Source organism: Benincasa hispida, chromosome 9 (genome assembly GCF_009727055.1).
Source record: "Benincasa hispida cultivar B227 chromosome 9, ASM972705v1, whole genome shotgun sequence".
Taxonomy (NCBI): domain Eukaryota; kingdom Viridiplantae; phylum Streptophyta; class Magnoliopsida; order Cucurbitales; family Cucurbitaceae; genus Benincasa; species Benincasa hispida.
In genome coordinates, this window is record NC_052357.1 from 89,201,051 (window position 1) to 89,273,139 (window position 72,089).

The 72,089-nt window shown below is 32.4% G+C and overlaps 3 protein-coding genes across 9 annotated transcripts; all 3 read left to right on the forward strand.

The window, feature by feature from the left end:
- The first annotated feature begins 8,744 nt into the window (after window positions 1-8,744).
- Window positions 8,745-19,144, forward strand: LOC120085964 (probable leucine-rich repeat receptor-like serine/threonine-protein kinase At3g14840). The gene is made up of 24 exons (XM_039042321.1): window positions 8,745-8,975; window positions 9,048-9,231; window positions 11,613-11,684; window positions 11,789-11,857; window positions 11,940-12,011; window positions 12,106-12,177; window positions 12,326-12,397; window positions 12,501-12,572; window positions 12,660-12,731; window positions 12,817-12,888; window positions 12,970-13,041; window positions 14,134-14,205; window positions 14,515-14,580; window positions 15,031-15,096; window positions 15,177-15,212; window positions 15,315-15,349; window positions 15,874-16,253; window positions 16,358-16,553; window positions 16,654-16,800; window positions 17,127-17,245; window positions 17,339-17,549; window positions 17,662-17,899; window positions 18,124-18,274; window positions 18,521-19,144. Exons 1-24 carry the CDS (start codon window positions 8,882-8,884, stop codon window positions 18,905-18,907), a joined length of 3,027 nt encoding a protein of 1,008 aa, XP_038898249.1. The 5' UTR covers window positions 8,745-8,881; the 3' UTR covers window positions 18,908-19,144.
- Window positions 19,145-25,655: 6,511 nt separating this feature from the next.
- On the forward strand, window positions 25,656-40,784 carry LOC120087250 (probable leucine-rich repeat receptor-like serine/threonine-protein kinase At3g14840). Of its 7 annotated transcripts, none has more exons than XM_039044179.1 (24): window positions 25,656-25,809; window positions 25,899-26,076; window positions 31,070-31,141; window positions 31,259-31,327; window positions 31,929-32,000; window positions 32,233-32,304; window positions 32,445-32,516; window positions 32,603-32,674; window positions 32,762-32,833; window positions 32,919-32,990; window positions 33,069-33,140; window positions 33,264-33,335; window positions 34,104-34,169; window positions 34,522-34,587; window positions 34,664-34,699; window positions 34,780-34,820; window positions 34,972-35,351; window positions 35,483-35,678; window positions 35,786-35,932; window positions 38,849-38,967; window positions 39,056-39,266; window positions 39,384-39,621; window positions 39,830-39,980; window positions 40,261-40,784. In XM_039044179.1, exons 1-24 carry the CDS (start codon window positions 25,731-25,733, stop codon window positions 40,672-40,674), a joined length of 3,039 nt encoding a protein of 1,012 aa, XP_038900107.1. In that variant the 5' UTR covers window positions 25,656-25,730; the 3' UTR covers window positions 40,675-40,784. The 7 variants fall into 7 exon arrangements, with proteins under 7 accessions (XP_038900107.1, XP_038900108.1, XP_038900109.1 ...); XM_039044180.1 differs by having other exon boundaries at window positions 34,783-34,820; XM_039044186.1 differs by having other exon boundaries at window positions 25,657-25,809; window positions 31,259-31,350.
- Window positions 40,785-50,094: 9,310 nt separating this feature from the next.
- On the forward strand, window positions 50,095-51,428 carry LOC120084992 (probable LRR receptor-like serine/threonine-protein kinase At1g53420). Its single transcript, XM_039040807.1, is given in 5 exon segments — window positions 50,095-50,143; window positions 50,245-50,459; window positions 50,461-50,483; window positions 50,725-50,875; window positions 51,084-51,428. Coding segments are annotated over 5 exon segments (768 nt in total). The 5' UTR covers window positions 50,095-50,109.
- Window positions 51,429-72,089: the final 20,661 nt, after the last annotated feature.

Below are 72,089 nucleotides of genomic sequence, written 5' to 3' on the forward strand. Positions count from 1 at the left end.
TGGGAATAATTGAATTTTATATCTTAAATGTATAATTCAATAATTAAATGAAACCTATAACTATACCTTTCTAACAATAATATAATATATAATTAGACAAGATACATTAAAATGGTAGATGTAATTTTAATAACATTTCTTAGAATGGACTAAAATACAATTCTGTACTTAACACACGGTTTTCTAAATTTAAAGGCCTTGTCAGGGTTCGCTGAATTTTCATCATTTTGCAAGTTGGTTGTGAGCGGAAAGACAAAAATGTCCTTGAGGATAAGATATTTTTGAAAGACTAAAATGCATTATGCATAAAATGAAATTTAAAAGAAAAAAGAAAACATGTCTCTGTTTATGAAGACAAACGTCCAATATTTTTAAACCTCGTACGGTCAAAGAAGATGGGTTACACAAATATATTTTGACCTAAATTTGGAGGATAGTCCTAACTTAAATTTCGATTTTAATAGACAACGATGTAGTTTCTATATTTTTAAATTAGTAAAATTTTAGTCTTTATATTTGACAATATTATAACAATTTAGTTTCTATTGTAAAAATTATTATTGAAATTTTATGAAATATTTTTGGGAAATTTGGATTGATGACCTAAAATTTGGGTCATAATGCTAAATGACCAATTTTCTTAAAAAAAATGTCAATTGACCATCCATTGACGTCATCACGATATCAAATTACAAGAATTGCCCCTCACGATATTGGTCTCGCTCTCGTTGTCTCCCTTCTATCGTGATGTGATTGTTTGTCAGTGTACAAATGATTTGACAATTTTTACGAAATCGTCTGTCTAAAACCTCAAATCGTTAACACACTAAACATATAATGGTGAATTCTTTAATATCTAAACTTCATTTGAATTGTGATTTCGTTAAACGGAGTTTTATTGAACGAGGTTTTCTAGAATGGAGTTTTGTAGAACCAAATAGAGTTTTCATAATGGGTTTTTCATAATGGAACAACCTTTTCTAAAACATGGTTGCATTGGTGTTTGTTGGAACGTGGTCTCAAATGTATGAAAATAGCATAACGAAAGGAGTGTGAGTGAGAGCGATCATTACCAAGGGTTTAAGATTTTGAGCGAAAGAGTGAAAGAGAGCGACATCGAGAAAGCTTGATAGCGAGAGAGAAAGAAAGCGAGAGAACGCGAGAGCGAGAGAGAGAGTGACAACAAGAGTCACGATAGCAAGAGCAAGAGAGAGCAACAATGAGAGAGATACTGTGTATTAGAAAATATTCATTTGCTTGTACAACTTAATATTCTCTTGCTTCGTAGGATGACAGAAAAGTGTCTACTCATTTGATATAGAGGTGATTGAGATGAGAACCAAAATTTGTATATTGGAGGCGAGCTAATAGGAAGTATTGTGCCTATTATATTGAAGTATGAAGAACTTAAAACTCACATTTACAGCCTACAGGGTTACAAATGTAAGTTATTCAGAGTTTGATGTTATCATGAGAGAGTTAAATATAAGTTTGACTATGAAGCCTTTCCACAGTACATACGGAATGATGGTGATGTTCGCTTCCTTCTTTCCCAAGAAGATCTTTGTAAAATTCAGCTATTTGTAACACTAAAGTCCAATTATGTGAATATGAGTTATGATGATACGGGGATAGACTGATAATACGAGGAATCATGTAAGCTTAATCAGGAAGAGGGTGATATTCCATTTTTTATGAACACTCAGCCATCAACATTATCAATAGACAATGACAACACTAATCCATGGGACTTGGAAAGAGAAACTCAATGTAAAAAACCTGTGCTTGGTAACGAGAGATTAGTAGGATTAACTTCGATGGATTGTGGTCCTTTAGAAGAATGTGATCCTTTTGTGGCTAGTAACGAGAGATCAACATGATAGAATTCTATGGATTGTGGTCCTTCAGAATAGTGTAATCGTTCGTCGCTGATAATGAGAGGTCAGCAGGATTGAATTTTATGGATTGTAGTCCTATAAAGGTGTGTGGACCGGTAGTGGCTGTTAATGAGAGATCAACAAGATTGAATTTTATGTCTTCATGTTGTAGCTAGAGGAGAATTGATTTTCCTGGTACTTCTTCATCTGAGACAGATGTTGAAGTTGGTTAACTTTTAGTAAAAGTGACTTAAAAATGAGATTGTTTATTTTTTCCATCAATAATAACGTTGAATATAAGGTAAGGAAGTCAAGTAAATCTTTTTTCACTGTCAAATGTATTGGGGAGAGATGTAAATGGAGCTTTCGTGCAGTGAAAATCTTAGGATGTAATATATTTAAGATCACAAAGTATATACGATCGCACAGATGTTCTATTGAAATTTTGAATCATGACCATGGATAAGCAGTAGTTGCGGTAGTTTGACTAGCTAATCAAAGACAAGTTTATAGGCATAGGATGTGTTTATAAACCTCTTCACATCATTAAGGATATGAGGAAAGAAAGCGGCGTAAACATAAGTTACGATTAAATGTGGAGTGAAAGGGAAATCGCTTATGCTCTCACTAGGGGTACTCCAGAAGAATCATACGTCGTTTTACATGCTTACGATGAAGAATTAAAAATGAAAAATTTGGGCACAAGGTTTGAAATCGAACTTGAAAATGATGTGCATTTCAAGTACATGTTTATGGCGTTAGAGCCTTGTATTAGAGGTTTTGCAAGTTGTCGGCTTGTGATAATAGTTGATGGGTCGTATTTGAAAGGAAAATATAAAGGAATCATGTTGGTCGATGTTTCTATGGATGGTAACAACCAAGTATACCCACCAGCATATGCCATAGTTGATAATGAAACTGATCGAGCATGAAAATGGTTTATGTTGAATTTGAAGTATGCCATTGCAGAACTCCCTAATTTGGTGTTCATGTCCGGTCGGCAGGTATCTATTGGTAATGCCATTCGTGCAGTTTTTCCTACACATTTCATGGATTGTGCACATACCACATAGAAAATAATATTATTTCAAACTTTAAGGACAATACGGTTGTTGGGATGTTCAAGGATGCAGCCAGGGCATTCTACATGTCAGAGTTTCAAGCACACTAGGACCAACTTCATCGATTTCGAGATGATGCTGTAACGAAATCGATCTTGAAAGATAGGCACGTGTTTACCAAACAGAACGAAGATATGATAACATAACGTCTAATAGTGCAGGGTGTTTCAATTTCTTGACTAAATTTGCCTATAATGTGCTTATTGGAACATGTTAGAGGTCTCATCCAGTCATGGTTTTATGAACGGAGAAATTATTGGGCATCTCGAATGACGTTACACTCGAATTACTGTGAAAATCGATTAGCAAGTGAGTGTGGTAAGGGTAGACGATATCAAGTTGAGCCAATTGATTGTTGTAAGGTCCATGTGTGGGACAATCGATTGAATGGTATTGTGAACCTTCATATGAAGGAATGCACGTGTAAGAAATTTGACTCACTCGGTATCCTATGTTCGCATGCAATTGTGGCTGCCCAGGAATGAAACATCCCCATCTGAAGTCTTTGCAGTAGATTTTATAGTGTTAGCTCCCTCATGGCTACTTATGCAGAGCCTGTAAATTCGCTCGGTCATATATCTGAATGGAAGAGACCTCTCGGATATATGGAAAAAAATATTGCACCTCCTAGAAGAGTGGTACAATTCAGACAATAAAGAATATGAAAAATACCATAAAGAGGAGAATATTGAAGACAAGTAAAATGTGGTAGAGTGTGGAAATTATGGGCATAATCGACAAAACCGTAGTGAACCACTCACGTCCGGGCGACATACTGAACATAGTTGAAATTATTCAAATGTTGGTCGAGATTGATTTTCTATGCTCCACTTTTAATCCCCACTGTATGCTCTATGTACAAATGTTGATCGAGATTCAAATGTTTATATCTCTTTATGACTCATTCTATAAATGTCTCACTCTCTCTTAATGTCACTCTCGCTAATCTTGCTCTCTTTAGTAATGTTACTTAACATGTTTATATCTCTTTATGACTCTTCCTATAAATGTCTAGCTCTCTCTTAGTCTCTCTCTCGCTAACCTTGCTCTCTATAGTAACGTTACTTAACACGTTTATATCTCTTTATGACTCGGTTTGTAAATGTCTCGCTCTCTCTTAGTGTTGCTCTCACTAGTATCGTTACTTAACATATTTATATCTTTTTATGACTCTTTTGTAACTATCTAGCTCTCTCTTAGTGTCGCTCTCTTTAGTAATACTACTTAACATGTTTATATCTCTTTATCATCATTTCTGTAATCTGATATCGTGATGACGTCAGCGGAGGGTTAATTCATATTTTTCTAAAAAAAATGGTCATTTGGCATTATGGGTCCAAATTTTAGGTCATCGGCCCAAATTTTTTGGTTTTTTACCTATATAGATCGATAGTTTGATCGAAATTCAATTTTTATTTATACTAAGTTGTTACGTGATAAAAATTGAAACTTACTTCATTTTGATGGGATTTTTTCACGATAGAGACTGGACTGTTATAAATTTCAAAGTATAGAAACTTAAATGTTATTTATTAAAATTTAGGGATTATTAAATTATGACTTTTTTTATAGTATATAGATTAGGTCGTTATTAACTAAAGTTTGGAGATTGACTTATTATTTATAAAAAAAAGTTCAAGGACTAAAAGATCTTTTAATCATATATTACTTACAAAAGATTAAAAACACTTTTGCTTCCTAAATTTTTGTGAAAGTAACAATTTAGTCAATGAACTTTGGTTTGTGAGGATTTGGACTTCGTACTTTCAAATTTGTAATATTTTAGTCCTTAACATACAAAAATCTGTCAAAATTAGATGTTAATTTTTATTATTCTTTGATGCAAACTTCATATCTTATAAAAATATCGAGTATCTAATTAGTTTATCGATTTATTTATGCAATAAAACCTATTAAATCTTAGCACTAATTTTTATAATAGAGATTATTACAAATTTTAAAATACAAAGATTAAATTGTCACATAGTAAAGTTTAATGACTAAATTGTTAAACAAATTTTAAGGATTGAATCATTACTTAGGAACTTAAATGATTTTCAACCCTAAGAAAAACTATTTTGAAAGTTACAAAACTTATTTTCATTCTCATACTTCTAGGATCACGCCTTTATTTTTTTCTTTATTATTTTTTTATAATAATAATTATTTTAAATTTATTTATTTATTTATTTTTCTTTGTTTTGACTCCAAAATTTTAAATAGTTTATAGATAATTTGGAATATATGGTTTTTATATTTCATTTGCTATTAACATGAAACGGGGATGTGACATAATTTTAAGAATAATTACATGAGATGACTAGTAAGAGTAACTAATATTGGATGAATTGGAAATGAAATAAATATATAAATACGATAGAGACTAGTTAAAATTTTAGAGATTGGAGTAAGTAATTATTAGGCTTAATATTGAATTGGATTGAATTTAAGATTAAACTAATCTTCACCAATAATCATATTTTGAAGCATCGATATCATAGTCCCTTAAAAGAAGAAATATTTAAAAATCTATCTAGTACAATAGATATAGATTTGAAAATAAATCATTTAAAATATTAGTACAACCAAGAAAATTAATACATGCTAATTAACACTACTTAAATATAGCAACCACTTTTTAATTGCAATTTCAAGAAATAGAAAATCACTAATTACTTTCCATTTATGTTAGAAATAGAAAACTGCAAATAAAGCACAACACATACATTAGAAATATAATAAATACTATACTCAGAGTCATCAAATATACAAAATAAATTGTTATTTGGAACTTAAAAATAGTTTTTGTTCTTTTAGAACTTACATCTTTTTTTAAAATTGGTTTTTTAACGTCTTTCTTACTTTTTTTTAATTTTATTAATAGAGATCTCACGTAGAAATATCCTAGTGAAGAACCATACATACATATATGACTTATTTCCTCTCAGCCAAAAAAATGTTTATACATAAAAATTTACACGAAATTTAATTATTTTAGAAAAATCTTCGACTTTGCAAAGAAAATATTCAAACCTTATTTTTAAAAGGAATTTCTTGTTTGAAGTCGAATCCTTACGAGATTTCTATGTGAATTTCAACAAACATTCCTTTCGTTTGAAATCCACTTGAAAATTCTCGTATTCTCTATCTTTAAAAGCATTTTTCACTTTTTCCTATGGTTTTACCAGAAATCACACCATAAATCCTCTCAAATGAAAGTTGAAAAAAAGGTCAGAAATAGAAGGATTTAAATGGTTAAGAGAAAAGAACCCAAACAATTTTTTTTTTAACAGTAGTATTTTTGTAACATTATTGTGTGGGACCCTCCAAATAAAATATGGAAAATATTAAGAATTTTTTTTAAAAAAATTAGGTCCAATTTAGTAACTATTTTATTTTATTTTTAGTTTTTGAAAATTAAGTCTATTTCTTCGTCATTTCTTATAACAATATGCATCTTTGTTAAATATAGTTGAATTTTTAACCAAATTCCAAAAACAAAAATAGCTTTTTCAAAGTTATTTTTTTAGTTTTTAAAATTTTGCTTGTTTTTTAAACGACAAAATGGAGATAACAAATGAAGAATTTTGGAGATACTAGTAGTGCCTATAAACTTAATTTTTAAGAAAAAAACAAAAAAAAAATCAAATAGTTATAGACCTAAAATAATAGTTTTTTCAAACTAATCTGATTTTAAATAAATGACAGCAACTCCCAAATTTAATTTTTAGAAAAATAAATAAGACTACTTTAAAAAAATATATCTTAAATTGATAAATCCTAGATGTCTATAAAGTCAGACTTCCATCTTTCTTCCCCTATCACCCACTTTTATTTATAGCATCACCAAATTTCAACTAATTCCAGGGTGCAAATCGTAATTTTGTATCCAATTTTATACCCAATACGACGACGTTTTGATTGATCCCATGCATTACCAATTATTTTCATTACCATGATCGAAACCGCGTCGTTTAGTGTGCAATATATTTTTTTCCCCCTTCAAGATTGCTTATTATATATATACTAAAGGACATTTATATTTCTAAAACTTTTGCTTCAATATGTGTGTTGATATTTTTATAAATTTGAAATTTTGGATATAATACTAATACTTTTCTAACACAGTATGAAATAAGTTTTTGTATTTAATAATTATTAATGATCAAAACAATTTATGGAAGATTGAAAGACTATATATTATATAATATTATAAAAATATAAAGTTAAAATAGAATGATTATAAACGTTTAGACCCGTTTTATAATTAACCATTTGACTTTTTGTTTCTATTTAAAAAGTAAAAGTCATATGTGTTTGGTTAGTGTTCTGGTTTTTTTAAAAAAACAAAAAATAAGAGATATGTTTGGTAATTGTTTTTGGTTAAAAAAAAAAATAAGTTTGGAAGATTCTTATAGATTTTCCTTTTTTAAAAAAATAAAAATAAAATTAAACTATTTTTACGATAAGTTTTTCATATAATATGCATAATCATAAAATTATATCTTTATTTTTATTCTTTTTCTAAAAAANTAATATATATAATTATAAAATTATATTTTAAATTTTAAATTTTTGTTATTAAAAAATCATATTGATAAAATAACAATGTCAACATTTTAAATGCTCTAATTAATGACAATTCATTGAAACAATAATAAAAAAAATTAATGCATTAACAAAATATAAGAAAATAGTTTCATCTATGTAAAAGTAATTTATAGAAGAATAAGAAAATGATTTAACACAATAACTTAGAACTTCTGTGTATTATTAAACCGATAACAAAACTACATAGTTATATACTACTCGTGATAACTTCATTAAGGTCGTTTAATTTACTTAAGAAACTTATCTCTAACTAAGGGTTTTTTTTAATTAAATATATTTATACTTTCTAATGATTTAACTTCGAATTTTGGAATTAATTAAAAAAATAAAACATGGACATATTTCTATTCAATTTCATATAAAAAATATAAATAGGTATGGTAAAATAGAAAAAAAAAATAAAAAAGAAAAAAATGGGAGAGCTAAGGATCGAACCTGGGCCTGGAGTGCGAAAAATGTTATAAAATTGAAATTTTTATATAGATGATCAATTTCCAAGCATATCTATGATTGATGACTCCCACCTTTCATAAATATATGAATTCTAACTTTTTTGCTTACATCATACCCACTGTCGTTTTTTTTTATAATATATCACATTAGGGATGACCATGGGTATGGTAGCTCTAATGTGATGACTATCTCTATTTTTCTTTTACACAAACACAACTAACTGAGGAGAAAATTAACGAAAGCACAACAAACAAATTGTACATATTCTAACGTATTGTGTTGGGATGACCATGTGTAGCCCTAACACCATCTATCTCTATCACGACCTTATTTTTCTCACCAAAAAATACAACAAAATGGAAATCGCAATAGAGATGGCCTTAATGCTGCAATATGACCATCCCTAATGTAATAGTTATAAAAAAGTGGTAGTGGAATGTGACGTAAGTAAGGTTAGAATTCATATAGTTGAGAGATGGGCTATAAATCATAAAAAAAACATTTTAAAAAGGGTCACCTGTGAAAAAATAAAAACCCTATAAATTCTGTTATTTAATTATATAATTATGAGAATAAGTGTATTTATAGTAAAAATAGTGAAAAATTTTGTAGTGATAAGTTGTTTAAGGCCTATAAAAATATGAATTGGGAAGAGACCTCGGGAGTAGAAGTTGACTTTGTCTGTTTCTCATTGTATTAAATTGAAATTCAGTGTGATCTCTTTTCATTTCAAAACTGCAATTCTTTAATAATCCTCTCTCTCTCCTCTTCACTCATCCAAATTCACAGTCGCCGTCGCCGTTCGCCGTTCGCCGAGCCATGCTGTTGGCTCGATTTCTCGCCGTCGTTTTTCTCTCATCTCTCTGTTTCGAAGCCCTGACTTCCGGCGCCGCACGGCTGCCCGCCGACGAAGGTACTTAGATCTGGAACTGTATGTGATTCTCGGAGTCGGTTTCTCGGTCTGATTTTGATTTGATTTCTTCAGTTGAAGCGTTGAAGGAGATCGGAAAGACATTGGGGAAGCCGGACTGGGATTTCACCGCCGATCCATGCGGCGGCGTTAGTAGCGGTTGGATATCGAATTCTAAACAATTCGACACTAGTTTTGCCAATAACGTCACCTGCAACTGCAACTTCCAGAATAATACCGTCTGTCACGTCACTAACATGTACGTTTCTCTCTTTTTCCATTTTTTTAATATAATTTTAAATTTATTTATTTATTTTTTTAAAGATCAATCATAACGTTTTTTTAAAAGAAAAAATTATAAATTTAAATTAAACTTATAACTTATAAATACTCTTTTTATCATCCTTACTAATTTGTTGTTCATTTTTAAAAACCCCATTTCTACTCTAAATTTTTAAGACATATTGTATTCTATTTACTGGTAATAAAATTATTATTATCCTTTCACCAATTTCAATAAATACTAAATTCGAGAGATTTATTAAAAGTACATAGACGATTAAAATTGGATAATTGAAACAAACTCTAAGATATAAAATCAAAATGGTTTTTTAACTGTTTTTTTATTTGATTAAAAAGAAAATAGTTTTTACAAAATTCAGGTGGTTGTTAGATGTTAGAAGGATAATATGAAAGTTTATAAGAAAACAACATGAATTTCAAAACTAAAATCGTTATTAGATAAACTGGTATTTATTTATTTTTTTGTTTTTTTTGTTTTAAATTTTAGTTAATTTCACATTTTTTTAAACATAATTTTAGATTTTTTTTCCTGATTTTTCCATGGTTTAAAAAATGTATAAACGGAAACTTAAAAGCAGATAACGTCTTAGTACAAGTTTGGCTTTTCCAGAACAAAAAATTAAGAACACAGTTATTACTAACAGTGCCTAAATATTTGCAGAATAAGTCAATTTCTTAATGAATGATTTCTTTGATTTAGGGAGGTTATGGCATTTTATTTATTTATTTTAATATGAATAATTAACATTTAAAACTATTAAACAAATCTCTATCAATGGGTTTTTGGATGATGCAACATTTTTTTACCCCCAAAAAATAAATGATTAATGCTTTAATTATTGCTTTTTGTTAGTGCATTTTAATTATTGTTGCCGAATTAAAATGATTGAAGTTGATTGGGCTAATAACATCTCACGTAGGGAGTTTTTAGCTCGTAATAATACAACAATTAATATGTATTTTTATCGGGTTCAAATTTCAATCTTTCGCATTTGTTGTCCTTAACAAAATTTACAAAAGAGTTATTTTGACTCGTTTTTATTGTAAAAACAAATATAACTTAAAAAATATCCTCAGATCGAATTGACTAAGATAAATTTAAATGATCTAAAAAATATTTGAGACATATGATACAAAATTGACCGTCATTTATGAAATTTTACATCCACGCATAATTATAAATTTTGCAAATGATCTTGATAGTAAAGATGAACAATATAATTTTGTTTATATTTTACTATCTGAATTAAATTAAAAAAGACAACTTGGCATTTGATTTAGTTATCAATATCAAAATCTGAAAATTTAAAAAGGAAAAAAAACAAAAAATTAAATTAAAATTAAAAAACGGCTGCCGCGTATGTTTGCCAACTAATTCCTGGTTTTTCAATACGACTCAGGTCCCACGTTGACAACTGGATAACTGGACATATAAATAAAATACAAATTATTAACAAAAATAAATATAGTTGACTAGTCAACAATGCCATGTAGGATTCATGGTCCCACTTGATGGGCTGCGGCTCTGCCTTTGGTTTGACCCTAACCGCGGTTCTTATTTGACCCCAGCCTCGGTTAACTCTAAATCCACGTGATGGCTTTCCTGTTACTTGCAAATTTAAATATTAATGTATAATCAATAATTTCTTTGTGTTATTATATAATTATTAATTGTACGTAAAAGTCATCTTAAAGAAAATTGTGCTAAAAGTTAAAAGTCTTAAACACGTCTTTTTTAATGAATTTAATTTTTACTAGATTAATTTGTCATCGTGAGCATAATTCAACGATAATTTACGTACTACTTTTTTTCGAACCGGAGAGTTTGAATCTTCTACTTCTTTATTATACGTAAAAGAAAACTTGGATCAATTTTAAATATATCGTCAAACTTTTACATATTAAATAACAGAGGTCTTGAGTATATTTATGTGTGAAGTTCAATAAAAAGCAAGAAGTAAGTACATTTATTTTTTTCTTCTTTTCAATTTACGTAAAAATAAGAAAAATTATTTACATGTAAAATTTTAATTTTCTTTGATAGAGACGGATAAAAATCTATCTGTGTCTATCAATGATAGAAATTGGTAGAAGTCGCTGATAAAAAATCTATCGGTGTCTATCAATTTTTTTATTATTTTGATAAATAATTTGACATTTTTTTTATACGTGAAAATTTTTATTTTATTAACAATTTTTTTAAAAATAAATTAGCACAAATAACTAATGAGTTGGTGCTAACATGCAAAATTTTATTTATTTATTTCAAAAAAGTATGTAAAATTTCAAAAATCAATTTGATGTATGAATTAATGAGTTGGTGGCATGGGTTTGCAGTCTTCTGAAGGCGCAGAGCCTTCCAGGTACTCTGCCTCCGCAAATTGTGAGGTTGCCTTTCCTGCAGGAACTGTACGTACTTTTCGTTGCTTAATTTCTCTGATCTTTTCTCGTTTGCTCGTTAATGAAATTGCCCATCATAATCAATTCCTTGTTTATTCTCTCTGTTAATTCAGTGATCTCACCCGCAACTATCTCAGCGGTCCAATTCCTCCAGAATGGGGTTCAACCAAGCTTGTCAAAATGTATTTTCTGTCCCTATATTTCTCTAATGTGGGGGTTCATAATTTGATTCATATGGCTTTATGTTTATGGGTAATTTTGCAGTTCCCTTCTTGGAAATCGATTGACGGGTCCAATCCCCGAAACGATTGGAAACATCAGCACTCTTACAGACTTGTAAGTTCTTTATAATCCTCAATTGTTTGTTTCCCAGTTTTGGGTTTTGAATGAGTTGGTGTAGAAGACTAATGTTACATGTTTGATCGCTTAGGGTTTTGGAAATGAATCATTTCTCTGGAACTATACCTCCAGAACTTGGGAACTTGACCAACTTATCAAGATTGTAAGATCGTCAATTTTCTTTTAAGTAATTGGTTTAAGTTGTCTCTAGTTGTAATGATTTGGGCATCAGGAGAGCTTGCTGATGATCTTTTTTTTTTTTTTTTAATAATTTTTTTATTTACTACTATTGGTTGTTTGTTGTAATCCAGACTTCTTACCTCAAACAACTTTTCTGGGGAGATCCCACCTTCCCTAGCAAAGATAGCCTCATTGACGGACTTGTAAGCTTTTGAAATCTTCTTCCACCCTTCATTTCATTTGTTTGATTTTGATTAAATGAATGAATTAACGAATAAAACAAACTTTCTATTTGTTACATTGCAGTCGAATTAGTGATAATCACTTTAAAGGGCCAATACCTAAGTTTATTCAAAATTGGACGAATCTTGTAAAAGTGTGAGAAATTTTCTCTAATCGAACTACTTTATATTTTTCTTGGTTTCTATTCTAAGAATTCTTACTGAAATAATTTAATTGTGACAGAGCTATTCAGGCAAGCGGGTTGAGTGGGCCAATTCCTTCTGAAATTGGACTTTTGACAAAATTAACCGATGTGTTAGTTTGCTTAGTATTTCTTGTTGTCTCGTAAGTCAAAGTACTTTGTGTTCCTATTTACTCACATTTGAGTTGAACAACGCAGGAGAATCAGCGACTTGAATGGAGGTTCATCACCCTTTCCATCCCTTAATTCTTTGACAAATTTGAAAGTCCTGTAAGTTAATCCCTATGTGAAAACTTGAAGATATCCGTGTAATTATTCCAAGCTATTAATTTGGTTTCTGTTTGTCTATAGGATATTGAGGAGTTGCAACATAACTGGGATGCTGCCTGACAATCTTGCTTGGTTGGCATCATCGAAAACCTTGTCAGTAAAATGTTACTCTCTACTCTGTCTAGATGCCATATCATGATTATAATCGCAGTCTTATGAATTTTCAGAAGATAGTTTAAATTTCTTGCAATGAGATATTGCATTACCCTAACTTTTTGCATTACTATCACTTCACAGAAGCCCATTGAAAGAAATGTGTGCATCTGTCCTTTATTTTCATCAATAAAAGTAAACAAAGAATATTCTGTAGTTTATGTTAAAATAGTAAAAGTAACTTCCTTGGATCAGTTAATGAAATTTTAAAAGTTAATGTTGTATCATAGTGAAAAATTTTTGGAACTAAAAACTCAATAAGATTTGAAAAAGAAAACAAACAGATTTGCTTATGTTTTTCTTGATAACTTTTTGTAATTATTATTTTAAAATCTTTTTTTTTTTTTTTTTTTTTAAGTATTCAGCAGCCTCTTCGACCCAAATTCACTTCATAACGTATCAATCCAACTTTAACATGGCCTTGTTTTATCAGAAACTAGAAGATTTTTATTAGTTCATAAGAATTGATACACATTTCCAAAGGAATGACAAGTTCTCTCTGAAAGTGAGGCAAATTATGTGTAGTGCCCTAGATTGAACTGACTGAAAGAAGTGATGAATCTATCATAGTATTTTACATTTATACTCCAACAATGCTGAAACTTTTACTCTTACTCTATATGTTGTGCCGATCTTTAAAGAAGAAAGAAAAAAATAAAAAAAGAAAGAGAATAAAAAGACTCCTCTAACTAGATCCATAATAAAAGTAAAGATTGCACACTTGTCAAGTAATTTTTCTCTCCTTTTCTCTGCCCAAAGAAAATTCGAATCTAAATAGAAATAATTTGAATCCAAGAAACCTAAAATTCAAATTGGAGCTCATACTTTCCGTTTCTTTGAATTTTTAATAAGTAATGTTGTTTCTGTATTATGATTTTACATACAATGTTAAATAAAAATTTCCTTATTTATGTTGATAAAGTTTCCATATGCCATTCTTAGATATCCAGGATCCAGATCTGTGCATGCTGGGAACAAACTTGTTGACTGACAATACTTTTTTGCTATTGTTTTGCTCAATTTCTTCTGTAGAGACTTCAGCTTCAACAAAATTACTGGACAAATACCTGACCGCTTTGAAGTGCTAAAGAAAGTGGATACCATGTAAGTAATGTAATCAGAAACTTGAAATTCTATACCTAAATCCTTGGTAGCCGCTTTACATAACTAGGAGAATCTTGATCAATGGCCGAAATTCATTCTTTCTATGAATTGGTGTAGTAAATTAACTTGGCAATTATATGAATGGTAACCTACTAATATACTGTAGCACTACGAATAATGCCCTGAATCGAGCTTGGTCTCAGACTCTCATGTAAACTGCCAGAATATGAACCGACAATAGTATTTCCTCGTTCCTTATTTGTCAAAAGCGTATTAATTGCCCTACTAATCTGATATGTTCTTGTTTAGATATCTAACTGGAAATTTGCTAAATGGATCCGTGCCCACTTGGATGCTAAATGAAGGAGAAAACATGTAAGTTTCTTTTCCAAATGCTTTCTGGTTACATGAATTGGGACTGAGGTGCTAAAACTGAAAAGAGACGAGTCTTTATTTCTAAATAAAGGGAAAATATTCAGAAAGAGAGAGAAGAGAACAAATAATATCTTATTACACCAATACTTGGAAAGGAAAAATCATCTTGTGTGCATTAAACAATCATTTCTTTTTCCAGTGATATAAAAAGGGAAATTTGTTTGTAGATGATTAGAGTTTTTTTTTAATTTTTGTTTAGTTTCTTTTATGAATAATCGACATTTGAAGATGTTCTTTACGAAAAAGTTAACAGTTTAAGAGGTTTAATATAGTTTGTGGCTTTGATTACCATTTCTATGTTTTTATTTTTCTTAGGATGATGTGGAAAGAAAAGTATTTGTTCTTGCTATCTGGAAAATATTAAATCTCATTATTCATTTTTTTCCCTAGTGATATCTCTTATAACAAATTTAATCAGAGAAATGGTCAGAACATTGGTTGCCAATCACGAAATTTGTAAGTATGCTTATACCCCTATGCAACTTTTTTTATTGCTGATGAGAAATACCTTATCCAATCTTTCTTTCTCCGTGTAGGAACCTGTTTGCAAGCTCTTCACAGGACAATAATTCGTAAGTTCTTCTCTAATTTTGAGTCCACTTGTTGTTTGAATTGTCTAATATTATTAATGACCACCGAGCTTCTTTTCTTTTCTTTTCTTTTATTTTTTGCAGTGGAAAAGTTTCATGTTTAGGCGGGTGTCAAAAAAGTGAGTTGAAATCTTGTTTTCATCGCCTTGTTTTTATTGGAGGAATTGTAAAACTGGTATAGACTAGTAGTTGTATGAAAAAATTACACTTTTGATCCCTAAAGTTTAAAGTTTGTTTCAAATTGGTTCCTGAGTTTCAGAAATGAACAATCTAGTCCTTGACAATTTATTAATCATAAAGCGGGTAACCTTTCTTGTAGGAGTGCTAATAATTAATGTGCTAAATTAGCGTTATTCATACAAGATAATGTAGAATTGTAATTAGGAACTCAGGAGTCTGCAGTTGTTTCGAATCTGTCTATTGAAGTCAGTGAGGGGGCTTAGATTCCCCATCTTGATCATGGCTTTCATAAACTCTGCAAAGAAAAGTGTGGTGAAAAAGAAGGGGAGGGCTGGGTTCTTTGTTCGAAGAAGAAGGCAGTGGGATGGCAATGATATGAAAAATAACGATTCTGCAAGAATACATATTCTGTTCATTCAATTTATCTTTTAATCATAACTAATGTGGTGTTTGTTCCTTGCAGCTTGGTACTCTGTCCATATCAACTGTGGTGGGAAGGAAGAAATAATCAACGGAACAACCAAATTTGATGCGGATACAAACACTGGAAAACCATCATTGTTTTTTTCAGGAGGAGAAAATTGGGGATTTAGCAACACTGGTAGTTTTATGGACGATGATCGTGCAACAGATGATTTTATTGCATTAAACTCATCTGCTCTCTCAATACCAAATCCTGAATTGTACACGAGGGCACGCATTTCTCCAATCTCTCTTACTTATTATGCATTTTGCTTGGGTACTGGAAACTACACAGTAAGCCTCCATTTTGCTGAGATAATGTTTACTAATGATGAAACATACAGAAGCCTTGGCAGACGCTACTTTGATGTGTACGTTCAGGTAAAAACATTATTATCTGATATCTTTGTATATAGGTTTCTATATTGTTAGCTTCTGATTACTTCATTCTCTTGAAAGTTGCTTGATTTATATCAATATTGCAGGGAAAGCTGGAGATGAAGGATTTTAATATTGCAGATGCAGCAGGTGGTATTGGCAAACCTTTTGTAAAGAAATTCACAGTTTCTGTGACTAATGGTACTATAGAGATTCGCCTATTTTGGGCTGGGAAGGGGTCAAATGCAATCCCTGTGAGAGGGGTTTATGGTCCTTTAATTTCCGCCATTTCTGTTGATCCTGGTAGGTAGACCCATTTTTTCAATTCAAGATCATAAGAGCCATGTAGTCTCCTGTAACATTATCAAACGATGTCATTATTGTTTCTCCTCACTCCAAGCAGACTTTGAGCCACCATCAGAAGGTGGAAACGCCATATCTGCCGGTGCAGTGGTTGGAATTGTGGTTGCTGTGCTCTTCATTGTCATCTTGGTTCTTGGAGTGTTGTGGTGGAGAGGCTGCCTAAGAAAGACAAGCACACTTGAGCAAGGTAATTTCAAAGCATGTGTCGTGAGATTCTTTGTGTTATTAATTGAACATAGCTATACCATTCTTTCAGATTTTTTTTTTCAACCTGTCTTCAGTTCTAACGTTAGCTACATTGGCACAGTTGTGGATGTTAATGTATCACATATTTTGTCCTATATTGAAAACGTCCTCATCATTATGCTGATAGAAAAATCAGGTCAAATTGTGTTGAATGAGACAATTTTGACCATTGAAAAGGATACAATTTTGTTGGAGACTTTGTGCACATATGAGGTAATGGAAGGAATTGTGAACTAATTATTTCACACTTAAATGTCTGTATTGCAGAGTTGAAGGGTCTAGATCTAGGAACAGGTTCATTTTCATTAAGGCAAATCAGAGCTGCCACTAACAATTTTGATGCTGCCAATAAGATTGGAGAAGGCGGTTTTGGTCCTGTTTTCAAGGTGTTACTGTCATTTGGATTTCATTATTTCAAAATTTTTTATTTCATAAATTTTTATATTTTTGGTGTGAAGTTCTGTCTTTTGGAACTGCAGGGTGTTCTTGCAGATGGCACCGTAATTGCAGTGAAACAACTTTCTTCAAAATCAAAGCAAGGAAATCGTGAATTTGTGAATGAGATAGGCATGATATCTGCATTGCAGCACCCGCATCTAGTGAAGCTTTACGGATGTTGTATTGAAGGAAATCAACTTTTGCTAGTATATGAGTATCTGGAAAACAATAGCCTTGCTCGGGCTTTATTCGGTAAAATATTTCCTTGCTACTTCTGACGATCAATCTTCATAAATTATTTTAATCTGTCGATGATGACATTAATGGATTTAATAAACATCTCTAGAAATTTATTATATTGTAGGTCCTGAAGAATGTCAACTGAAATTGGATTGGCCAACTAGGCAAAAGATTTGTGTTGGTATAGCTAGAGGTTTAGCATACCTTCACGAGGAGTCAAGACTGAAGATCGTTCACCGAGATATCAAAGCTACGAATGTTCTGCTTGATAAAAATCTCAACCCCAAGATTTCCGACTTCGGTTTGGCGAAGCTGGATGAAGAAGAAAATACACATATCAGCACCCGGGTTGCTGGAACCTTGTGAGTTACCCTGGGTGAAATTTGCTTCTATTCTTCCCCATGTTTTTATAATATAGAGAAATGATTAGAGAAAAGGTTTTTAGTCTGAATGATTGCGCGAGGGGAATATTAGAGTAACCTAGATGCTAGCACATAAAATAGTGAGAGGATATACTTTCTTTAAATTGAGTTTATTTGACAAATATATAATCCAAATATTCACCCCATTACACCATATTTTGCAGTGGGTATATGGCACCAGAATACGCCATGCGAGGCTACTTAACTGACAAGGCAGATGTGTATAGCTTTGGCATTGTTGCGTTGGAGATAGTCAGTGGTCGAAGCAACACAAGTTTCCGAGCCAAGGATGATTGCTTTTACCTTCTTGACCATGTGAGTTAATGCCATCTTTTACTCTCTTGCTTATCTATTGTGTAATATAATATATCATGTGGAGCTAGAGTTTGTCATAGCCAACTTAGTTACATTCTAGTCCTTATCTGCTATGGGAAAAATGCTTTCTATCAATCCCTATTCTCTGTTCCAGCTGATTGCTGCTTAAACACGATTTTTATACTTGTAAATGAACCCTGGCATTAGTCCTAGGAAATTGAAGTCATTTGTATCCTGTTTTGTCAGGCTAATACTTTAAAAGAGAGAGACAGTTTATTAGAGCTTGTCGATCCACGGTTAGGCTCTGATTTCAACAAGATAGAGGCAATGACGATGATCAATATTGCTCTCCAATGCACGAACGTCATTGCTGCCGATAGACCTGCCATGTCATCAGTGGTGAGCATGTTGGAAGGGAAGGTTGCTGTGAAGGAGGTGGTTTCAGATCCCAGTGTCTCAAAACAAGATGTGAATGCAATGTGGAGCCAGATTTATCGCCAGAAAGGGCAAGCAACAAGTGAGAGCCAGACGCAAAGTTTGACGATGGATGGACCGTGGACTGGTTCTTCAACAACTGCCAGTGATCTCTATCCCATCAACATGGATTCTAAATACTTGGAGAATAGGAACTAAGGTCGATATTACTTTGTCCTGAATGATTCTGCGTACATGTAGCTGTGTTAACCTTTCAAATGCTTTGATGTATGTTTTATTCTTTGTTTATTGTTCTACACATGTTTTTACCTTTTTCAAGTGGCAGTACGGTGACTACTGCTTGATGGCCAATCCGCCAAATATTATATTTTTTAAATTCTTAGAACTTAGTTGTAATGTTTATATGAATTTTGAGTTGAAGTTTAAATGTTCAAACTACTTGTTGCCAAAGGTTTCATGTCGCTTTTTGAAATTTTAATTGTTTTAAATGATAAAACTGCTAGAGATATTTTTAAATATAGCAAAATTGCTATCATTGACACTGATAGATATATCAGTGTCTGTGATTAGTGTTTATCACTATTTATTAGTGATAGTCTGTGAAATTTTGCTATATTGAAAAATATGTTTAATAATTTTTCTATATTTAAAAACATTCTTAAAAATGATTGTCTCTAGGAAATTTCGATTAGAAAAATGGAGTTGACTTGTAGAGAAAAAAAGAAGATTTGATGGTATGAATTTCTGTGTCGTTTTGCATATAATATTTTTGTGAACCTTTTAAAGGTTACTAGTACTTATTTTTAATGGTTGTTTACAAATATAGAAAAATGAAACAAAATACATACAAATATAGAAAAATGAAACAAAATATATACAAATATAACAAAATGTCACCGTCTATCATTGATAGATAATGATAGATATTGATAGACAGTGATAGACTACTATCATATATCACTGGCTATTGTGTGCACAAGGTTTCTGGAGAGCTTATTTTGTGGAGTTGAACTTGTGTTGATATAGATTTGATGTAGATGTGGTTCAATCTCTAGTATTTGATTTTTTTATTCTCTTTTAGTTGAATGTGTAGCTTGATTTGAGGAAGCGTTTTTGAAGTTGAAGTCTTGGATGAATGCAAGTATCCTCAGGACTTGAGCTTTAAAGAGTGGTCTAGTCTTCAGGAGTCTTCTAATCGTAGAGAATTCTCTCCATGATGTAGAATTGTTGACCAAGTTGAAGAGAATTCTTCTATTTATAGGGTTCTCAGGTGAGTCTCGTGGGCTTGGGCTTGGTTGGTTCATGGACCTGGCTTCTAGGTCCAATTAATTGGATTAGGTTAGACGAGGGCCTAAGTTGGCATTTTGAACCAAGTTAAGCCCATCTTTGGGCTCAATTGGACTTAACTTATAATATCAAATTGGACCAAATTAAATTTATTACATCCATATTTTATAAGCATGTAATAAATAATTTGATTTATTAAAACGTTTAATAAATCAAATCATATGTTGTCCCATTATTCAATTTAAATGTTATATCGAGCAAATTAAATATGACTTAGTTAAATTAATTAGCCGACTTTATCTAAGTTAATAAACCCGAGGTTCTAAAACACTTATTGGTAGGAAAAAGAGATATTATGATATATCAATTTTTTCACCCACGTTCTCCCTAAAAGTTCACATTGTGAGATCCATGCTCGACCTTGTGGTGCCATGGTCACACTCTCCCTTAGGAAGGTATTTGCATGGATCAATATCAAGGTGAATGGAAAAAGTGTTTATAGTAAGTGGGAGAAGGACGTGTGTCAACACATCCTACGGTCTCCTTCATTAGTTTGCAATATTTTTTCATGCTCGTCCTCATGGAGCCCTGAGAGCATCCCCCTTAGAAAGGTGTTTGCATGAAAAGAGACTGAGCAAACTCCAAAAATGGATAAGATCGCTATAGTCAATTGCACCAATTATGTTCTTTCCTAAGGCAGACTAATTGGGGTAGGACTATAGGATTGAAAATGAAGAGTTACACTTACAAGAAAACAGTAAGAGGTTAATGATTTCTTGACCAAATCAATGATAATTAAATTAATAGGAATAAGAGTTATTCTGGTGTAACATTTAATTGAGAATGTCCCAATTCAGTGAGGAATAACTGTATACCCTAAGGTGATATTTAATCTAAATCGCTGAAATACCATTGAAAATTTAAATGGTTTTAGTTCATTTAGAATTTTGCTAAATTGATTGGATTAAATGAGTTTTTTCTTGCATATCTAATATAGATAATTTGTTTTGAATCAACATCATCTAAATCATGATTAGCGCTGTTATTTCTTTGCTTGGCATTGATAAATTAACTGGGGGAAAACTATGCAACCTGAAAAGATATGATTAACAACGTTTGGTCATCAATGACCTCAAATTCGTCCTAACAGAGGAATGTCCTCCAATTCTTGGACCCGCTTCTTCACGAAACGTTCATGAAGCCTATGACAGATGAATTAAGGCTAACAATAAGGCAAGAGTCTATATTTTGGTAAGCTTGACTAAAGTCTTGGCCAAAAAGCATGAGCCCATGATCACTGCACGCGATATCATGGAGTCATTGCATGGGATGTTTGGCCAACTGGCCCCACATCTCAAGCATAGTGCTCTGAAGTATATCTTCAATGCCCGAATGAACAAGAGATCATCTGTTAGGGAGCATGACCTTAATATGATGGTCCACTTCAATGTGGCTGAGATGAACGAGGCTATCATAGACGAGTCCAACAAGGTAAATTTTATTCTGGAAACTCTTCCAAAGGGTTACCTTCAGTTCCGCAGCAATGTTGTCATGAACAAAGTTGAATCCAATCTTGCCACATTTCTCAACGATCTGTAGGCTTATGAGTCCTTGATGAAAGTCAAAAGACAACACGGGGAGGCAAATGTTGCCAATTCCTTGAAAATTTTCCATATAGGTTCTACCTCTGGGACTAAGTTTGCACCTTCTTTCTCCGCCTCTAAGAAATGGAAGAAGAAGAAAAGTGGTAAGGGGAAGAATAAAGCTACCTCACCTGTTGCTGTTTAAAAGAGCAAAAAGGTCAAAGTTGCAAAGGGAACCTATTTTCATTGCAACCAGGATAGACATTGGTAATGTAACTACCCAAAATTCTTGGCCGAAAAGAAGAAGGAAAAGGAAGGTAAACATGATTTACTTGTTTTAGAAACTTGTTTATGGAACATGACGATTCCACCTGAATAATTGATTCTGGAACCACTAACCATGTTTGACATCTTTACAGGAAACTAATTCCTAGCAGCAGTTGGAGGTTGAAGACATGACTCTACGAGTTAGAATGGGGTAGATCATCTCAACGGTTGCAGTTGGGAGCTTGAAATTGTTTTTTTATTCTAAATTTTTACTATTAGACAATATCTACTATGTTCCTCATTTTAAAAGCAATTTAATTTCAATATCTTGTTTATTGGAACATGATTATAATAATAATTTATTTACGATAAAACATTTGTCTTAAAAAATGGTATTAACATTTGTTCTGCAATAAATGAAAACAACTTATATGTGCTAAGACTGTTAGCATCTAAAATGCTCCACAACGTTGAAATGTTCAACACTGCAACCACACAAGATAAAGTTTCCCTAAAAGAAAATGCCCATCTTTGGCATCTAAGACTTGGTCATATAAATCTCAAGAGGATTGAAAGAATAGTCAAGAATAGTCTTCTAAAAGAGTTAGAAGAAAATTCTTTGCTTGTATGTGAATTCTTTTTAAAAGGTAAAATGACAACACAACATTTTACTGGAAAAGGTCATAAAGCCAAAGAACTCTTGGAACTTGTATATTCAGACCTCTGTGGTTCGATGAATGTTAAGGCAATTTGAATATTTTATCACTTTTAGAGATGATTATTCAAGATATGAGTATGTTTACCTAATGTAATACAATCTGATACACTTGAAAAGTTCAAGGAGTACAGAGTTGAAATTGAAAATTTATTAGGTAAAAAGATCAAAACACTTCGATCTGATCGAGTTGGAGAGTATATGGTATGAGATTACAAAACTATATTATAGAACATGGAATCACATCACAACTCTCAGACCAAGTACATCTCAATAGAATGGTGTACGTGAAAGGAGAAACAAAACTCTGTTAGACATGGTTCGGTCGATTATGAGTTATGCCTCTCTACCTAACTCGTTCTGGGTTATGTAGTAGAGACTGCAATCTATCTATTGAACCATGTTCCATCAAAGAGTGTTTCTGTAACACCTTTTGAGCTATGGAGAGGTCGTAAAATTATACTATGACATCTCAGGATTTGGGGGTGTCTGACCCATGTACAAGTGACTAATTCATAGAAATTGTAACTGCATTCAAAGTTGTGCCTCTTTGTAGGATACTCAAAAGAAATGAGAGGTGGTCTCTTTTATGATCCAAAAGAGAATAAAGTATTTATATCGACAAATGCTACTTTCTTAGAGGAAGACCAAATTAGGGAGCATAAACCAAAAAGTAAAATCGTATTAGATGAGCTTTCCAAAGAATCTACTGAATATTCACCAAGGGTTGCAAAAAAACCAAGCACTTCAACAAGAGTTGTTGATGTTGCTTCATCTAGTCACACACATCCTCCTCAAGAGTTGAGGAAGCCTCGACATAGTGGGAGGGTTAACCCAACTTGCTCATTATTTGGGTTTAATAGAAACTCAAAATGTCATACCAGATGATGACGTCGAGGATCCATTGACCAGTAAGCAGGCAATGGTTGATATTGATATCAATCCAATCTAGGATTTGATATGCAGTGGGAATAGTCAGTCGATATCAATCCAATCTAGGATTTGATTACTAAATTATGGTTAAACTATTCTCAAGTATCTTAGGAGAACGAGAAACTATATGATTGTGTGGTGCTAAGGATTTGATCCTTACAAGATACACTAACTCCGATAAATCACATTAGTATTAATGTTTAAAATTAACGGATGGGCTATAGTATGACGTAGTATCAAGCAAGGTTCCATTGCTGACTTTACCATGGAGGCGGAATATGTAGTTGCTTGTAAAACTACTAAAGAAACTGTTTGGTTTAGGAAGTTTTTGACAGGTTTGAAATTTGTTCCAAACATGTCAATGCCCATCATCCTATATTGTGATAATAGTGGTACTATGGAAAACTCCAAGGAGTCTCGAAGCCATAAACGAGGAAAACACATCGAGCACAAGTATCATCTCATTAGGGAGATTATGCAACGGGGTGATGTAATAGTCACAAAGATCTCTTCGGAGCACAACATTGTCGATCATTTATAAAGGCTTTCACGACTAAGGTTTTTGAGACTCACTTAGGTTTACGGACATGTGTCATTTTGTCTAGGGCAAGTGGAAGATATTGGGGTATAGAGGATACCCGAGTTTATTGTATTGTACTTTATATTATATACTGTACTCCCCACTCGCTTTAGGACAAGTGGGAGATTGTTGGATTTAGTATCCTAAATTTCATTCATCTTGTAATTTGTAATTTTGTAAATACAAATTATTTATTTAATAAAATAAAAAGTATTTTATTTGACCTTTAGATAACATTAACTCAATCCAATAAACTAAGATCCAAGGTCATTTAATGAAATTTGAACAGTATGTGGTAGACATACAAGTGGGTCGTGTTCAAGTAATGACCTAAAAGGTTTGCAGTATATGGTTAAGGTTGGGTGTCTTATCCTGATGACACTACATATATGGTCCATTTTGTAATTATTACATGAGTTACAGTACCACAAACAATATGATCCATATTGTTCATGTGGAGACAGGTGAATAGGGGTATCCTATATAAAGAGTTTATATAAGACTGGACCACAAAATGATTAGTTCGAAAAGTACTAAGATATATGTATACTTTCATTTTTTCTCCTATTTGTCCAATTTTCTCACAATAAAATATAAGTCAAAACTTCAAGTAAATCCCACAAGATCTCACAAAATTTCAAAATAATAAAAGTTACCAAAATGATAAAGAGCTAAATACAAAAAGATGTATTTGGCTATTAACACGCATTCAACTTTACTAACATACAACCTTGTTAAAATATATAAGTCCTAAGATCCCCTTGATGTTTTCACTACTTTCTTTTTGTTATAATCTATATAAGATGGGGCAATTTTTTTTTTCTTTTAATGAGATAAACAAAGGTCAAACAGCTAACAAGAAGAAGTGTAAAAAGGGAGGAAAAAAAATAAAGAAAATAGAAAAGTGTTATGTCATAGATTGAAGTAGGGAAAAACATTTTAAAGAAGTGTTAGATCATAGATTAAAGTAGATAAAAGCATTTTTAACTTTATATTTTCAAGGTAAGACTACTAATATAACCTTTGAAAGTTGATAAGAATTTTTGCAAGAATATCAAGTTAGGTTATTTTTTAACTTTTGTAAGTTTAAAGGTATTTTTGTAATTTTTGAAAGTTCAGATATATCTTGAAACAAACCATCAACCGTTTTCATTCAGAACTATCTGTAAAAGTACTTTTTAACTTCTATTTACCATTTAAGAATATTTTGAAAATTTTGAAAGTTAAGAGATATTTAAAAAAAAATACAAAGTTGAATGACATTTTTCTAAAAAATAATTTAGCAAATAAGATTCTACAAGTGAGATATAAATTAATTGTTTGCATTATCATTATAAGGAATGTCTAAGCTCTAACAGAAAATTGGTATTTTATCTAACTGAAAACTATTATAAGTTAGAATCATCTGTAGCTATAAAACTATAATATAAAGGAAAAGAAGAAAAATGGGAAAAATGGTTAATTAGTACCAGATTTCATAAAGGCAATCTGAAGATAAAAGCTGTCATTTACCAAAATTTACAAGCCCTAACCTGGTTTTAAAAAAAGATTTTGTTTATAACTAAAACATCTCAAAATTTTCATAATCACTTTGTATACCCATACCCGCTGCAAAATCCATTTCCCCAAATTTCATCAATATTGCCTTTCTAAGCCATGTTCATGGCGCGATTACTCGCCGTCTTTCTTCTCTTTTCTCTGGTTTCCGCCGGTCCTCGGCTGCCGGCCGACGAAGGTACGTCCACGAAGCGGCCGGAGTAGGTTTTTAATTAAGGTAATTTGAGAAAATTTGATTGTTGATTAATTTTGATTATGTTCGATCAGTTGAGGCGTTGAAGGAGATCGGAAAGACATTGGGGAAGCCGGACTGGAATTTCACGGTGGATCCATGCGGCGGTTTGAATAGCGATTGGGTTTCAAATTCTTTGCGATTACGTTTTGTTAATAATGTCACTTGCAACTGCACGTTCCAGAATAACGCCGTTTGTCACGTCACTACATTGTACGTTCTCTTCTCTTCTTAATCTTTACCCGATCAACTTTTTTTTTTTTTTTTTTTTTTTTTTAAAAAAAATAAATTTACCATAAAATTCTACATACAAACACGTCTCTTTTTCTATTTTACTGTTTAAAAATTTGTACCCAACATATTGATTTTTATTTGGTCGGGTTTATATTGGTTTAGCTTTTGTTTTTGGTATTTTCCCTTTTCATGTATTTTTCTTTAATTTTTATTTCTACTTTTGTGTTTGAATGGGGTTTATTTCTTTTCTTATAAATTGAAATTTGACATTTTTGTTTTTTCTCAATACTTACCAGCCTCATAATAATTTTTTTTTCTAAACAACAAAAATACATGCACCATAATAATTAAATACTAAAAGATACATAATGTTAGAGTTTATTTTTGAGAGTCTGGTTCGATTTTAAACTTTTTGCACATAAAAAATCAATCTGAACCAATACTTTTTAGTTTTCTCCAAACACAAACCAATATGCCCGTTTTTATACTAAAAAACCAAACTAAACTATTGGATCGATTTGGATGATTTGGTTTTTCGATTTTTCAGTTTTTTGTTACACCCTTAGTGTTGAAATTCGAACATTTAACAAACAATTGAGTTGTGTCAAGTTTTACATTGATTTATAATGTTTTGAAACTAAATTTAAAATAGATGGCTAAAGTGAGTTTGACTCAATGATATTGACATGACCTCTTGTTCTAAAAGGCAAAGGTTCAATCTTTCACCTCTTAGTTGTACTAAAAAAATTTTAAAAACCGATGAAATCTAAGTAGTATGAGTTGATTTATAAAGTGAATAATATCTTAAGTTTTCTTTTTAAAAAACTGGGGCAACTTATAAAAACGTATGAAGGTAGTTGTAATTACATCATCAAATTTTCAATAATAAAAAGTGGACTCTCAAATTTCTTTAAATGTTAAAATTGGACCCTTAAATTTGTAATAGTTGTATAAATTAGATTCCATATAATAAAAATTGAACCCCAAACTTATATAATTACAATTTCTATTATAAAAATTGAGCCATCAAAATTATTTTATGTAAGTTTCAGAGTTTAATTTTAACTTGAGTTTGAGAATATACTTACAACTACAATCCTTTATGGGTGGTTTTTGTAATTGGTTTAAATTATTTACAAAAATAATAAAGGAAAATAGGAAGATTTATTTAATTGTTTGACAGTTAAAAGAAACCAGCTAATTCCAATGTGTTAGCTAAAGCAAGTGTTACAACTCATTGACCTAAATTTGAACTTCTTTATCAATCTAAAAAATAATTAGAAAAAAAAATGATGTGAAAACTAACTTTCCAAAAATAAAACCAATTATCTAAAGAAAAAGAGAGAAAAAAAACCAAACAACTAAATTTGTGAATTGAATTCATAAATATTTCACGCATATTTTCAAATAGGCTTAGTGTAGAAATCTATCGTGATCTATCAATTATAGAAATAACATTTTATTATACTTGAAAATATTTTCAATAATTTTACCATTTAAAATAATTACCCATCTTTTAACTTACTCACACGTTTTTTATTCTTTTCTTTTTTTCCCCTCTCACATGCACTACTATTAAAAAATCTCTATTTTGTTAATTTGTTTCATTTTCTCTTATTCTTTTAAAGATATAATATTTATCTTTGTAATTTCATAAATGTTCTAGAACTATAATTAGATTAGCGGTCCTTTAGAATTTTATAAGGAAACCAAAACTTAGAATGGTGTGGTAGCGGTCCAAATTTTAACGTTTCTATTGAAATAGGGAAAGAGGATAACACAAGGAGTTTACGTGGAAAACCCTAATTCAGGGAAGAAAAACCACAATAGAAAAGAACTTATTATTTTATGTATCTTTACAATAGGCCCAACCCTTGATATAAATAGAAGAATGTGAAACCCTAATTTAGCAAATATAGTAAAAAGACAAAAATGCCCTTAGGGCTAATTTAAAATATTTCAACAGTTTCAAAGTCCTGATTTTAGTCCAAAATTTTTAGGAGGTGTTTAGGGCAAGAAGTTGGTTATTATAGTTGGGTTTTAATAGTTTATGTTTGGGGTGTAGATTATTTTAGTTTTGATTATAATAGTATGTGTTTGAGTTGTAAACTATTTTAGTTTGAGAAGGAAATAGTAAACATTGTAGCAAAGAATAAAAAAATGGTGAATGTAAAATATAATAAATACTGTAGTAAATAAGAACTTTGAAAACTATAGTTAATTATGTGGTATTATAATCTTATGATAATCTTTGCCCCAAACAACCCTATTTGAGCATCTGACCTAAAAAAAGTACATATTAGTTAAGTACATATTAGTTAGCAGGAATAGTTTTTATATTTTGAGTTGTGCTTGGTAGCTTAATAAATAATATATTCATTACCAACTAAAATTATCCTTTTTATCTCTAAATTCTTACTAATTGATCACTTTGGTCTCAAATTTTATAAAATTTTACTTCTAATAGAACTATTAAATCCAAATAAAAGTTTGAATGATAGCTGAAGTAGTGAAATGACTTGCTAAAAAAATGAGCAATACTTTAGTTTATTTTTATTTACTTTTGTTTTTGAAAAAAAAAAAAAAAGTAGAAGATAGAAGTTTAGTTTAGTAGTTGTGGAAACAAATTATTGATGTGGATTTAGATTCAAGAGGGATCCAGATTTCACAAACAATGTCAAAATTATCGTATAAACTAAATTAGACAATATAGAAATCTCATTTCTTATATCAACTAGTTCGAAGAGTAATATTTGGGTGCAGTCTTACAATCATCTTCTTGCATTCCCTTCAATTACAGAGAATAAAAAATATTTTTTTAAAAAAAAGAAATGTTTACCATGATAGTAACTTGTGATTGAGGACTTAGGTGGAATTTTAAAAGATATGTGCAACCAGAATGCATTTAGGTATTTTTTTCAATTTTAAATCCATGAAAAAAAATGAAAACGAGAGAGATGAAGGAGAGAAAAAAATAGGGGAGAATTTACGATATCGGACAACTCACTTTTGCATTTCTTACTAATATATTTTTTATCATACACTTTAATTTTATCAAATTGGATTTTGAAATTTATGAGTGTTACAATTTTAATCTTACATTTTAAAAAAGTTTTAAATTTTAATTATAGCTGAAAATAAATTATTTCTACCTGCGTTCAATAAATTATAAAACTTATGTATGATACAAAATTCATACGATTTTAAAGAAAAAATCGACCATAAATCTATTTTTTTTTATTAAAAATTGAATGTGTTGAAAAAAATTATGAAGTAATAATTTGTATGTTGATTAAACTTACTTTTGTGCTACTAAAATTAGTAATTTTATGGAGATGTTTACACTTTATTTTAAAACATTTTTACTTTTTTTTTTTTCCTTTTTTACCATCAAATTTTTCCATTTCTTTTCTTAAAAAACATTCCCCTTTTTCCATTTAAAGACTGTTAGTAGGGAGAACAATTAAGGGACAAAAAATGCATGCATTAAAACTTTGAGATAAAAGTGACATTAATAAAATCTTATGACAGATTTTTATTATTTTTTAATTATTTTTTTAATGGATGGTTCATTTCACAGATTTTTTTAGGTTGTATGTATATGTTTAAAAATCCTAACTTAATAATTGTAATTTGAACTCTAAACACGTATAATTAAGTTAATTGAGATGACTCACAAATCATTTAAATACAACTATTTTTTCCTAAAATATCTTACCAAAGTGGTAAGATAAATTATCACTTAGGTTTTTTTTTTCTTTTTTTTTAATAAGTAGAAAAAATATAGGAAGATGAGAAAATGAAAAAAAAAAAAAACAGAATGTCTAATTGCATCTAACAGTTAAAACGAAATCTTAACGGAAGGTATAAATTGATTCAATTATCATATTTTATATTATAATTGATACAATTATTAGTTAAAGAATTTTATGACAACACTTTTTTGTCCGAATAACTTTGTCATTTTTTGTTTTATATATTTTCCTTCAAAGTATAATTATCTTTTAACAATAATTTATCATTGGTCTATTCAGAAAGAAAGTTTCTTTCCACTTACAATAAGGTTTCTTTCCACTTACAATAATATGTGTTTAAAACTTAGTCAACAAGATTTAAAATTAGATATAAAATGTATTTAAAACAATTTGATCGATTTTTTTTGAAAAAAAAATCATAATAAAACGTAAAGAAAAAAAATCGCTTTGCTAAAATTAAAGTTTAATATCTAATGGTCCTAGTAACTTAGCTATACATTACAAATCTAACAAATACACGTTTATTTAATTTTGTCCAATATCTATTATGTATAATACTATTAATAAAAAGTTTTAATTTTCGTTTTATGATTTTTAACTTTAATTACGTGGAAATTTGTAAGCCATAAAAGTAAATCAACATGTAGAAACAATAAATAAAAAGTTACACTTTTATTACCATATATAAAAGTTAGAATTTTTATTTAAATATATTGTATATTATTTCTTAAAATACCATATTTTTTTTAGTACAATAATCATAGAGGAGATTGGTGATTGAACGCTCGATCTTTAATGAGGAAAATTATAAGTCGAGTTAAACTCATTTTTTTAAAGATTCTTTTAAAAATTACCTTTCACCTTTTATTGTTGTTGTCATTATTTCAGGTAAGAAATATATATTTTTATGTCTATATTTCAAAATAACAGTTTTTCTTGTTTCCTTACAAAATCTCTGACTATTAATGTTGGCAACTGTTCAACTTTTTATACTTTTCTCTATTTTTTTAGGCTTACTTTTCTCTGATTGATTTCAAAGTATATGATAAGTTTTGTTGCTAATAAGCTTAGGTGACATTTTGGAAGATGAATAATTATATTTGTGATTTTAAATAGAATTAAATCATTAAAAATAGTATAAATGAGTCATATAATAAAGTTTAGGATTTAAATTAACACAATTAATTATTTATGTTCCCCGCGACATGGTCTTGCAGGCGTCTAAGGTCACTGAACCTTCCAGGTACTCTGCCACCGCAAATAGTGAAGCTACCTTACTTGCAAGCACTGTAAGCACTTTTCTTTCTTTCTTTTTTCTTTTTTTTTTTTTGGCTGCTCAATTCATTGATTATTAATAAAATTGCCCATCATAATCAATCACTCGTTGATTCTCTCGGTTAATTCAGCGATCTTTCCCGCAACTATCTCAGCGGCCCAATTCCTCCAGAATGGGGTGCCACAAAGCTTGTCAACATGTATTTTCTATCCTTAAATTTCTGTAATGTCTTCAAAAACTGATTTATATGGCTTATCCTTAGAGTATTCTTTTTTCCAAATGTATGAAACCTAACATTCTGTTTACGTCAGAATGCACTACTGCATTTTATAACTTATCACGTTAGAGATGACCATGTCTATTATAGTCCTAACTCGATGAACATATTTATCGCGATTTTTTTTTCCTGTTGTGTTTTTCTCATTTTTCTCAAAGTTTGTTGTATTTTTGGACGAAAAAAATATAAATTGCGATAGAGATTATCATCGCGTTAAGCCTACATGGCCATCTCTAACGCGATATGTTATAAAATGTTTGTTGTGTTTTCTCTATTTTTCTCACAATTTGTTGGATTTTTTTGAAAAAATTGAAGATCGTAATAGAGATGGTCATCATGTTAAAGCTATAATAAACATGATCATCCCTAACGCGATAAGGTGAAAAATGCAATAGTACATTGTGAGGTGAGCAAAAGGTTAGATTTCATACATTTATGGGTGGGTCATCAATCATAAAGGCTCTTTTGAAAGGTCATCCGTACAAAAAACTCCTTATTCTTATGTGTATGGGTTATTTTGTAGTTCCCTTCTTGGAAATCGATTTACGGGTCCAATCCCAAAAGAGATTGGAAACATCAGCACTCTTGTGGAGTTGTAAGTTCATATTACCCTATTGTTTATGCTTTGTTGTATAAATAATATCACATAGAATATCAGAAAGTACGTAACCTTGTATATATGAGAGAATCTGAGCCTAACGACTTTACGTTCTCCTTGAGACAATTTTACTAACTCTAGTGCGTGAGTTTCATGAGTAATTGTCTCCTAGGATAGAACAGATTATTTTTTCCCTAGACTAATGCTGCCACTAGTTTTTGGTTCTTAGGATCCTTGAAGTTAATCAGTTATCAGGAAGTCTACCTCAAGAACTTGGAAACTTGAAGAGTTTATCAAGATTGTAAGGCTCTTCAACTCTTCATAGTTGAGTTTTGTTATTTTCTTTCAAGTAATTGTTTTAAGTTCTCTAGTTATAATGATTTGGGCATTCAAGAGAGCTTTCTGCTGGTCATTCCTTTACCGTTGTTTGTTGTAATTTAGACTTCTTTCCTCAAACAACTTTTCTGGGGAGCTCCCATCTTCACTGGGAAATGTAATCACAATGACGGACTTGTAAGTTCTTGAAATTTGTTAATTTTAATTCTGAGGAAACAAATGAATAAACAAATAAAACAAAACTTCTCTTTGTAATGATGCAGTCGAATTAGTGATAATCACTTCACAGGGTCAATACCTAAGTATATTCAGAATTGGCCAAATCTTGCAAAACTGTGAGAAATTTTCTCTAATCTAGCTACTCTTAGTTTTACTTGGTTGCTATTCTATTTTCTCTCACTCAACTAATTTCATTGTGACAGAAATATTCAGGCAAGCGGGTTGAGTGGACCAATTCCTTCTGAAATTGGACTTTTAACAGCATTAAGTGATCTGTTAGTTTGCTTCACATTCCCTGTGGTCTTGTAAGTCAAAGTATTGTGCGTTTCTATTTATTCATATTTGAGTTGCAAAATGCAGGAGAATCAGCGACTTGGTTGGAGCTTCATTCCCCTTTCCACCCGTTAATTCTTTGACAAAATTGAAAACCCTGTAAGTTAATCCCTCTGTGAAAACTCGAGACGTCCGTGTATTTAATCCAGCTATTAATTAATTACTAGTTATATATAGGATATTGAGGAGTTGCAATATAAATGGGATGCTGCCTAACAATCTTGATGGATTGGAAGATGTGCAAACCCTGTTAGTACAGTTTTACTCTCTTCTTCGTCTTGATGCAATACCATGATTAATCGAACTTTAGTTATTCTCTACTGTTCTTTGACAATACTATTTTGTTATTATTTTGCTGATCTTCTTCTGCAGAGACTTCAGCTTCAACAAAATTAGTGGACCAATACCTCCTGGCTTTGAAGCTTTGAAAAAAGTGGATAGAATGTAAGTAATGTGTGATCAGAAACTTTAAATTCTATGCCTAAGCTGTAGTAGTTTCTTAATATAACCTGGGGGATAAGTCAATCTCTCTATTTTTTGGAGAAAGTTAATTGCTGAAATTCATTTGTTCTCATCTCATAAAGAGTTGGGTAGAAAAGTAACCTGACAATTATCTGAATTTTAACCCTCTAATTTACTGTATCACTATGAATAATGGACTGGATTTGAACTTAAAAACTCTGGAAACGGTGGCTTTATTATGCCATTCGGTTATGGAATATATGTGTGTCGTTTCTCTTGTTGGAGATTCGTCCTAGAGTTTATATTTATCTAAATGAAATACAAAAATATAGTCTGCTTATTTTAAAAAGTTCAAAAGGTCAAGTTGTTCGCAAACTAATATCTTGTTTGAACCTCTTCTAGGTTAAACTAAGACCAAGTATTTTCCAATTATTTAGATATTTTTATTTACACTATGATCTCAATATGTACTGATAGATTTGCCTTTGAGTGCCGGCCTGGTTGGTTAAGGACCATGATTTTAAGTAACACCTATCTAGAGGTCGTGTGCTTGAATCTTTGGTGAGCTTAACAAGAGAAATCATTAATGTCTCCAAATTCTAGGTCTTAAGGTGTGGCATAGACTTTTTAAATAGAAAATTATGTGTATAAAATTTTGATATTTAGTCAAATGTTTGATTGTGATCATTGTTGTCTTCCGTACTGTCAAGCTCATTAATTGCACTGATAATCTAATATTTTCTTGTTTAGATTTTTAAGCGGGAACTTGCTAACTGGAGCTGTGCCTACTTGGATGCTGCAGGAGGGAGAAAACATGTAAGTTTCTTTTCCAAATGCTATGTTATGGTTATTGGTATGGAGGTGCTAAAATTGAAAATCAATGTGCTGAGATTTCAAAATAATGGAAAAATATTCACAGAGAGAGAACAGTTCATATGTTTTTTACACCAGTCTTTAGGAAAAAGCATATTTCTTGCTTTACAGAACCATTTCTTTTCCCAGTGATATAAAAAGGAAATTCGTTTGTACATGATTGATGTTTTAAGAGGTTAGATGTAGTTTATGACTCTGATTAACATTTTTATGTTTTTTTTCTTAGGATGGAGGAGTTAGTTTTAGTTCTTCCTATCTGGAAGAATATAAATCTCATTATTGTTCTTTCTTACAGTGATATCTCTTATAACAAATTTACTGAGACAGATTTTCAGGCCATTGGTTGTGAAGCACGAAGCATGTGAGTTCTATTATTGTACAATGTTTTTATACCTTATGAGAAATATAGCTTATCCAATCTCGTTTGTCCCATGCAGAAACTTATTCTCGAGCTCTTCACAGGACGATACTTCGTAAGTTTTTCTGTAATCTTGGTGTTGGCTTGTTGTTTGAATTGTCTAATATTCTAATGACCTCTGAGCTTCTTATTTAGCAGTGGAATAGTTTCATGTTTAGTGGGCTCTTGTGACAAAAGTGAGTTGAAATGTTTGTTTCCATAGCTTATTTCAAACATTAAAATGTAGATCATAGCCTAATAAGGCTGCTTAACTAATTGAATAAATTAGTGAGTTCTGTTCATTTTATTTATCTTTCAATAGAAACCAATATGGTGTTGTTATTGCAGCTTCGTACTCTCTCCATATCAATTGCGGTGGGAGGGAAAATTTAGTAAACGGAACAATCAGGTTTGATGGAGACACAAACACGGGCAAATCATCATTGTTTTTCCAAGGTGGAACAAATTGGGGATTTAGCAACACGGGTAGCTTTATGGACGATGATCGCTCAACAGATGACTTTATTGCATTAAGTCCACCTGATCTCCCAATGAAAGATTTTGCATTGTACTCGAATGCACGGATTTCTCCAAACTCTCTTACTTATTATGCATTTTGCATGGGTAATGGAAACTACACATTAAGCCTCTATTTTGCTGAGATAGAATTTAGTAACGACAAATCATACAAAAGCCTTGGCAGACGCATATTTGATGTCTACGTTCAGGTAAATAGATAACAAAACTTATCTGGTACTTTACCCACTTCAAGATATATATGTTTGTATATTTCTACATTATTAGCTTACTGGTTACTTTGTTACCTTGGGAATTCCTTGATTTATCTCCAATATTGCAGAAAGAGCTGGTGTTGAAGGATTTTAATATTGCTGATGAAGCAGGCGGTGTTGGCAAACCTCTTGTAAAAAAATTCACTGTTTCTGTTACTAATGGTACCATAGAGATCCGTTTCTTTTGGGCTGGGAAGGGGACAACTGCAGTCCCTTTAAGAGGAGTTTATGGTCCTCTGATTTCAGCCATTTCTATTGATCCTGGTAGGTAGACCCTGTATTTGATGACAAGTTTTGGTTTATTTATATGGTCTGCAACCTTATCAAATGAAATGTTCGATGTAATTATTGTTTCTATTCACCCGAAACAGACTTTGATCCACCATTGGAAGGTGGAAACGCCATATCTGCCGGTGCAGTGGTTGGAATTGTGGCTGCTGTGGTCTTTATTATCATCTTGGTTCTTGGGGTCTTGTGGTGGAGAGGCAGCCAAAGAAAGAGAAGCACGCTTGAACAAGGTAATCTCATAGTATGCATGGATTGTGAGTTTTTTTGTTATTAATTTAACAAAGCTATTTCTTCCATCGAGTGGCTAATGGTAGGAGGAACAAGAATCACATAGGTTCTCTGGCTCGTGAGGATGGGGTGTGTACCAATAATGACGAGGAGATTGAGGAGGAGATCCTTTTGGCCTTCTCTAAGCTTTACAGTCCAATTATTCAGGAGAAACCCTTTGTTAAGGCCTTGACTGGAGTCTTATTTCTCCTAGGGAGGATGGGGCTGGAGGAAATCAGAATGGTGGTCTTTAGTAGTGATAGGAATAAATCCCCAAGCCCAGATGGCTTTACCATGGCTTTTTTCGAGGAAAATTGGAATCTTGTTAAGGGTGATTTGGAGGGGGTCCTCAAAGAGTTCTTTGAAAGAGGTATTTTGAATCGGTTCATGGTGGAGACTTATGTTTGTCTAATTCCCGAGGAGAATGCTAATAGGGTGAAGGAGTTTAGACCTATTAGTCTCATAACCAGCATTTATAAGATCTTGGCCAAGGTCCTTACTAACCGGTTCACGACGGTGTTGCTCTCTCCCATCTCTGAAGCGCAAGGAGCTTTTCTGGCTGGGAGGCAAATCTTGGATCAGGCTCTTATAGCCAATGAGGCCGTTGAGGACGTTCACATGAAGAAGGAGGGAGTTATTCTTAAGTTAGACTTTGAAAAGGCCTATGATGATGTTGATTGGAATATCTTGGATAAGGTGATGATGAAGAAAGGTTTTTAAGAAAGGTTGTGGGTTTAGATGGAGGATGTGGATGTGGGTTGCATAAGGAATGTGCAGTACTCGATCTTCATCAATGGAACTCCAAAAGGGTCGATTCAATCCTCTAGAGGTTTAAGGGAAGGAGACCCCTTGTCCCTTTTCTTGTTTTTACTTATGGTGGATGTCCTAAGTTGGCTTGTTTTAAGGGGGTGGAAGGAAACATCATAGAGCCTTTAAGGTTGGGTCTAATGAGGTGGCCTTATCCCACCTCCAATTTGCTGATGATACGATTCTGTTTTGCTCTGGGAGAGAAGACTCCTTCTTGATCCTTAATCATATGGTGGAATTCATTGAAGCCATGTCTGGTCTTAAAATTAATAGGAGCAAGTGTCAAATTCTGGGGATTAACAATGACCAATAAAAGATCGAGAGATGGGCGGAGAAGTTTGGGTTTGAGGTTGGATCTTTTCCTTCTTCTTACCTTGGGCTTCCCTTGGGAGGTAATCCGAGGGGCTATGACGTTCTGGGATCCAATTTCTGAAAAGATCTGAAAGAGGCTCGTTACATGGAAGAAAAGTTTTTTTCTCAAAAGTGGGTAGGTTAACTCTAATCAGATCGGTGCTAAATGGTATTCCTGTGTATTACTTTTCCCTTTTTCGGGCTCCTAGCTCGATCTGTAAGAGCTTAGAAAAATTTATGAGGGACTTTCTTGGGGAAGGTATGGATGAAGGGAAGGGTTCTCACATGGAGAGCTGAGAGGTGGTTAGGTGTCCTGTGCATCAAGGGATATTGGTAATTTAAGGACTCGCAATAGACCTGTGTTGGCTAAGTGGCTTTGGCGCTTCGCCCTTGAGCCCGAGGCTTTGTGGCATAGGATCATTGTGAGCAAGCACGGTAACCATCCAAGCAAAAGAACGGTGTTAAAGGCACACATGGGAAACTTTGAAAAGAAATTTCGGTCGAACTTCCTACTTTTTCTCATTTTATTTGGTGTGTTGTGGGGGATGGTAAGAACACATACTTTTGGGAAGATCAGTGGGTGGGGGAAAGTGCTCTTTCTTTTGTCTTTTCGCATCTTTATCATTTATTCGCCTTAAAAAACTGTCCGGTCTCGGATTTCTTATTTTGGTTTGAGAACTCCGTGTCTTTTTCTTTTGGGTTTCGTCTGTCCAATAGGGAAACGACGGAGGTTGCCTCTTTTCTTTCTCTTTTGGAGGCGTGAATCTTTAGGGAGGGGAGACTGGATGTTCGTATTTGGAGTCCGAATCCTAGTGATGGGTTTTCTTGTAAATCCTTATTCAGATTGTTATTGGATCCCTCTTCCTTTGAGGTGTCTGTGTTTGATATGATTTAAAGGATTAAGATACCTAAGAAAGTCAGGTTCTTTATTTGGCAAGTCTAGCTTGGTCGTGTGAACTCTCTCGATAGGCTTGTTAGGAGAAGAACCTTGCTTGTGAGGCCTTTTTGTTATATTCTTTGTCGGAAGGTGAAGGAAGATCTGGATCATCTCCTTTAGGACTGCCAGTATGTGAGGACTATATGGAGTTTCTTTTTGCAAGAGTTCGATGTGAGCATTGTTGGATAGAGAGACGTTCGTGTGATGATTGAGGAGTTCCTCCTCCATTCGCCTTTCAGAGAGAAGGGCCATCTTTTGTGACTTGCTGGGGTATGTGCAGTTGTTTGGGATATATGGGGGGAGAGGAATGATAGAGTGTTTAGAGGGAGGGACAGGGAACCTTGTGAGGTGTGGTCGTTGGTGAGATTTCATGTGTCCCTTTGAGCTTCGGTTTCGAAGCTTTTTTTGTAACTATTCTATAGGAAACATTTTACTTAGCTGGAACCTCTTCCTTTAGATGATGATTTTTTGGCGGACGTGTTTTTGTTTGTCCCTGTATTCTTTCATTTTTCCTCAATAAAAGTAGTTGTTCTTAAACAAAAAAAAAAAAAAAAAACATAGCTATACCATTCTCTCAGACTTTTTCAACCCGTCTTTGAGTTCTAACGCTAGCTAAATTCGTAAAGTTTTGGACGTTACTGACATCATATATATCTCTTTATAGATAATAAAACTGTTAGAAAAATCAGTTTACTGTGACTCTGTTAGAGATTGTGCATACGAGGTAAAAAGAAGAATTATGGAGAACTAATTCTTCTTCACTTAAATATGCTTTATTTTGCAGAGTTGAAGGACCTCGATTTAGGAACAGGATCATTTTCATTAAGACAAATCAAAGCTTCCACTAACAATTTTGATGTTGCCAATAAGATTGGAGAAGGAGGTTTTGGTCCGGTTTATAAGGTGTTATTGTCGTTTGGATTTCATTATTTCATCTCTTCTTTCATAAATTATATATTTTTGAGGTGAAGATCTGTCTTTGGAATTGCAGGGCGTTCTTAACGATGGCAATGTAATTGCAGTGAAGCAACTTTCTTCAAAGTCAAAGCAAGGAAATCGTGAATTTTTGAATGAGATAGGCATGATATCTGCATTGCAGCACCCTCATCTAGTGAAGCTTTATGGATGCTGTATTGAAGGAGATCAACTTTTGCTAATATACGAGTATCTGGAGAATAATAGCCTTGCTCGTGCCTTATTCGGTAAAAATATTTCCTTACTATCTTTGAACTGTTATTGGTCTTTCGAATTTTTTTTTAATATATTGGTGATGGCATAAATGATGTAATAAGCATCTCTGCAAATTTGGTATACTGTAGGACCTGAAGAATATCAACTGAAATTGGATTGGCCAACTAGGCAGAAGATTTGTATTGGTATTGCTAAAGGTTTAACATACCTTCATGACGAGTCAAGACTAAAGATCGTTCACCGAGACATCAAAGCTACCAATGTTCTTCTCGATAAAAATCTAAACCCCAAGATTTCCGACTTTGGTTTGGCCAGGCTGGATGAAGAAGGAAATACACACATCAGCACAAGGGTTGCCGGAACCTAGTGAGTTACCATTGGGGGCATTTTCCTCCATGCTTTTACAAAATAGAGAAATGACGAGGGAGAAAGATTGGCTTATTACTTGGAGGACTGTTAGGACATCCTAAGTGCTACATCATAAAATCTTAGGAAGATGTGTCTTCTTTAAAGTTAATTTATTTGACGAATTTACAATCCAAATATTCACACAACTACACCATTGTTTTTGTAGTGGATATATGGCACCAGAATATGCCATGCGAGGCTACTTAACCGACAAAGCAGATGTTTACAGCTTTGGCGTGGTGGCATTAGAAATAGTCGGTGGTCGAAGCAACACAAGTTTTGGAACCAAGGATGATTGTTTATACCTTCTTGACTATGTGAGTTGGCTCCATCTTTTACTCGTGCATAGCTATTCTGTTCTATAATATTTTCATTACACCAGAAGTTTCAAGGAAGGATGTGATCCTATTTTTATAACCATGTCTTATTCAATCTTTATGTGGAGTGTGCGTTTGTGCTAGGCAACTCAGTTACATTCCAGTCCTTAATCAACTCAGTTACATCATAGATCGAGCTGATTGTTTCATCTTTTTCCTAGTAAATGAAACCTGTTATGAGTGGTGGCAGACTGAAGTCATTTGTATCCTCTATTCTCAGGCTAACATTTTAAAAGAGAGAGGGAATTTATTAGACCTTGTGGATCCACGGTTAGGCTCTGAATTCAACAAGACAGAGGCGATGACGATGATCAATATAGCCCTCCAATGCACGAATATCAGTGCTGCAGACAGACCCTCCATGTCAACAGTAGTTGGGATGCTGGAAGGGAAGATTGCTGTGGAGTTGGTTTCAGATCTCAATCCCTCAAAGCAAGATGTGAATGCAATGTGGAACCATATGTACCACCTGAAAGGGAAAACGACGGGCGAGAGTGAGACGCAAAGTATGTTGACATGTGAGAGTGAGACGCAAAGTATGTTGATGGATGGACCATGGACTGATTCTTCAATTGCTGACAGTGATAACCTTCCCATCGTGGTTAATTCTAAATACTCGGAGAACAGGATTTAGTGTTGGTATTAACATGTAACTATGGAAGCCTTCAATTGCTTTGATGTATCCTCATCCTTTGTTGGCTGTTCCACATTCTTTTATTCTTTGTTCCTTTTCATGTTTTTCCATTCACATGAGCCGAGTTCAACGATAATTGACATAAAATTAAAAATTTAGAAACCTATAAGATATTTTTGAAAGTTCATGGATTATTTAAACACAAACCTTAAAGTTTAGGGACTAAAATATAACTAAAATAAGCATTATCTAGTACATTCTCCTTGAAACATTTAAAGTATTTTTAAAAATTTTCACAATTAGAGAACAATATCAGACCACATCAAAGAAGACAACATGACGTTTACCTAAGAGAGACACGTGTAAAAGATGTATATACTAAAATTTATAGTATCTATACATACTTTCCTCTTTTTGTGTTTCACGTCAGTATGCTTTGTTTTTAAAATAATATTGGACCTCTCTGACTTTAATATAGAGTTCCATAATCTTTATGAATGAAAAATTAGAGTGTGAACCTAGAGTATGATACTAAGTGGACTAGAACTTTTTCATATATACCACTTTATGCTTTTTTTCCCATTTGAGAAATGTCTACCATCTTATATTGATGTGAATAAAGGCAAAAGACTCGTTTGAATTGATTGAGAAAAAAGTTTTATAAAAGTCATTATTATTTGAACTCTTTTGATAAAAAAATTGTTTAAAATATAGTGTTTCAAAAGCTATTTTGAGTAGTTGTCAAACACTTCAATTTTTTTTTCTTAAATAAATTATTTGAAAATTAAACGCTTGAAAAGTCAAACCAATTATCACCAAAACAACATCACAAATAAATAGTTTCATTTTATTTTATGTTACTTTTTAAGAAAAAGTGTTGAAAAATCAGATGATCAAACTCAATCTAAAGATAAGCTAATTTAAAATTTTATAAACTGAGATGGGAATAGGTGATAGATTTCATTTAAAATTAATTTCGCCTAAACTAAGAGCATGTTTAAACACCACCTTAGCCCCAAATATTATATTTAAATTAATTACAACAAAATATCTCTCATTTCTTCAAAATAAATAAATAAATAAATCTCTCTCTATCATCCAGTTACCCTCCCTCACTTCTTTTCCTTATTATTATTATTATTTTTTTTTTTTTAAAGAAAGACAACTCACACTTTAAAAAAGAGAAAAAGGAAAGATTCATCTACTTTGGTTACCAGCCTCATCTTCATCTTAGTGCACTTATCCTTCACAAACGTTCATGGAATAGATATTTGGATTACTGTATTTATTTTGTAATATTGTAAGATGTCCCGACATTTTGAGATTCTCGGACATCCTAGGACGCCCTTACGAAAGACATCTCGAGAGTTTTTGGATGCCCTCCTAAAACATGTATTTTCCAGATTCTTGAGTTGAAAGCATCCCAATTTTACATTTATATATATATTAATCTTCATTTATATTATTAATTAACATAAATACTATCAACCATATATATCAATTTTTTGTCATATCATAATTCTTATTATTTTTTAAGCAAGATATTCAAATTCAAATTAATACTTGATCTTAAATTATGATATATTATTTGTTGAGAAAAATGACATATAAAAATAATATATATTATGTTAATTTAAAAAGAAATTCAAATTGATAAAAATAAATATGTTATAGAAGTTCAAAATAATTATAAATTAATAAATAGTCATAAGAGAATTCTTGGAAAATTATGTAAATTTAAGACATTCCCGAGTAGTAATCCTACGAAGCAAATACAATAGTAAAAATATTCCCCAAATATCTACAAAAATATTCCAATAAAACAAACATGGTAATTGAAAGATGCTGACATCTATAATTTCATATATCTATAATTTGGGCATCTAAGATTTCGGTCATCTACATTCCCAAAAAAACAAATGACCCAAGAGTTTTGGATGTCGTTCTAAAACATGAATTTTCAGGATTCTCGCGTTGAGGGCATCATCTTCTTTTTACTTATATATTTTACTTACAGATATATATATACACACATACATACATACATACATCACTCTTCTTTATTTTCATTTTATAATTAAAATAAATACTATGAACTATGTATTTTATTCTTTTCCGTTATATTGTAGTTATTTCTATCTTTTTAAAGAAGGTATTATTTCAAATTTAAATTAATATATATTTTTTTAAAAAATCATAAATTAATATATATTATTTTGGTAAGAAAAATAACAAATAAAATAGTAAAACTATATTAGTTTAAAAAACATTAATGGAAACAAATATATTATATAAGTTCAAATTATATTAAAATTATAATTTAAATTCAAATTGTGTAAGTTTTGGATACCTTTTTGAAACATGAATTTTTCAAATTCCTGAGTTGAAAGTATCCTCATTTTACATTTTTGTCCACATTTTTTTCTTTTTTTTTTTTTTACACACATATATATGTGTGTGTATATACATAAATCTTTATTTGTATTATTAATTAACATAAATACTGTCAACCATATATATCATTCTTTTGTCATATCATAATTCTTATTATTTTTAGCAAGATATTCAAATTCAAATTAATACTTGATCTTAAATTATGATATATTATTTGTTGAGAAAAATAACATATAAAAATAATATAAATTATATTAATTTAAAAAGAAATTCAAATTGATAAAAACATTGTTATAAAATTTTAAAATAATTATAAATTAATAAATAGTCATAAGGGCATTATTGAAAAATTATATAAATTTAAGACATTCCTGATAGTAATCCTACGAAGCAAACACAATCATCAAAATATTCTCCAAATATCTACAAAAATATTCCTACAAAACAAACATGATAATCGAAAGATGCAGACATTTGTAATTTTGTATATCTATAATCTCGACATCTAAGATTTCAGTCATTTACATTCCCCAAAAAACAAATGACCCTAAGAGTTTTTGATGTTGTTCTCTATGAATCTTTAGTATTCTCTTGTTGAGGGCATCATCTTTTTACTCATATATACATATATACATCACTCGTCTTTATTTTCATTTTATAATTAAAATAAATTATATGAATGATGTATTTTACTCTTTTTGGTTATTTTATAATTTTTTTATTTTTTAAAGAAGGTATTCAATTTCAAATTTAATTTAATATCTATTTTTTAAGAAATCATAAATTAATATATATTATTTTGGTGAGAAAAATAACAAATAAAATAGTAAAACTATATTAATTAAAAGAAATTTCAAATTAACGAAAACAAATATGTTATATAAGTTCAAATTATGTTAAAATTATAAATTCATGAATAGTTGTAAGAAGATTCTTGGAATATTATCTAAATTTAAGATATTATCATGTAGCAATCCAACAAAACAAACACAGTTATCCAACTATTCCCATATATCTTTAAAATATTTTTACAAAACAAACATGGTTATCTAAGGATGTCAAATATGTGTAATTCCAGACTTCTACAGATTTGGATTATTTACATTTTCAAAAAACAAATATCCCCTTAAAAGAGTTTTGTTTTTCCTTGGGTAAAACCCTTTAAAAATAGTCCTTTAATTATTGTAGGTAAAGAAATAAGAAACAACCCTTCATTCACTTCACTCACAAAATTCAAATTCTTCTATTGTAATAACGAATAGAATAAGATCAACTGATCAAGTTCTAGTTTCTCCCTCATTACACATTTTTTAGACTACACTTTCAAAAAAATAAAGAAAATGTCACAATTTTGTATTGATCTTAGTGCAAATTCCTTTCAATGGATGAAAGATGAGTATGTGCCTTCAAAGAGAGTCCTACACACTTGTATTGGAAGGAATAATATAATATTTCTCCCACCACATTCTCAGGAGCTACCACAGGAATTTTTCTTTAGAAAAACTCAAAGCCTTGATCAAGTATTATTATTATATTATTATCATTAGTATGATCTTTAAATCTTCATTTTTTTTTTTTTTCATTTGTAGCTCTTACTACTTATTCTTCTTCTTTTGCTTTTTTTTCTTTGAATACAAGTATGGGAATTTATGAAACTCCAAATATGCTAAAGCATATGAAGGGATAAAAATGTTCCATATAGATTAAGATTAAATTTTTTTAAAAAAATTATGGGATAAATAATAACTAAATTAAAGTTGAATTATATAGTATTCCATATGTTGAAACAAAGGTAGAAGAAACAAAATCAAACAAAATCGTTGTTGCTTCCCTTGTTGTTTCTTTGGTTCTAAGCTTTGCTTTGGATCTCCCATGTTGCCCCTTGATGAGGGTAAGCGTATTTATATTTGTTTAAACTTTTTCTTCTATTAATTTCTATTAGCCTTTATCAATGATAGATTTCTATTAGTTTTTATTAATGATAGACTTCTATCAGTTTCTATCACTGATAGACACTAATAGAAAGTTTATCAGTTGTCTATCAGTGTTTTTTTTTTTTTTTTTTTTTTTTTTGTAAATAATTTGACATTGTTTCTATCTGTGAAAATTTCCCATGTTTTATCGTTCTATCACTGATAGATGTTGATAGAAGTCTATCAATGTTTATCAATATTTTTTTGTTATTTTTGTAAATAGTTTGACATTGTTTCTATCTGTGAAAATTTTTCATGTTTTATTGTAATTTATTTACAAAATGGTCCTCATTTTTCTTAAGAAACCATGAGAGCACAAGAGTAATTTTTGAATGGTTAAAGTCAATTTTTTTCATGTTCAAAATCATTCCTATCTAAACATGTTTATTGACCGTTTTCTTTCATTCAAGTCAATTTCACATGTGTTTGAACTATATTTTCAAATGTTTAATTAAAAATAAATCATTTTAGAAGGAATTGAACTTTTTGGCAACAACTCAAAATAACTTTTTAAGTGTATTTTAATTAGTTTTTATAAAAAATGTTTAAATAAAAAAGAGTTTTTTGAAAAATACTTTTTATCAAGTCAATCCAAACAAGCACTTCATTTTTTACTACATACTTTTAGATGCAATTTATAGTCAAACAAAATTTATTTTGAATGATTCAAAGACATGTTCGTGCAATTAAAATTGGTTTTAAATGAAACAAAAATAACTTGTTTACATAATTTCAAAATCACTTCAAAACATTATCTTGAGTTTTTAATTATAGCCAAAATCTTTTTTTTATTTTTTTTTTTGAAAACTAGGTCTCGTTTGGTAACTATTTTGTTTTTTGTTTTTGTTTTTGAAAATTAAGCCTATAGACACTACTTCTACCTCCAAACTTCTTTCATTTCTTATTTACTTTTCACCAATGATTTAAAAAACCAAGTCAATTTTTGAGAACTAAAAAAAGCAACTTTTAAAAAGTTGTTTTCGTTTTTAGAATTTGACTAAGCATTCAATCATTGTACTTAAAGAAAAATGCAAATTATTGAAAGAAATATAGATGAAATATGTTAAAATTTTCAAAAACAAAAATAAAAAATCAAATGGTTGCCAAACGGACCCTAGTCTTTTAATTTTCAAAACTTTGCTTGGATTTTGAATACATCTATAAAAATAGATGACAAAATAATGAAACCTATATAGGGAAGTAGTGCTCATAATCTTGATTAAAAAAATTAGGCCCCTTTTAATAAATATTTTGTCTTAATTTTTTTAGAATTAATCTTAAAATTAAACACCAACTCTTATCTAAAATTTTCCTGCTTTATTACCTACTTTGATTTTTTTTTTTTTTTTTTTATATAAATTTGGTTTTATTTTTGAAGTTTGACTTATAATTTATACATGTTTTTTTTTAAAAAAAAATGTGAAAAACTTACCCATAAATTGTGAGGATACAAAAAGATAAAAAATAAAATAGTTATTAAATGGTCTTATCAATCAATGTGTCTTTATTAAAATTAAGTAAACTTAATTAAAATGGCATATTGTACGTAATGTTTTTCTTACTGTATTTTTCTTTTAGTAAAATGACATACTTTTATTATGTTACTGAGTAATTTTTCTTTAAAGAATAAGAATTACTCAAACTAACATGAGTTTATTCAGTGGAAGGTTTAAAGTATATTGCAGAGACGTTGGGAAAGAGAGATTTGAATATTAGTGTAGATTCATGCAGTGATCTGTATGTGATTAGTTGCAATTACACATATCTAAATGATACCGATATGTATGCTCTTTCTCATCTTTCAAGTAGGACCAATATATATATATATATATTTTGTTTTTAAAAAACCATTCTTATAGTTTGCCCTAAATTTTATGTAAAGGCCGTTGAAAAAAATAATGGGCCTGTTTAATAATATTTTCATTTTTTTTTATATATTTTTCACTTTTTAAAAAGAAGACTTAGTTCCGATCTCTTGTTCTTAATTAGTTTTAGTTCTGAATTTATTGTTATTATTTTTTCACATAGAAAATAATCAAACTTATATATTAGGTCTATAGTACACGTAAAGTTTTAGGCCATTTTGAGTTATGCTTATTTTGGCTTTTAATTTTCGATACATATCTCTAATATTTTCTATCACATTATTTATAGAATAATATAGTTGAGTTGGATATGAGTCGACATCATTTAAGACAAATGATTCGAGGAAGAGATAATATTGCACGTCAAATTTATTATTGTGGTTAATTTTGCATCAAAACTATTTGTATTTGATAATGCAAATTTTGGTAATTTTTTTAATAAATTTTGATGTATATTATGTATTTTATATTATATAACTAAATTATAGTTACAATATAAAAGACAATAAAAAGCCTAAATGAGCATAGCTCAACTAACATAGTGCTTATATTATCAAACTCGATATTAGAGGTTTGATAACGTTGAAAATGAAATGTATATGTATAAATTAAAATAAGAATCTTATACTTGATAATCATTTTTTTCTTTACATTATATATCTTTAAAAATTCATAATACTAAAATAATTTGAATTACACTATTTTTTAGTGTGTTTTTGTGAAGTTTTTTAATTGAATTTTTGATCTCTTAGTTTAAATCTTTGTTAGTAAGAAAATAAAAAAACAAATAATATTTACATTAATAATGAGAAAACTTTAAAATAAAAACTTATCACTTCTATAAGAAATAAAAATCCATTTCTAATATATTTATAACTATTATTTAGGTTCCTTTAAAAAAAAAAACTATTCCTTTTATATATATATATATATATATTATATTATATAAAAGTTAATTCAAATCTAAATCTCAATCTCACATAAAAAGTTAAAAAAAAAAATCAGGTTTGATAAGAAAAATAAAAAATTGAAAAAGATAGTGATACTTAGCTATTTCTACTCCTGAAAAAGTAAAAAAGAAAAAAAAAAGTTGAAAAAAAGAAGAGATACCTAGAGTAGAAAAAATTGTAGGTGATGCCTAGGAGCTGAAAAAAATATACAATGTCAAAGAATAAAACAAACACAAAAATGTGGCAATAATATTCAAATAAATTAAAAATAAAGGCTTAATCCATACAAGATTAGGGAGAGCGGGTTAACAAATTTAAAACAAAAAACAATGAAGAGTGAATACATGATCGAAACTAAACATTTAACTTTATTTATAGATAAAATTTAGATTTGAAATCTTAATTTGATTTTACAAAAAAAATTTAGATAGATCATTTATTTATTTATTTATTTATCATGCGTGATTCTTAACAAAAAATTGTTTAAAATATTGTCTCTCTTTTGATGCGATAAAATATGATTTTTTTTTTTCTAATTTTTGTCTTTTAATTTAAATTATAGATAATTTTTTATTTTTTTTTTAATTTTATGTGAGATTTCTCAACAAAAATAATATTAAAATTTTATTTTATTTTATTTTTTAATTTTATCTTAATGCTCAAAATTAGGAAACAATATTTATTAATGATCTAAATGTCTAATTATCTAAGATAATCAACCATAGGGGAAATTGGAAAATTAAAAGTTTCTCCCACGTAGCCTCTTTTAGATACTATAGTATTCTTTATGTTTTTCATTTAATTTGAATTAGACATAAATCTTTTTATTTTTTTTTTCTTTTATGCATCACGAAAAGTCCAAATATATTGAATCTGGGTGTTAATTTTTTGTTCTAGATATACCGAAATTCTTTATATCTCCCAAAATTTAATTAATTTTTGGCAAATTTTGATATTTGGGCTGAAAGATGTGAAAAATTATATAAGATTTGGTATAAAATTTAAAAAAATTATATAATATATTTATCAAAATTGATAGAATCTAAGTGTAAACTGCTAGAGATTTCATCGAGAAAGTCCAAAACAATGTGAATTAGTGACAATGACTTTGACAACAATGTTATATTTCTTCTTTCTTTTTTGTTTCTATTGGAACGATGTAGTCGAATTAGTGACAATAACTTTGAAGGACAAATACCAAGTTTTATTACCAACTGGATAAATGTTACAACAATGTGAGAGCTTCTCTACTTTCTCACTTGTTTAAATTTCACCATTATAATAAGCCGTTATGTGTAACACAAGTATATATTTATTGCGACAGAGAGGCTCAAGCAAGTGGATTGAGTGGCCCTCTTCCTTCTCAAATTGGCCTTTTGACCAAATTAACCGACCTGTTCGTATTCACTTTGATTTCATGAAATAAAAAGAAGAAAGGGAAGAAAGAAAGTTAAGCTGTTTTTCTTTTCATACACATGCAGAAGAATCAGTGACTTGAACGGGGATTCCTCACCATTTCCATCTATTCAGAATTTGACCAATATCATACAGTTGTAATAAGTTAAGCTGTTTTATATTAATCAGGTTTAAGTTTTTTCTGTCAGTATGTAATGCATACAGTTGATAAAGTGTTGTGTTGCCTAGAAACTTTTATATTTTTATAATGAAATTTGTATTGACTATCAAATTCTAATGGTAGCATACACACTGTTTTTGGTTGCATGCTACCATTCAATTAGTTACATTACCTTTTGATTCAAATATTTTGCAGAGATCTCAGCTTTAACAAAATAAGTGGGCAGATTCCTCCCGACTTTGAGTATCTTGCAGGAGTAGAGAACATGTACGGAACTTTATAAAGAAACTTAAATTATAATATCGTGGGACACAACTCAATATGAATAAAATTCATATTATCATCTCATAGGTCATACTGGAAACTTATGTGAATAGTATAAATGTGTAACATCATACTAACTTGTTCTAATATTTACTTGTTTAGATTTTTAACCGGAAACTTGCTAAATGGTTCAGTGCCTGATTGGATGCTAGAGAAAGGAAACAACATGTAAGTTTCTTCCGAGTCATAATTGCACCATAATTGCAGTGAAACAACTTTCCTCCAAGTCAAAGCAAGGAACCCAAGAATTTGTGAATGAGATAGGCCTGATATCTGCTTTGCATCACCCGCATCTAGTTAAGCTTTATGGATGTTGTACCGAAGAAAACCAACTTTTGTTAGTATATGAATACATGGATAATAATAATCTTGCTCAAGCAGTGTTTGGTAAGTTTTTTTATTGTGTGCTTCAAAATTATGAACATATTTTGTGAGTTCCCATACATGGGATGTATTGACCATATTAATTAACATTTTATGAATTGAAGGACCTGAAGAAAGCCAATTGAAACTAGATTGGCCAACAAGACAGAAAATTTGTATTAGTATAGCCAAAGGTTTGGCTTATCTTCATGAGGAATCAAGATTGAAGATTGTTCACAGAGATATCAAAGCGAATAATGTATTGTTAGATAAAAATCTCAACCCCAAGATTTCGGACTTTGGTCTTGCCAAGCTTGACGAAGAAGGAAATATCCACATAAAGCACTCGAATTGCTGGAACTTTGCGAGTCTTTTTGAATAAACTATTCTTTTCTTTCCTTCTTTTCCATAATTGATCCAACTAGGTTTTGAATCGTTTACAGTCTGTGCCTACCCAACTCCAATCAGACTTCGATAATGCTATCAAACTAATAGCATCTACGTTCTTACCTAGCAACAATGTATAGTGTTAAAAAGTTATTAAATTTGAGTTCTCCGGTAAATGCATTCTCACATTATTAATGCCAAATATCTCGATTTTGCAGTGGTTATATTGCGCCAGAGTATGCAATGCGAGGTTACTTAACTGATAAAGCAGACGTTTACAGTTTTGGCATTGTGGCCTTGGAAATATTTAGTGGAAGGAGCAATACTACTTATCGATCAAAGGATGATTGCTTTTATCTACTTGATTGGGTAACTTGAATTTCATTCTTATGGGAATTGTAGCTTTCTTTGTTTTTATTGCATTTTATCTGGTAATGTCATTTGCAAGGAAATTCAACTTATTACTGGTATTCTTGTAATGTTACTACTTTGGTTAATAAATAGGCATGGAAATTACCTTATTGAAGCTGTGCAATTCTGATATGTTGTTGATATATGCTAATTACTATGGTTTCAGGCACTTGAACTAAAAGAAAAAGAGAGTTTAATGGAGCTAGTTGATCCAAGGTTAGGGCCTAATTTCAACCAGAGAGAGGCCATGAACATGATCAATATTGCTCTGCATTGCACCAATGTGGTTCCAGCAGAAAGGCCTAAGATGTCTGTAGTAATGGGGATGTTGGAAGGCAAGATTGTTGTCAAGGAATTGGTTTCACATCCAAATGAGTCAAGAGCAAAGATGGGTGCAATTTTGGAGCAAAGTTTGGAACAAACTAACAATCAGAAAGTTTGGAACAAACTAACAATCAGAACCAGACAGAAGTTGACATCTCAAGTACCAATTATTCTTCAACATCAATGAGTAAAAACTAGACTCTCAAATTACATCTGCAACAGCAACTCAACTTCTCTGGAACGATATGTTGTGATCATTGTTGAAAAGTTTGTCATTATTAAACTTTATTTATGGCATTTAGTGTGACTTTTGGGTTTTGTGACTTTTAGTTTTTTGTAACCAATAGTGATTTTTGAGTTATAGGAGTTATGTGAGTTATGAGCATTTGATGACATTTATTGCTTTAAATCATTGGCATTCCTATGGTTATGTTTGTAAGCCTATATAAAGGCATGCTTAGTTGAATGGAAAATATATCTCTCATTTTTCATATTTGTCCTCCATTTTTTTTTTTCTAACGTAGTGGTATTAGAGCTAGTAGAAAATATTGAGAGAAAAATGGCCAACGGTAGGATAGGTTCACTTCAACTACCAATACTTACCAAGCTTAACTATGACAATTGGAGCATCAAGATAACAGGGTTACTAGGAGCACAAGACATGCAGGAGTTCGTGGAGAACAGTTTCCAAGAGGCAGAAGCTAGAGCCGATCAAGCACAAAGAGATGCGTTAAAGGAGACAAGAAAGAAGGACAAGAAGGCCCTTTATATCTTGTATCAATCGGTGGACGAAGATATTTGAGACCATCGCCAATGCGGAGACGTCAAAGGCGGTATGGGACAAGCTCCAATCAACTCATAGAGGAGCCGATTGTGTGAAAAAGGTACGGTTGCAAATCTTGTGAGTTTGAATCTTTACAAATGAAGGAGATGGAGGTGATAGCGGAATATCACACAAAAGTAATGGCTGTCGTCAACCAATTGAGACGAAATGGTGAAGAAATCACCGATGTTCGTGTCATGGAGAAGGTTCTACGAAGTCTAAATAAAAAGTTCGAGATTATCGCCACAACGATTGAGGAGACACAGGATCTTGAGAACATGACAATTGAACAATTTATAGGCTCGTTACAAGCCTATGAGGAGAAAAAGAAAAGGAGGATGGAGCAAATAGAGACCGTTGAACAACTTCTCCAATTCAAAATCAAGGAGGAGAATAGTCATGGACGTGGAAGAAGTCGTGGTGGTTGAGGCCATGGTGGAAGAGGTGAAGCCAACACCGATATTTCTCAAAACTCGTCTGAATCCATAAGAGGAAGAGGAGGTCGAGGTCGTGGAAGACGTGGTGGAAGGTTCGGGAGAGATAAATCTCAGGTAAAATGTTATAATTGTAACAAATATGGACATTATGCGAATGAGTGTTACTCATCTCAAACAGAGTCGATTGATTGAAAGCATCAGGACCGATCAATTGCTAGCACATCAAAAGCCCATCAAGGGCAATCCAATTATGCAGAGGAGAATGGAATCTTATTTATGGTTTCAAGGGGAGAAGAAGAGAGTCAAGATAGTATGTGATATCTGACACAGGAGCCTTAAATCACATGTGTGGAAAATGCGAGATGTTTGTGGAGTTGAACGAGATGGAGAAAGGTAATATTGCCTTTGGAGATAAATTTTTGGCCGCCATCAAAGGAATAGGTAGAATTCTCATTCGGTTAAAAAATGGAGAAAATCAATATATCACAAATGTTTATTACATTCCCAATGTAAAAATTAATATATTGAGTGTAGGACAATTGTTAGAGAAAGGTTTTGAAGTTCAAATGAAAAACAATTGTTTGTATTTGAGGGATAATCATGAGAGACTTATTGCTAAAGTCTCTATGACCAAAAACTGAATGTTTCCTTTGAATATATGTAATGATGTTCCAAAATGCTTGAAGACGTGTTATGAAGATCTCTCTTGGCTATGACATCTATGGTTCGGGCACCTCAATTCTGGAAGTCTAGAAGATTTGTCGAAGAAAAAGATGGTGCGAGGTTTACCACGCATTCACAAGCCAAACCAAGTGTGTGAAGGGTGTTTGCTTGGTGTCACAATCGCTCTTTCGGGAGCTTCTCTTAGAGATTGTGCAACACTTGTTCCCGCTCACGAACAAGTCAGCCAATTCGAATACGGACTGCCAGTGGTACACCGAGTGCCTCTCGTAACCTCCACCCCCGTTTTAGGGAAAATGATTTTAGAAAACAGGTTTGGAGAAAAGGTTTTCGTAAGTAGTTTTTGTGAGTGTGAATAAAGAAAGAAAGATTGTAGTAGGCTAGAAAGCAATAAGCAACAACAACAGCTTTATAGAGTACTACTTCGGGTATGGGGAAGTGATGATTAGTCTTATCCCCATATAGTGCATTCTGAACAAAAAGCCAACTGGCACCTTTGCATATGCAAAAGGGCGAGTGGTCACTTACAATGAAAATGTAAAGAAAGTAAGCTAACTAAGCTAATACAATACATGATATGAAAGTATGCTAGAAGGGGGTTGGATCAGACATGCGACCATGGGCAACAGGCCTTGGACAAGCATGACCGTGACATTCTCCCCCACTTAATTGGTTGACGTCCCCGTCAACCAACCTTGTTCAAAATCTGCGATGGCTGGAGCTGCATTCTTCAAATCTTCGGCCCGCTCCCAACTGATCTCTTCGTCAGGGAGATCCTTCCATTTCACTAAGAACTCTGTCAGTTCTCGTCTGGATCTTCCAATACGGCGCGTACGTTTATTCAGGATTCGTGCAACTTTTTTCTCAGCAGAACTCTTCAACGTGACCGGTGGACGCCTTAGCATATTTCGTTGTTCATCCTCGAGATCGAGATGATAGGGCTTCATGATACTCACATGGATGAACGGATGAATCTTCATCCATGAGGGTAACTGAACCTTATATGAGGTTCTCTCGACCTTCTTAATTACCTCCATTGGACCTTCATATTTCCTTACTAGCTGTTGGTCTCTCTGGCCTCAGAAACGAAACTGTTCCGATCATAGCTTGATTAGGACATTGTCCCCAGCTTGAAACTTGAGGGCCCTCCGCTTCTTATCAGCCCACTTCTTTATCCTTCTTGACGCTCTTTCCAGGTATGCGTGAGCTATCTCAGAGGTTTTACTCCACTATTTAGTGAAGTTATGTGCCTGAGGACTTTTGCCTACATAAGGGTGGTCCACCAAGTGTGGCTGTCTACCGCACACCACTTCGAAGGGCGTTTTTCCGGTCGCAGAACTCTGCTGGCTATTGAAGCTGAACTGAGCCACATCTAACAACTGGACCCAGTTCTTCTGCCTAGCGTCAATAAAGTGACGCAGGTATTCCTCGAGCATACTGTTAAAGCGTTCCGTCTGGCCGTCAGTTTGGGGATGATAGCTAGAGGAGATATTCAGTGTTGACCCCAATATTTTGAACAATTCTGTCCAAAATGTCCCAGTGAATCTTCCGTTCCGATCACTAACAATGCTCACAGGGACGTCCTATAATTTTACGATGTGTTTGAAAAATAGCTGGGCAGTCATCATGGCTGTGCACATCTTTGGCGTTGGGATGAAAGTGGCATATTTTGAGAACTGGTCGATGATAACAAGGATCGATTCGAACTCTTCCACCTTGGGTAAATGGGTGATGAAGTCGAGAGACACGCTCTCCCATGGTCTAGAAGGCACAGGTAGGGGTTCCAGCAGACCCGCTAAGTTCGCCCTTTCGACCTTGTCTTGTTGGCAGACAAGGCAAGTCTTGGTAAATTTCATGACATCATCTCGAAGGCTTGGCCAGTAGTAGCCTTGTTTTAGGAGGGCATAAGTCCTCTGCCTCTCGAAGGCTTGGCCAGTAGTAGCCTTGTTTCAGGAGGGCATAAGTCCTCTGCCAACCATTATGTCCTGCCTACGGTGTGTCGTGACATTCCTTCATCAACGACCTTCGTAATTCCCCGGATCTGGGGATGTAGAGGCGATTGTCCTCTATGTATAGTAGATCGTCTTCCACCCAAAACTGGCGTGTCTTCCCCTTTTTGGCCAACTGTATGATGGCATGCACCGCTGTGTCGTTTGTCAAGTGAGTTTTGACAGTTTCTCGTACTATTGGCAAATGGAGTTGTTGTCGGTCTTGACCACGAACTTGGCCCCCCAAGAGATACTGTCTCCAGACCCTCAAGCAGTGAACTACTGCTAACATCTCTTTTTCGGAGGCAGCATACCTCCGTTCGGCATCATTTAGTTTCCTACTCTCATACATGATGGGGTGTCCGTCTTGGAGGAGGACACCGCCCAACGCGAAGTCAGAAGCATCAGTCTCGACTTCAAATGGCTTGGTCATGTCGGCAATTTCGAGGACCGGCCCCTCAATCATCACTTTCTTCAAGCCCTCAAAGGTGACTTGACATTCAGAAGTCCAGCTCCGTTGGCTATTTCTTCAGTAGTTCGGTTAATGGCCCTGATCTTCTTTAGAATCCGTCTACGAACTGCCTATAATAGTTGCCTAGTCTGAGGAAGGACCGTAGTTCGGTCACGGATGATGGGTACCTTCATTCTCTGATTTGTGCCACCTTGCCCTCTTCCATACCAATCCGACCACACTCAATCACGTGTCCGAGGAATTTATGCGCTCTTGGGAAAAGGAGCACTTTTCCCTTTTTACATACAACTGATTTTTCCTCAGTTTTTCGAAGACTAGTTGAAGGTGATGTCGATGGTCTCCCAGCGAGGCACTATAGACCACAATGTCATCAAGATACACTACGACGAATTTGTCGAGGTATTCATGAAACACTTGGTTCATTAAGGTACAAAAAGTTGTTGAAGCATTGGTGAGGCCAAAGGCATCACGAGGAATCGAAGGCTTCATATCTCGTGACACAAGTCGTCTTAGGTTTGTCTCCTTCAGCAATTCGGACCGATATATCCCAACCGCAGGTCCAGCTTCGAGAAATACTTAGCGCCGTGAAGCCGATCAAATAAGTCAGTAATGATAGGAAGGGGATATTTGTTACGAACTGTGAGTTTGTTCAAGGCCTGATAGTCGATGCATAATCGAGAGCTCCCTATCCTTCTTCTTCTGAAACAGTACTGGGGCTCTATAAGGGACTTTGCCGGTCTGATAAATCAAATCACGCATCTTAATAATTCATCTAACTGTTTTCGGAGTTCGGCCAATTCTGGCAGGGCCATCCGATACATTCTTGGCGGGTGGCTTTGCCCCTGGTAACTACTCGATCTCATGGTCATCCCCTTCGTGGGGGTAAGGACTTGGGCAAGCTTTTAGGCATGACATCTCAATACTCTTCCAAGACAAATAGAACGTCTCAGGGGATCTCCTCTTCTGTGGATTCAGCTGATTCTATCGGGATGGCCATGAACGTGGGTTCGTCGTAGGCCAGGCCCTCTCTTCAATTGGAGGGCTGAGATCATTCTCACCCCATTGCTGCTTGATACTGGCTTGAACTACGGTGGGTGTGGATCCGGTAATGACTAGACATTTGACAAGGGGCATTGTTATAAATTTATGTTCAAATAGGAACTCCATCCCCAATACCACATCAAAACATCCATCTTGACAATCACGAAGTCAACGAGGCCCTTCTAGTCTCCTAACTTCACCGTAGTTCTCTTCGCTATCCCCGTAATCGGTAGGGCTGCATAATTCATAGCTTTCATCTTCCCTGCATCTCTTTCCCAAGTCAAGTTCAGGCGGCGGACTTCCGTTTCAGTCATGAAGTTATGGGTGGCCCAGAGTCGACCATAGTGCTCTTGGTCGATCTTTGGTTGACTCAAGCGTCCACATACACGAGTCCTCTCTCTATGGCTCTGTCACCTTCTCCATTCTCTTCTGGAGTGTAAATAGATTATGCCCCCCATCCTGGGATTCTCAATTTCTGCAGCTGGCTCGATTATTGTCTCCCCCAGTTCAGCCTTGTCTTCTGAGCTAGAGGCTAATGTGGCTTGAAAAGCATTGAACGCGGTCCGATTTGGACATTCACCCGCCCTGTGTGGCCCTCTACATATGAAACAAGACAGGGGGCGATTGTAATTGTTATGCTGTTGTGGCAGCCCCCACCAGTTGTTTCCTGATCTCGGTTCGGATGGTTTACGGTCCCCTCCCTGTGTTCTTGTCTCTTCCTCCAGGTCTGGGAGGACTGGAACGACTGTTTCTGTTTCCCCCATTTGAGGAAGTTGACTGCTTCCTCACATCTTGTGAGTCAGTGCTAAGGTCGTATAGACGTTCAGCTACTGCATAGGCAGATGGGAGATCCTGTACTCTCTGTTCATATAATTTTGATTTCGCCCACGGTTTCAGCCCTTCGACAAAGCAAAAGACCTTGTCTTTCTCAGATATATCTCGTATGTCCAATATGAGTCCTGCAAACTGTTTTACGTAGTCCCTGATGTTACCTGTTTGCTTCAGCTCTCGAAGTTTTCGTCGAGCCAGGATCTTGATATTTTCAGGGAAGAATTGCGAGCGAAGTTCTTGTTTCAATCTATCCCAAGTATCAATTATGCATCGTTCTTCCTGTATGTCTGTAAATCGCGATCTTCACCATAGTTTTGCATCCTCAGCCAGATGCATCATTGCTAGTGTGACTTTCGACTCTTCAGTCACTGTGTTCATTGCCTTGAAGTATTGCTCAAGGTCGAAGATAAAGTTTTCCAGGGCTTTTGCTTCCCGCACCCCACAGAAGGGTTTCGGTTCTAGGATTTTTATTCTGCTTATTGCCATTGCTCCCCCAGATAGGGCTTGGTTCCTTACCGCTCGGATGGTGAGATTCACCCTTGCGCTCACATTCGCTATCTCGGCTCTGACGACATCAAGGGCCGACCGAAAGTCTTCAGACAAATCGGTTACCATCTGAAGTATTGCTTTTTGGGAGCCATCCAACTCTTCGACGCACTCCTCTATATGGGCAACAGAGCCCGATGAGCTATTGCCACGTTCAAAGCTGCCGGACCGTGCTATTTTGGTCTCAAGGGTCTCTACCCTCATCATCAATTCTCTGACGGGTAATTCGTCTAGGCGGCCCATTACCGCATCAATTCCATCGGCTTTCTCAGCAACTTCTTGTAGCCGAGTCTCTAGGAAACAGATACTATATGGGACCTCTCTCAGGTAGAGCATTTGCTCTTCCATCTCTACCAACCTATCCACAAAAGACTTGTTCAGGTTCTTCGTCGCCGACATGATCACTGATCTTTCCCTCTATGAGCCGACTTGGCTCTGATACCAACTGTCACAATCGCTCTTTCGGAAGCTTCTCTTAGCGATTGTGCGGCACTTGTTCCCGCTCACGAACAAGTCAGCCAATTCGAATACGGACTGCCGGTGGCACACCGAGTGCCTCTTGCAACCTCCACCCTCGTTTTAGGGAAAATAGTTTTAGAAAATAGGTTTGGAGAAAAGGTTTTCATAAGCAGTTTTTGTGAGTGGGAATAAAGAAAGAAAGATTGTAGTAGGCTAGAAAGCAATAAGTAACAACAACAGCTTTATAGAGTACTACTCCGGGTATGGGGAAGTGATGATTAGTCTTATCCCCATATAGTGCATTCTGAACAAAAAGCCAACTGGCACCCTTGCATATGCAAAAGGGCGAGTGGTCACATACAATGAAAATGTAAAGAAAGCAAGCTAACTAAGCCAATACAATACATGATATGAAAGTATGCTAGAAGGGGGTTGGATCGGGCATGCATCCATGGACAATAGGCCCTAGACAAGCATGACCGTGACACTTGGCAAACATCATCGAAGTAGTTTTCCGAAGGAGTCTATGACAAGAGCAAAAAAGCCTTTAGAACTCATCCATGCTGATGTGTATGGAATGATCAAACCAAAGTCTCATGGTAAAAGTAAGTATTTCCTTCTCTTTATTGATGATTTTTCTAGAAAAACATAGGTGTACTTTTTGAAGGATAAATTAGAAGTATTTGAAATCTTCAAGAGATTTAAGACACGTGTGGAGAATGAAAGAAACCTTACAATCAAGGCCATGAGAACTGATCGAGGTGGTGAATTTACATCAAATAAGTTCAAACAATTTTGTGATGAAAAAGGCATCCGACGTCTGTTAACAGTCCCAAGGACACCGCAACAAAATGGCGTGGTGGAAAGGAAGAATCGGACAATCTTGAACATGGCAAGAAGCATGCTAAAGACAAAGAAGATGCCAAGGGAATTGGGCGGAGGCCGTAGCTTGTGCAGTTTATTTGACAAATCGAGCACCAACCAAAAGTGTGCTTGACAAGACGTCTCAAAAAGCATGGAATGGAAGAAAGCCTAGGATTGATCACTTCAAGGTGTTTGGGAATATTGCATATGCTCATGTGTCGGAAGAAAAAAGGACCAAGCTCAATGATCGAAGCGAGAAACTCATCTTCATCGGCAATGATGCAAGTTCAAAGAGTTATCGTCTTTAAAATCCTTTGAATGAGAAGGTAATGATTAGTCGTGATGTTGTTTTTGACGAGGAAGCCTCTTGGGATTAGAATATACAAGAGGAGGAGTATGATTTCCTTCTATATTTTGAAAAAGACGATGAAAATGAGCCAACCAGGGATGAAATGGGTGAAGGTTTGCCCATTCCAGTGCCACCTCATTCGATTGATCGATCATCATCTAAAGGTTCATCCAACGATTCAGAGAATGAAATTGGCCCAAGAGGAACTTAAAGTCTACAGGAACTTAATGAGGTAAATGAAAATCAAAATGACATAATTCTCTATTGTCTTTTTTATGATTGTGAGCCTATTAGTTTCCAAGAAGCCATTGCAAGCAAAAATAGAAGGATGCAATGGATGAAGAAATTCGAGCAATAGAGAAAAAATGAAAGGATCCAATGGATGAGAATTTCGAGCAATAGAGAAAAAATGAAAGGATGCAATGGATGAAGAAATTCGAGCAATAGAAAAAAATGACACATGGGAGTTGACCAAGCTTCCAAAAGGGCACAAACCGATCGGAGTGAATGGGTATACAAGACAAAGAGAAAAGTCAATGACGATGTTGAGAAGCACAAGGCGAGACTAGTGGTGAAAGGGTATAGCCAACGACATGGCATTGGCTATGATGAGGTATTTGCCCCTGTTGTTCGCCTTGAAACTATTCGTTTGATTATTGCTTTGGTAGCCCATAATCATTGGAAGATACATCAAATGGATGTCAAATCGGCATTCTTGAATAGAATTCTTGAGGAAGAGGTCTATGTGGAAAAACCATTGGGCTATGAAGTCAAGGGTGAAGAAGATAAAGTGCTTCGATTGAAGAAGGCACTTTATGGTTTAAAGCAAGCACCAAGATTATGTAATTCGAAGATTGACAAGTACTTTTAAGAGAAGAAGTATATGAAGTGTCCTTATGAGCATGCCCTTTACATCAAAATGCAAGGTAAAAGCATACTAATCATTTGTTTATATGTTGATGATTTAGTATTTACCGGAAACAATCCTAGCATGTTTGATGAGTTCAAAGGAGAGATGGCAAAGAAGTTTGAAATGATGGACATTGGTCTCATGAGTTACTATCTTGGGATCAAGGTCAAACAAGGTGAAGATGAGATTTTTATATCCCACGAGGGCTATGCTAAAGAAGTGCTCAAGAAGTTCAATATGAATGATGCTAATCCAGTTAGAATACTGATGGAATGTGGAGTCAAAATCACCAAGCAAGATGGAGGAGAGAAGGTAAATTCTACATATTTCAAAAGTTTGGTTGGAAGTTTGAGATACTTGACATGTACAAGACCAGATATTCTTTATTCGATTGGAATTATTAGTCGATTTATGGAGGAACCGACAGCAACGCATTGCAAAATGGCAAAAAGGATACTTCACTACATCAAAGGGACGATTGGGTATGGTATTTCCTATGTCTCTTCTAACAATTTTGATATTGTTGGTTATTGTGATAGTGATTGGAGTAGTGATTTGGATGATCGAAAGAGCACTACAGGGTTTGTGTTTTTTATTGGTGAAACGGCGTTCACATGGATGTCAAAAAAGCAACTCATAGTCACATTATCAACATGCGAGGCAGTGTACGTTGTAGCAACTTCATGTGTATGTCATGCAATTTGGCTATGAAACTTAGTAAAGAAGTTGAAGTTTCAAATGCAAGGTCCAATGGAGATTTTTGTTTGATTTTCTACTATAGGCACAATTTGCTAATCTTCTGCCCAATTATGGTCATGTAAACAATTTATTTTTAATAAAATGACTACTTTGACTTTTCTTTGAAGTTTGAATTAAGGGAGGAAATTATATTAAATGGCAAGACGGCTAAAAAAATTTGGGAAATATATAGCAAATAATTTAAACTCATGGCAAATATGACAATTTTATTGTTATTTTTTTAATTAATTCCAAATTTACCCCTAAGGGGATTACAAATCAAAATTTTGCAATGCCCCACCCACCGGAATTTGACCATAAAGCTGATTATAACTAACATTCAGTTCTACGGATAATAATTTTGCGTTTGACCACAAAGCTGATTTTAACTGAGTGTAGTATCTAAGCTCATTCACAACTCGTTGAAATACATGTTATCGTTACTCTTTGTTTAGAATAATTAGAGAAATTCAGAAGAAAATGCATTAACTTAAAATAAAATTCATGTAAATAAATAAACTTTGTGTTCATGCATTTACAAAACTCATTATCCTAAAAATTAAAAAAAAAAAAATCTAATATCTTTAAATGCAAAATTTGTATAAAACAAAGAAAATCAATCAAGGAAACGAAAGCTACAATCATAGACGCATAAAGAGATCAGATCAACTTCATAAGTGGTTGACATCAAATCAAAGTACAAGTTAGTAGTTGATTTGAGACCGTCACGACAAAACCAATGAATCCTTAGAAGGATAGAAGGAGACTAGGAAGCTTCCTTTTGATGCCTATAAATAGCTCAACAAACTTTAATACAATTATTGGATTTTTAGCAAGAGATTGACCAAAATTCTATAAAATAGAAAAAAATGTACGAACATATTAAGATTACCATTGATGAAAATAATTATAGTTTTTTTTTTTTAATTTTTTTGGTTAATATATTTATAATCAATAATCTACCATTTATGTCTATAATCTATTAATAAAAGGGAAATTTTTTTAATTTTGTAGGACCATCATTCCTCTTTTTAAAATTTTAAATTGTATTTGCAAGAATGTCATAACATTGATTATTAATAATAACTGCATTTTAATTAGTAAAATTCGCTAAACATTTAATATTTTAAATGCTGAGAAGCTTTTTCTTTTTTTTTTTTTTTTTATAAATAAATATTAAGCAAAATCATGTATAACAGCATATTAATTTATTATCCATTAATTCAATAATTATAAGTGCCTTTTAGTAATTTATAATTAATAAATACTTTGCAGTTAGGAAAATGGATAGATTGGCATAAAAATTGCCAATTTCCCACTTTTTGTCTTCTTTTAGTCATAGATATATAACCATAATATGAGAACTTTTAACTTCTAAATGTTATGTTTTTAAATATATTATGTTTACTTATTAACATATTTATAAATGAAAACTCAACCTTAGATTTTACCTTTTCAATAATTAAAAAAAAAAAAAAAAAAAAACCTCAACCTTCATTAGGTAATCAAACTAATTTAAACTGAACTAGTAAACATAAAAACGTTCAGTGAATAAAATACAAAAAAAGACATTATAACACACTAAAAATAATTTTGATATACTAATAATTAACAAAAAGTTATTAAAAAATTAAATAAAAAATAACATATGCGTGCATGGCACGTGGTAGTACACTAATTTAGTTAAGTAGTCATTAGTTATTATTATTTTTTTAATATAGGTTATACAAATAATGATTTTGCTTTTAAAAGTTATACTTGTTTCATTGAAGTGTGTTTCATTTTTTAAGAAAACACTTGAATTCATTATTAAAAAAAAAAAAAAAAAATCAAAACAACTTTTCAAGTTTTTAAATATTTAAAAATACTTTTAAAAGGTAGACAATAAAATAAAGAAATTCATACATGAAAGTAGTGTTTTTAAATTTTATTTTCAAAAAATCATAGCTAAAAAGTAGATGGTATGATCTTCTGAGAACCATTTCATTTTTAATTATTTATTTTAGATGCTATTTTTATTAAGTAGTATGAAATTCTATCTCAAAATCAATTGGTAATAGGAAGAATAACTCATATATTTTATAAGGAGTGTCAGATCCCTTAATTTTTTCAACGTAGGATTCTTAAAGATTTAAAAAATATATCTATAAAAAACTTGAAAACCGCAAAAACGATTTTAAAAAATAGATTTTTTTTAAAAAAAATTAGTTTAAAATTCAAATATAATTACAAAAAATGTGAAAAAGCTTATGAATAATAAATTAATTATCAAACGGTTTGTCAATCCATTCATTCGTTTCAAATTTGTTCTTATTCAAAATTGGTATGTAAATATTCAGAATTGGTATGTAAAATAAATAAATTTAGGGCTCACTTAGATTGATTTTCAAATATTTAAAAATATATTTTTCACTTAAAAACATTTTATAGAAATCCACACAATCCGTTAATCAAAAGAAGAAGAAGAAAAAAAAAAATTGTCCTACCAAGAATTACAAGTGGCATATTAATATAAGAACATAATATTTTTGTTACCTTATTTTCTTTTAATAAAAGAACATAATTCTCCTATGTTATTGAGTAATGATATTTTTTAAAATAAAAATTAAGTTTAAAATATCGAAGTCAATTAAAATTTCTAAATCTGAATTTAAGAAAATGTTAATAAAAATATTGATAATTAAAATGATAGATATTAACGAAAAAATTATAAAAAACAAACAATTTATTTTAAAAAAAATTTAAGTAATAACTAAACATTTAAATAAGTTTAAATGCTTATTATTAATATTATATCTACGTAATTCGTCTTTTCTTTTGTTTTGTTTTTTTAAAAAAAATTTCATCAATTTTTTTATGATATAATAAAAAATATCGATGAAAATGTGGGTAGAAACTTAATACGTGAACCCATTGATGCTTTAAAGGTATGTGGCCTAGAAATTGGAAAAAATTAAATATTTAGGGTAAAAATTAATATTTTCCTCGACTAAATTGGAATAGCATCAATGGTGAATTTGGTATAACATTTTGAAAGAAGTGCTTTGAAACTGAAAATAATCATTATCCGAGCACATTCGATTAAATAAAAGGCTAAATTATAAAAATATAGTTTAAAATAAATCAATAGTTTTAAATGGACTAGAAATATGTTTTAATCTTATGAATTTTTATTTCCAATAATTCAGCCTAAATTTGAAGGAATAATATCAGAGACATTAGTGATTAAAAAACATAACTACTAAACATTTAGAACAAAGAGTTGGTCATTATAGTTCTACATTATTATAGTTGAATTATAATAATTTGTGTTTGGAGTGTAAATTGTTTTAGTTTGGGTTATAATAATATGTATTTGAGGTGTAAACTATTTTAATTTGAGAAGGAAATAGTAAAAACTGTAGCAAAAAATAAAAAATTATAAATGTAAAATAGTAAAAATTGTAGAAATAATAAATACTATAGCAAATGAAAGTTTTGAAATAGTGTTACTGTAGCTAATTGGGAACTACAAAATAGTATTTACTGTAGTAAGAGGTGGTTATTATAGTTTTAAGATAGTCCTTGCCCCAAATGTCCCATAAATACTGACTATTACCGTTTAAAGTATTGTTGCAGACCACTTCAAGGAAAATTTCTTTGTACACGTAAATGTGACCATTAAAATACTTTTAAAGCAAGATTTATTAGTTCTAAAAAGGAAGTGTTATTTCTTAAAGCATGACCTTTACCTAAGACACATGGAAAAATTTTATACTTTATATGTTTATTGTGTGCCATGCTAACATGATTTTAAGAATAGGTAGAGCTTTATGACATCAATGTGGAATCTAATAATATCTATGAAAATAAATTTATTGTGTGAAAGAAGAAGTATATGATACTCTCGTAGAACTAGAAAATTTTCTAGATGTGGACCATTTTATGTTCTTTTTTCTTTGATTGTTTTTTAAAATTAATTCTATCTCCTCTCAATTTCTAATAAGGGGATATTCAAAAATTGAAAAATAAGGGAAGCTATTTACACAAAATAACAAAATTTAATCGTTTTAGACTTCTATTAGTTTCAATCATTGACAGATGCTGATAGACATCTATTAGTGTCTATCAGTGTTTATTTTTGCTATTTCTGTAAATAGTTTGACATTTTCTATATCTGCGAAAATTTTTCTTCTAATAATAATTTTCGTATTTCTTAAGTAAAAGATTTGAATTCTTAGCTAAACTCCAAAATCAAAAACTACCTTTTTTTTTTCAATTTTCCAATATTGGCCTGCTTTCTTAAAATATTGATGAAACATAGATAACAAATACATAAATTTAGAGGAAAAAGTAGTATTTATAGACTTTAATTTTCAAAACCTAAAAAATAAAAAATCTAATTGTTACTGTCAAAGTGGTTGGCAATATTTGTTTAAGCATCTCAATTGTTATGAGATGTGTCTCTACATTAGTGGTTTCAGGAAAAGGAATGTCTACAACAATGCGGATCCTGCAAAATACTTTTTATTGATGGTTTCCTTTGTTGGCTTATTCTATCGATATTTTTCCTTTTTAGCTCACGATTTCTATGGAAATTAAGGTTGATCGTTGTGTTTCTGCTTTACATATTAAAAGGGATTTTAGTCTTTTGAAGAAGGCTTGGTTGTTTTATTTTGTGTGAAGCTCATATTTGAAAAATGACTTAGTGTGTATTCGATTAGTGGTACAATATATTGACAGAGTTGAGTTTCTTAAAGACGTACTATGTGTTCCTCACATTGAGGGTAAGAAGATCTTTTTGAGAAGGAATTCCCAAGCTTAGGGGGAGCTTAAGCCATTCGAACAAAGGGAATTTTGTTCTTAGAATGAAAGGTATAATATGAGTGGGAAAGGGTCTCACAACTTGAAAGGAGCTCAAGTCTTATAGAGAGAGAATCTCGATCTTAAGGGGAGCCTAAGGCAACGTGAAAAATGAGTCTCACACCTAGGGAGAGGCTAGGTTATTAGTTGAGTGATGAAGCTGAACGAAAGTCATTGTAATCGTGCATCTATTACTGATAAATACAGCATTGTAATTGCTTATCATTAATATTAGTGAAGTTATCTTGTTAACTTGCAATAGATACCTTCTTATCATTTTCTCAATTGGTATTAGAGCAGGTTATCATTTTCTCTAGTGTTGTGATCCTATCTTGCGCTCATGGAATAAGTAAAAGAAGGAGACTCTACCTCTCGTCCATCTGTACTGGATGGAACTAACTATGCATATTGGAAAGCAAGTATGACTACCTTCCTGAAGTCTTTAGACAGTAAGTCTTGGAAGTCTATTATCATCGAATGATCATGTCCTCAGGTTTCTAATGAGAAAGGTGAACTGAAGCTCAAACATGAAGTTGGGTGGACTGAGGAGAAAGATGAAGCTTCCCTTAGAAACTTTAAGGCCTTCAACATCATATTTAACAAAAACATCTTTCACTTGATCAACACCTGCATGTTTGCCAAAGAAGCTTGGAATATTCTTGCTATTGCTCACGAAGGAACATCCAATGTCAAGATGTCTAGATTGCAGCTGTTAGCTACGAAAATTGAATCTTTGAAAATGCAAGATGATGAGACTATTATAGAGTTCAATATCAGATTACTTAACATTGCAAATGAATTATATAAATAATTTTATTTATTTAATAAAATATGAGATATTTTATTCAACATTTAGTAGCATTAACTCACAAACTAATAAACTAACATCCAAGGTTATCTTTTGTAGCTTAAACATGTATGCAGAGACATACATGTGGATCATCTTTAAATGATAACCTAAATGGTCTGTAGTAGATGGATAAGACTGGGTACCTTATCTAGGTGACACTATGAATACGACCTATTTTGTAGATATTACAATTGTTGTAGAGTGCTACAAATGATCTGATCCTGATCATTCATGTAGAGACATGTGAGTGGGGGTATTCTATACAAAAAGGGTTTGTATAAGACCGGACCACGAAATGATTAGTCTTAGTATATAATGCCGTTGATAATAGAGACTTGCATTTCACCAAGATGACCATAGGTAACATGATCTAAATCCTGAGTGAGTTGTGAACACCTGCCTATGAAGGCGGTCATTTGATTTGTATGATAGAGTGTGACCAGATCGTCGACTCAATAAGCCTACCATTTTGGGGATCCGTCTGATTAGGGAGTTGGGAACACAGTTACACAAGACGAAATTTCCCTAATGTCCGGGTAAGTAGATAAATTGCTCCCTTAAGCGCCACACCCTCGCTTGGCTCGATAGGGGTTTGGTCATAGTTGGATTCTGACTTATTGTTCATTAGAGGGATCAGTGGCACTAAAAGAGTTAGATGAAACTACAAGGGTAAAACGATATTTTTAGCCTAGTTGTACTTACGAGCAATTTATGAAAGATCATCACACTATTGACTGGTTATATCCAATAGACACAAAAATATATCTATAGTGCGAAGAGTGCAGTTGTCGGTCTTTAGTGGAGTGATCGACTGTTAATGGATGTTGAATAATTTAATTAAAGGAGTTTAATTAATTATTCAATTATCATTGTAGCTTCATATAGGTCCATAAGACTCCCTCTGTAACTCAACAGGGATTAATGAGAGTCAATTTTGAATTAATTTGAATTGTTCAAATTAATTGAGAGAATTAACTATATGTGATATAATTAATATAATATATTTGATACATTATAATATAAAGTTTATTTGAGAGAAAATAAATATTTGAATATGATTCAAATACTAATTATATGGATGAGATTCATATAATTATATTTAGTATAAATGTGATTTATATTAAATATCATGCATTAATGAGAGAATTAAAAACTATAGGTTATGTGTTATATATGATATAACATATATATATAATAAATTAGTTATCATTTACTTAAATTTAATTTAAATTTTAAAATTAAAGAGAGGGAAATAACTCCCATCCCCTTAATTCTCTCTTGATCTAACCTGGTGAGTGGGGGGTTGGTTTATGAGACCTTCATCTTCTACGAGAAGCTTTACATAAGCAAATCACTCTCTATAATTTGATTGAGATCTTCTTCCTCTCTAATTTTTTTTCTCTCCCTCTCCCAAAATTCAGAGCCCACACACTCCTGAGGATTCTGTACACAAAAAAGAATGCATAAGGCTCCGCTTGGTGGTGTCTTCATTGGGTGTTTGTGATCGTGATTGATTGTGATCATTTTGAAAAGGGATTTTATCAAGAAGGTTTCAATTCTTCAAAGGTAATGTAATTTCTAACCTTAATTATCTTTCCTCTCTCAAGCATGCTGCAAATCTTGTGATAATGCATAATTGTTTTCTTTGGTTATGTATTTTTTGATTATGTGTAAATCTAAAAATTGGGATGATCCCACTTCCACTGTGGAATTCACCATTTCTTCACATGATTGGTGAAAAGAGCTATGTTTTTTATATTAAGGTTGTTGGATTACAACCTTTGTAGAACCAATTCTCAAATACCTTTTCCAATCTTTTAGATCCACTGCACAATCAAATCACGAGCAAGACACGACCACCGATCTTCTCTGCTATTCTCTTTGGAACAAGGAAGCTTATGGGAGCTTTAGTAATCTTGGAAAAAAAAAACCATAGAACTCTTCTCTTTCCTTTTTTTTTTAATCTTTTTTATGTGAATATGAGAGAGAGCTATTCTGTATATCTTAGTCTTCTAGGGTTCCAAATAAAATATGAGGGGAGTTAAATCCCTTCACCATACCAACCATTCCCCTACATTGTCTAATTAATTAATTTAATTTGGAATTTAAATTAAATCTAATTTGGCTTAAATAAATTAAATAAATAATTAATCAAATTAACATTTATTTAATTGATTTATTGAATCATATTGAAATACCCTTCTCTCATTACCTATAGTTTAATATGAATCTCATTTATATTAAATTTACTATATAGGTTTTATATGAACTAATTCATATTATTAAATATTTGAACAACCTTAAATATTATTTCTCACATTATATAGTTTAAAATTTGAATCAAACTTAAATAAACTATATATTATAATGTATCTATATACATTATATTAAATTGTATTATATACAATAAATTTCCTTAAATAATAATTTGAACATTTCAAATTTACAACACCTAAATCTTTGTTTAATCTCGTTATAAGCTAGCAGAGGGATCTTATGGGCCTATAGTTATAAGCACCAATGATATGAGATCAATTAATTAAACTCTTTAATTAAAGTAATCAACATTCATTAACTATGGAGCACTCCATTTTAGACCCATAGCTACACTCTTATGAACTATAAAATATCTATATATCTATTGCTTTTTAACCATTTATTGTAACTCTCATCCCTTAGTGTGTAAGGGAAGAGGTAAAGTCGAACCTTCTGGGGTTATGCAAGGGATGGAGAAAGTACTGCACATCTCCACAAAGCTGGTAAGATGGGCATGCAGGTCTTCACCTTGTAGACCTTCAAATTGCCCCGCATTTTGTATCATTTGAAGCATGACCGACTTTATCTCAAACCGTGTGTTCTCTTCAACCATTGGTCGTCAAATTCCCGGCGAGAATTCATAGAGATTGGGCGTCGCATAATTCCTCATGGGGATATTGTTGTCAGTAGCATGAAATACAGGGTCTTGGGCTGACCGATTTGCCTCTTGATTTCCTTCGGGTGCCTTGTTATTGTTTGCCATGTTGACTATTCTTCGCCTAGCTCTTTTCTAGCACGCCCTTGCGCAAAAAGTATGCTCAATCTTTGGGTCATCTTCGAATTCTGGATCAGTTCCAGTACTCATAAACCGTCAGCCCATTCTTCACGTTAAACAGACAGTACAAAGAGATCTGTCCTACAAAATACCACAAAAGTATTCAACACTAACCGTTACCAATCCCTGACAATGACGCCATAAACTTGTAAGGATACGAATGGACTGTTATGCTGTGTTATGTTATGTATCGCTTATACACACTACTGATGATGAAAATGATTCAAGTTCATGTTGCCATAAACTTGATGACATAAATTTAATCTCTTTATCTACTCTAACACATGGCTTGCGAGTGAAATGAATGATGTGCTAAATATGCGTTCAAGTTCTTTGCGATAAAGAGAATTTTTATGTGATACTACGTTTTAGAAACAAATATAGAAAGAGTGTCAACGTCTTGACACAGATCCTAAACGGAGATTGTGCTTGCCGGCGTGTGGAAGTGGTGGAGAGGAAAGCTTCCTTCTCATGCTTGGTTTCCTGGTAGAATTGATCTTTGCACATAGCTTTAGCTACGGGAATTGGAAGGATTCTCTGCTCGGAGACTCACCTCTCGGTCTTGTCTCGTGGTTCTCCCAGATCTATTCTGTAAGTCGCTTCAGACCAGTCTCTTTCTCAAAATCAGTATATGCACGTCTTTATGTATACATGTATATTTTCAATGAATTTGCAGAAGCTATTTATAGGCGAGGCTTGGCTCTTTGAATGTGTGGTCCCTACTGTATAGTTATGGTAGTTCTTGAAATGGCGGAATGGGAAATTCCTTCTGTTACGCAATCAACCTCGCATAATTGCAAGCTGTACACTTGTCAGAATCCTCCGCAAATGCATTGCTCTTTACATCTTTGATCTATTACCGCATGCGGTGTTATTTTTTATTACCGCATGCGGTTGAAATTGCGTTGATTGCTAGAGCTCTTGATCGATTATCGCATGCACCGTCATTGCATTGATCATCTTTTCGTTCTTGATTGATGGGCGCAATGCGACATAAATGCGTTGTTCATTTTATCTTTGAGCCATGAACACATGCGGTGATTGATTTCCTGCAAAACAGAAACTGAAAGCATTCTATTATACCATCGCAATGGTGTTAGTGGGTGTATTTACGACATTTCATAATTTTCGCATTTCTTAGCCAATTTATATACTTCGCAACTTTCCTTTCTTTTAGTCGCAATATCTAAATAAAACAGTATAAATAACTTGTATTTCTACAAATTATCAGTATTTAGCGACACCTTCTAGTGAAAGGAACAACTCAACAAAATGGCTTGGCCGAAAGGATGAATCGTACATTAGTAGAGAAGGTAAGATGTCTCATGTCAAATGCTAATCTACCAAGGAATTTTTTGGGGAAAGCATCAGAAATAACTACTTACCTTGTTAATAGAAGTCTTTCTTCAGCTATTGAGTTTAAAACTCTCATGAAAAAATGGACTGGACATCCACCAAACTTATATAACTTGAGGATTTTTGGGTGTGTTACATATGCACATTCCAAATAGGGAAAGTTAAACAATCATGCTAAAAGTGTCTTTTTCTGGGATACCCTAAAGGTGTAAAAGGCTCTAAACTATGGTGTGTAGAAGAAGGACAAAAGATATGCATCATTAGTAGGAATGTAACTTTTGATGAGACCAAGATGGCATTAACCAATAAAGAGAATAAGATTGCACAAGAGCCAGAGGCAACATCTGAAACTTATATTGAGTGTGAAGTACCTAGCCACACTTCAAATGAATCTGAAAATCAAGAAGATACAGAAGATAACTCTCAGATGGAAACAGTTCAAGCAGAAACTTCACAAGGAGATGATATTCGGACATATATCCTGGCTAGAGACAGTCCAAGAAGGCAGATTAGACCACCTTCCAGGTATGCAGATGTTGGTATTGTTCATTATGCATTATGTACTAAACT

Coding starts and splice junctions, on each gene's coding strand:
- LOC120085964 (XM_039042321.1), top strand. CDS start 8,882: ATGCTGTTGGCTCGATTTCTCGCCGTCGTTTTTCTCTCATCTCTCTGT. Junction 11,685..11,788: donor TTGCCTTTCCTGCAGGAACT/GTACGTACTTTT, acceptor CTGTTAATTCAG/TGATCTCACCCGCAACTATC. Junction 12,573..12,659: donor TGGACGAATCTTGTAAAAGT/GTGAGAAATTTT, acceptor TAATTGTGACAG/AGCTATTCAGGCAAGCGGGT.
- LOC120087250 (XM_039044179.1), top strand. CDS start 25,731: ATGTTCATGGCGCGATTACTCGCCGTCTTTCTTCTCTTTTCTCTGGTT. Junction 33,141..33,263: donor TTGGAAGATGTGCAAACCCT/GTTAGTACAGTT, acceptor CTTCTTCTGCAG/AGACTTCAGCTTCAACAAAA. Junction 35,352..35,482: donor TATTTGATGTCTACGTTCAG/GTAAATAGATAA, acceptor CCAATATTGCAG/AAAGAGCTGGTGTTGAAGGA.